The sequence below is a fragment of the Vulpes vulpes genome, chromosome 4, assembly GCF_048418805.1.
Source record: "Vulpes vulpes isolate BD-2025 chromosome 4, VulVul3, whole genome shotgun sequence".
Lineage (NCBI taxonomy): Eukaryota > Metazoa > Chordata > Mammalia > Carnivora > Canidae > Vulpes > Vulpes vulpes.
The window spans coordinates 34,414,463-34,486,551 of NC_132783.1; the positions used below are offsets into that span (position 1 = coordinate 34,414,463).

The 72,089-nt window shown below is 34.6% G+C and overlaps 1 pseudogene; it reads left to right on the top strand.

The window, feature by feature from the left end:
* Positions 1-27,643: 27,643 nt before the first annotated feature.
* On the top strand, positions 27,644-43,619 carry LOC112931008 (glyceraldehyde-3-phosphate dehydrogenase-like; annotated as a pseudogene).
* The last annotated feature ends 28,470 nt before the right edge of the window (positions 43,620-72,089 follow it).

A 72,089-nucleotide genomic window follows, 5' to 3' on the forward strand; every position in this document is an offset into this window, starting at 1 on the left:
AAGGATTTGAGTTTTGTTATGCAAGAGGATGGTGAGAAAATATGTCTCTGATACATGGGCCAGTGAGTTAGATCCTTGCTTTTTGTTCTGTTGGTAAGAGTCAAAGACAACACTACATTTAGTTTCATTGATGCCAATGTTACCATTACTGTTGTTTTCACCGGACGGCTTGTATGCAATATGAGTAAAATTTTTGAATAAACAACAGTATTCTGTGGAATATAAGGAGATTATTAAATGAAGGACTTCAAGATTATTAATAATTGCAAATATTAATATCATAGAAAGCAAAGTATGCTTTTCAAAATTTCTTCTGAAAGGTAATGAAAACTTCTTATAACTTATTCAGTTCATCTTTCCTCAAGGCATGTGGGGCCATGGTTCTTTCTTCCTCCAGTGACCACATCACCCACACCAGAACTGCTGAGAGTGAGAGAACTATGAGGTCCCAAACAAGTTTAACTAGCACTACCCTAGGCAAACATAAAATCCATGTATCTACAAATAACTTCTAGACTCCCCCAAATAAACCCTTTTTCTACTGTAAGTAATTTATTTCATTTTCACATTAAACTTAGAAACAATGACCCAAAATGCCATTCTCATTTAACTAACAATCTTCATATTTAATTCCCAAATCTGTGTTTTCTCATGCTTTTTATGGGTAATTGGCAATATTTTGATTCTGGAAGCCAGAAAATATTTGTGAAGTTAAATCTACTTTTTATGATTTATCATATATATTATTAGATTTAAAAACCTATTTCAGAAATATTTTCATCAGTTTAAATAACCCCAGAAACTACATTAAAATTATGAAATAAAAGCAATACCCATTCTTGAATTTTAACCAATAATGCAAGCAAGTTTCAGTCACTTAGTAATTTATTTTACATAATAACTTGAGTGACTGACTGACTGTGTATCTGTCTGTGAGTCTGTGCTTGGTGGACACCATGGGGGGAGATTCAGTTTTTCTTTGAGCAATATTTTAAAGGCAAATACAACATATTTACTGTTTTACTGTTTATTGTGGATTCAAATATTAATTTATTTAATACGTGTTTTACGTAAATGCAAGTAATCTGATATAATAAAAGCAGCTTGAACTTTGAATGGAAATAGACCAGAATATGAATCCCAGTGCAATTACTTACTTTTATGACTTTGCATTGCTAAATTAAATTTTTGGTTTGTAAAATGGGCACTGTAATACCTGTTACTGAGGTTATTTAGAAGACTGGCAGCACTTCGTGCAGTGCTTGGCTCACAGGAAGCATAAGTAATTATTTCACATTACCCAGTTTAGAAAGATAATAGAGTAAAATATAGTATGCTAAACAAAACTTAACCTTGCTCATCTGCTCCAGAAGGCATTTCAGGGTCATAGTTTTTTGCAAAGCATTGCTATAACGACTCACTTTTTACACCAGAGTTTTGTGTCCCAACTTTAAAAAATATATCTTTTTTTTAAGATTTTATTTATTTATTCATGAGAGACACAGAGAGAGAGGCAGAGACATAGGCAGAGGGAGAGGCAGGTTCCCTGCGGGGAACCAATGGAGGACTTGATCCCAGGACCCCAGGATCACGACCTGAGCCAAAGGTAGTTGCTCAACCACTGAGCCACACAGGCATCCCTAAAAATATATATGATTTTAAAAGAGCATGCAAGAGAAGTCATACTTTATTGTTTGGTAGTTTGAGATAATTGTATTATAAACAAAGAGAAAGTTCAATTTCTTAAATAAATACAAGCCCTTCACTTCATCTTGCACTAGATAAAATGCTGAATTGGGAATCAGTGGAAATGTGCTATAATCATTTGCATAGTTTGAAGCAAATTAAAAATTCTTTTCTAAGCCTCAGTTTCCCCATATTAAAATGAAAGCTTAAAATAGGTCATCTTTTAGGTCTTTTCTAGCAATAAACTTGACCATTTTTATTACTTTTCCTTTTAAGAAATGTATCAGAAAAAAATTTAAAAGCTATTATTTTGTCATCTTCAAAAGGTAACTTTCTTGCCACTTGCTAGTGAGAATGTGGAAGCAACCGGAAGCTGAAACACAGCTGATAAAAGAGCATCCATTTTCCTTCTGTATTTTGTTATAAAATTGTGGTGGGGGGAAAGAAAATGAACAATAATGGGTTGGCCTGATTTAAAAACAAAACAACACACACACACACACACACAAACACAGAAGAAGAAGAAAGAAGAAGAAGGAGAAAGAAGAAGAAGAAGAAGAAGAAGAAGAAGAAGAAGAAGAAGAAGAGGAAGAAGAAGAAAGGAAAAAAAGAAAAAAGAAAAAAAAAACCATCATTAATCAAAATGGCCCTGACTGGAAACTTCTTGATAGAAGACTTATCTCGCACCTTCTTGGTCAAAAGAATCAAAGGTCGCCAGGACAACCTTTTCCACATGTGCTGCATTCCTCCCCTGCTAAAATCCTGCCTTTCGTGCTGAATTCAAAACTCCTCAGGAAATGACCTAGGTTGTAAAAGGAAGATAGCGTTCTATTTTGCCCTCATTTCCTGCAGAAACTATTCAGATGTTCATCTAGGAAAAAATACATATAATGTTCTGTCTTTAAAAGAAAAAAAAAAAGAAAAGAAAATACAGGTTAAAAAAAAAAAAAACCCTATTCAATCACAAACACATTGCAGTCAGTAGCCATGCTTCAGACTACAAATCATAGTGAAAGCCAGTTTCTATCTATCTATGTAACCCATAAAATGCCTTTTTAACTCAATATTGCTAGGAACATTCTATTCCAGATTTGAAAGGATTTCCCTATTATTTTCTATCCAAAAGATTAAGTATTAAATAATGACCAAAAAAAAGATACCGCCTTGTTTGTTAAGGAGACCTGTCTTACACTTTCCTAACATTATAGCCAGATTTCACGGTCACAGGAAAACAAAACACACATAATGGAGTGGTTATTAATTCAATAAATCCAGCAGCTCTCATGCTCTGGGCAAAAGGCAAAGTTAAAAGCAGCTGTTCATTGACGACATATGGGACATGGCCAGGGTGAGGTAGCTGCTTTAGCACATCATCCACCACTTTTAAGGCTGACTGCACTCAATTTCTTAGACAATCTACACACCATTTTCAGTTCTGTACCTCCATAATTTATCACAACAATACCCCAAGCACATGGATCGGAGGGGGAAAATGAAAGCAATTTACAGTATCAAGATGAAAGTAGCTGGGTGGATGGAGAAGACCTACTATGTAAATCATATCCACAACTTCAAGGAATGTTGACATAATATTCTGGAATTAATTTTTTCCAGCATTCCTATGTAGGTCACACAGAGGTAAATCTAGTTTCTCCTCCCTACCTCTTATATCTGGAGTTGTTTATCAATATGTTAAAGAGGAAATTGATTTTACCTCTCCCTTCTACAAGGACAATAAGAACCGTATGTATAAAACTTACCAATAACAATGAAAGGAATCAGTTGAAACATTAGCATGCAATCTTTATATATGTCTCCCAGTTAAAGGTCATGGGATGACAGCAATAAAAAAAAAGAAGAAGGGAAAAAAGGCAGGAGCACAGACAAATAAGGGATAGCAATCTATTTGAAATAGTAGTCTGGATTATTGCAGACTAATCTCATCATGTCTTCCTTTAAAATATGTCCCTAAACTCTGCCACAGATTCAGAAAGGTAAACCACATGGATGACAAATACTTTAATATAGAACATTTTAAGTAATGGATTTTTTATCATCATATATGTGTATTTCATGTAAAGAACTGTTTTTTGTACAATAATGAGAATAGCATGCTGATATCTTCATCGAAGACTTGACAATTAATTATTTCAATCTTCTTCCCCTTGCTCCTTTGTATCTCTTTGTCTTCTCAGGGTTGATTGAAGCAGGAGGACAAGGACAAGTACTTACAAGGTGGTGAGAGATATTTCAGGAAAGTATCTTAAGATGAAAGATAATAAACAAAAACCAGGACATGTATGAACATTCTAGGAATCTTCAGAAATACTGTGAAGTATTTGATTTCTTGAAGACATGCAAGACAGAGGATCAACCCTTTAGATAGTTAAGGAAGAGTAGATCCTGGAAAACTTGTCAATATTCTCATTTGGGACATTTCCCTTTCTGTAAATTAAATAAGTAAAATAATTTCCGGGTTGCTTTTTTTTTTTTAAGATTTTATTTATTTACTCTTGAGAGACATAGAGAGAGGGAGGCAAAGACACAGGCAGAGGGAGAAACAGGCTCCATGCAGGGAGCCTGATGCGGGACTCAATCGGGGACTCTAGGATCACGCCCTGGGCTGAAGGCGGCGCTAAATTGCTGAACCACCCGGGGTTCCCTGCTTTTTTTATTTTTAACCTCAAAAAAAATATATATATATATATATATTTTTTTTAATTGTAGATGACTTGGTAAAAACAAACAAACCCCACAAAACAAAACAAAACAAAAAAACAAGATCGCTCCTATTCCTAACAGTCAGAAGTAGCCTGGATCTCTAGCTCTGTTTCTGTTATCTATTGTTTATTCTGTGAATTACATGTTCATGGTCTTTCTTTTCTTGATTCATCTTTTTCATGTAAATGTGTAAGAAATCTTTTTATATTAGTGATGTTAAATCTTTGTATGCCATATATATCCTAAATCTCTCTCCTTTTATTCCATTTGCTTTCATTGTTTAAGCTAAGTGCTTCATGAATATAATTTTATTTATGCCTTACAAAAACCGTTATGTGGTAGTTACTGTGTAAGAAATGCTATTGTCATTGTTATTCATATTATTATTATTGTATTTAACAGATGAGAAAATTGAGGCACGTGGAAGTTAAATACCTTGCCCAACATCATAATAAATGGCAAAGGTGTTTTTTAAATCTGGATGTGCCTATCTCAAAGTCAGTGGCCTTGACCACTGGGCATTTTATCGTTAAAGGTGTATTTAATTTTCATGTTTCAAACTATTAATCTTAAGAATTGAGGTTCTTTTTTTGCTCTTACTTTAATGTCAAGAAATACTTTATTCATGCTATGCTCAAAGTCGTCTTATTTTTCTTCTAGTTCTTTTATTTCTTTATTTATGTTTTAGTCCTTTACTTGCAATTTATTTTAGGATATAGACTGAGGTATCTTTATTTTTCTAACTATGTAGTTAGCTAAATAATCTAGGATCACTTATTTAATAATCCAAGTTAACTTGGTGCTTGGAAATACCAACTTATCAATATTAGTGATTTTATATGTTTTGGGTACACTATTTTAATTGCATGATAATATCTAGCAGTGCAAGTCACCCACTTATGTGGTTTTAATTTTTTTTACCTGTTTATTTTCCCATATAAACTTCACAAATGTTTTGGAATATATTAGAAAAACACGGCGCAGCGGTTTGGCGCCTGCCTTTGGCCCAGGGCGCGATCCTGGAGACCCGGGATCGAATCCCACGTCGGGCTCCCGGTGCATGGAGCCTGCTTCTCCCTCTGCCTGTGTCTCTGCCTCTCTCTCTCTCTCTCTGTGACTGTCATAAATAAATAAAAATTAAAAAAAAATTTAGAAAAACACTCAAGTTTTTGTTGGGGAAGAAGTGTATTAGTTATAAATACTTTCGAGGTAAAATATGTTTCCATGCCCAAATATTGACCTTAATGACAAAGCAAGTCATAATTCAGTTGTTTTTGTTTGTTGTTTTTTTATGGTTTTGTTGTGAATTGTCAAATCCTTTGGAAGGCTAAATAAATGTTATTTTCTACTTCCTCTGTTGTCCTGTTTATTGTCCAAATAAAAAATGTATGAGTTAGGCAGAATTGATTTCTTCTCATTTACTACATTCTTCTGTTTTTCACAAAAATTCTGTTTCTCATGCTTTTAATAATTTTACCTCTTAATATATATCTTACCAATTTTTACAAGTATGTCAATGATATATTAAGGGTTACCTGCAGATTTTTTCATATAGACAGACTTTACATTACTTATTTATTTACTCAAATTGTTATTAGAAACCTACTTTGTCTTAGATACAATGTTTGTTCAGAGGTTTAAAAAATAATTATAATAGCCAACATTAACTGAGTTAATAAATGCCAGACACTGTGACATTAAATAGCCCAGTTAACAAAATACATATTATTATTAGCCCCAGTTTACAGATGAGTAATTACATGTTCATGTTCATTTGACCAGTAAGTAAGAGAGCGCTAGGGTTTTACCCATGCATTGTAAAATGGGAGCCCTAACTCTCTTAACCTCTATGCTGCCTCTGATATCTGAAGTTTCACAAAGCCACAATTCCACCATTACAATAAGTATCAGCTATGATAGTCTTATGATATAGAAAAAAATGCTTAACTATCTGGGAAAGTCAGAGATGACTTGATGGATGAAGTAATTATGGACGAGTTTTGCAGGATGAATAGAAGTTCTCTAGGAGCAGAGAGAAAATGGAATGTTTTAGGCAGAGCAAACAGTCTGTGTAAAGGTAAGAAAGTAAGAAGGAGCACAGCTCATTTGAGGATAACTAGAGGACAGAGTACCTGTGGTACAGCAGCAGGAGATGGAACCAGAAATTAGGACAGCATAGTTGCTCCCTGACCCTTGAACCCTTTTAGGAAACCTGGCTGGGTGTGAGGAAGGTCTGAAATTATATTCACTTCATCACCCTATAGTTACCATTACTTAACTACTAAATTTTATTTCTCTCAAAGTAATATTTTTTTATAATGAGGCAGTGGCATTATGGTCAAATGAAAAAATAATGAGTACTATCTCTATAAGTTCTTCATCTTAATAGTTCTAAAGTTGTCGAGACACAATTTACCAAGTACATTCACACATACCACATAATTTCATTCTTGCCATAATCCTAAGTGTAACGGGTCACAGTTACTTCCATTTTACCAATAAAGAAATTGTGACTTGAAAATGATGACAGGCTTACTCAAATTAGAAAATTATCTAAATTAGACTGGAACTTAGTTCATCCTGTAGATTATATTAGCTTGTATGCAAAATAACACTAATTCTTTAGGGTGATATAAAAAGCAAGGAACAAAGAAAATACAGCTAGTGAGGTAGTTATTGTCATTTTACGAAGCAGGTAGAGGCAGAGGGGTTGATTCCCTGAAAGTCTTTGTCAGCTAGTTCTTTTTTTTTATTTTTTATTTTATTTATTTTTTTTAATTTTTTTTAAAGATTTTATTTATTTATTCGGGGGGAGAGAGAGAGAGAGAGAGAGAGAGAGAGAGAGAGAGAGAGAGGCAGAGATACAGGGAGGCAGAGGGAGAAGCAGGCATCATACAGAGAGCCCGACGTGGGACTCATCCACGGTCTCCAGGATCACGGATCACGCCCCGGGCTGCAGGCGGCGCTAAACCGCTGCGCCACCAGGGCTGCCCTGTCAGCTAGTTCTGATGGAACTATGGTACAAAGTCTCAAATAATACTCTACCCTGCCTTCATATCAGTGAAACAAATAATGTGAATATTAAAGTGAAATTTAAAATACTATTTTGTGAGGCACCTGGTTGGCTTAGTCAGTTAAGGGGCCGACTTAGGTTCAGGTCATGATCCTGCAGCCCCAGATGGAGCCCTGCACCAGACTTCCTGCTCAGTGGAGAGCCTGCTTCTCCCTCTGCCCCTTACCACACCTCCCTTCTCAAATAAATTTTTAAAAATATTTTTAAAAATACTACTTTGTAAATTTTAGGACTTTTTTTTGAAGCTAGATCATTGACTAAAGTATTCTGCTTATGGAGGCTACCAAGACTAATTCCCAAACAATATTTGGGACACAAAGAAAAATCTCCTATTGGTTGGAAATAATGTTATAATGAGTCACTTAATTACCAACAAAGAAAATTGTCCACTGCAAAACTGGATAAGAAGCCAATGTTACTCTATTGCTGAAAGGATTTATGACACACAAAAGGATTTTATTTAAATTATTACTGGTGAAATCGTTCTTCTAGGCAGGACATAAGGCATTTAAAATTAATTTCATGTCATAGTTTGCTTACTAATGAATTTGCTCTTTTGAAAGTTTGATGACACAGATCACACCTATCTAATTTCATTGGGAGTATTAGTCATTGAATTAGTTAAGAATATTACAAAAACAATTCAAATTTTATTGTTAGTTTCAGTGTGCAAATACTTTTTTTTTTTAATTTTCATAAGCTCTTCACACTTCAAAAATGTTTTTGGGTAAGGACGAACCAAACTTAGGAACAATAATATGTGTAGGTTCTGATTCTAGACTCAACTTTATAATAAATCATTTAATGTTATTTATTGTTTCTCTAAGGATCAATGTCCTCATAATTATATTTGTGTCATCTACTTAATTGAATTGTTGTGGGGGTCAATTCAGATAACTTTAGAAAGTCTTTTTAAAACTAAGTACAGTGAGTACTAAATACTGTTATTATTTTAGAGATAAGGTGTGTGCGTGGTATTTCTCACATACATGAGAATATATAAAAATTCATTTTTTTTGTTTTGTAGATAAAAAGGTTTCTAGCACTAAGTTTTAAGAATATTAAGAAAATATACTTTTATATGTTCCTTCTAGAATTATCTTCATTTCTCTGACAAACTGAAATACAAAATATTTCACATTGTTACTTCATAGATAAGAAGAGATGGTAGCTGTTGGGCAATTTCAAATGTTTTCTGATTTTTCATCTTAAGAGTGAACTGAATTTTTGTCATAGAAATGATATTTTAGTGAAGATGTTTGAACATATGGTAAGATGTTTTTGTTATTAAATGGCATCTTTTTTTTCTCCTCTTGCATATATGACAAAACCAACTTTTGAATAGGCGAAGAGAAAAAGGCACATATAGCTCCCTAAATAAGAAATGAATCACTACCTAGGTAAATTGCTTTGAAGCTGACTATCATGGAAACTTAAAATGCTGAGATGACTTTAGAAACTTCATATTATAAATGTTAAGAATTCAAAGTATATTCATAATATAATGAGAGTGAACAATTTGAGGAAACAGGCTTTATCTTAGGTAAAACATTTTATCTTGTTTTTTTACCTTATTTTATCACAAGGATGTAAATATAAGGAATATTGCCACCTCTCTTTCAGACTAATAAAACATGTGCATGTTTGCCCCAGATTTATTTACCATATATCTCCTTTGCAAAGAAAATTAAGATGAAATTGGGAAATTAGGCTTCATGCAATTTTGATGGCATATAAACAACCTAAGTTTACAAGCGTGAGAGAATAATCATTTGTGATATTTAGTTGAATATTAAAATCTCCAATAAGATTAAAGTAATTACATGATGAGAACAAATTTCTGAAATGACACCTTATGAATTATATCAATTCAGGTTTCACTTTTCTTGACACAAGATCAAACTTGTATTAGTCTGGATTCACCAGAGAAGCAGATTCCATAGGAGATAGAGACAGACAAAAGAAATTAGGTAAAGATATAGTTATAGAGATACAGATGTAGATAGAGATAGATATATAAATACACACATACATAAATAGACATTTATTATAAAGAATGGACTCACAAAGTTGTGGAGGCTGATAAATCCCAAGATCTGTGGTTGACAAGCTAGAGACCCAGGAGAGCAAAACCTATCCAAATCTGAAAGCTTGAGAACCAGAAAAGCCAATGGTATAAGTTCCAACCCAAGTCCAAGTTTGAAGACAGAAGACTGAGGTCCTAGCTCAAAGATAGTATAAAAGGTGAATTATCTTTTACTCAGCCTTTATGTTCTATTCAGGCCTTCAACAGATTGGATTAAGCCCACCCACATTAGGAAGGACAATATGCTTGCCTCAATCTACTAACTCAAATGTTAATTTAAACCAGAAACACCTTCCCAGATACACCCAGAATAATGTTTGATCAAATACCTGGGCATTCACTCAGTGACACGGTGAGGTTGATACATAAAATCAACCATCAAAGAGTTTGTGCTTACAAGGATATGTACATTTAATGAAATACAATTAAATGTTTATCACATTTACTCTTAGTTTGTGTAACGATATGTAGATATGTAGAAAGAATAAAAGGAACTCAAGTATGTCAATTAGGTCTTTGCTTCTAAGTCCACTGAGGTGGTGTTTTAGCCAGAAATGAATGAGCCATCTACAAATAGGTTCTGGTCAAAACTGGGGTGTCTGGTGTCACTGGTCATGTTTGCAAATCACTCATGAAGGTTAAAAAAAAATCACTAAACAACATTTACCCGCAAGATACTAACGGAAATAACTATAGGAAAAGACAAAAGATCTTAAATTTATTACTCTTTTTTAACTGAAAGAATTTATCTGAAGGCCTACCATGTTCTAAGCACTATATGAAATGCTAAAGATTAAAAGTGTGACCACCAGTAAGAGATTTAAAGTAGAATCTGTTAAGAAACTGAAGGTTTGCATTGTGAAGAAGTTGAGATGAAAGAATGGTGGGAAAAGAAGGTCTAGTTATCATTGTCTTGTTTCTTCTGTATTTTTATCGGAAAACTTACAAATATATAGCAAAGGTGAGAGAAAGTAAGTATTTATCTGCTCACTACCTAGATTCTATTATTAATAACAGTAATCTCAGGTTTTGTTTTTTTGTTTTGATCCTGGATAACATGATATTTTTCTGCTTCTTTATAGATTGAGTAATTTGGGGTTGGATTCCAGACACTGAATGTCGTGTGAATCTACAGGTTTGATTATAGTCTCCCAAAAATACTGATGTTTTTATCTCAGCTAGCAATTAATTTGGTTGGACTCCCGTCCAAAGTCTATCTCAGGGCAGCAGCTCCAATCTCATTTCAGTTCAAATGTTAGTTCGGCTCCTTGAAATCTGTTCTGTGCAAGTGGAGTTCTAGTCAGCCAGAGACTTAGAGGCTCTAAGTCTATACACAGAATGTGAGTCATTCCACTCTCACTTTCCAATGACTTGTTTTCCCCCCAGACACTATCCTCTTATTCTTTACATCACAAGAGCTGTGAGGATTCTTTAGGAGTTTTACTCACCCTAACTGATGTCAATCTTACTGATGGCATATGACATAATGAATATTTGTCATATAATCATATCAGGGTCATCCAGTGGCCTAAATGGTTAAATTGCTCTACTTATAAATATATAAACTCTACAAAATATTTAGGTTAGTGGTTATAATATAGTATGGGATTCTGTCATTGTGTTTCAGAATCCAAGAATAGAATTTTGGTGTACCTTCTCCCTTCCAAATTTAATGAAAGATTTTTCACAAAGCCATAGGAATCAGCCAAGGCCTGAGCAGCAAATTTTTAAGTGGCCTGCTCAATTAATATCTTTAATCTTTGTCTTCTTCAAAAGTTGTGATTTATCAATTCCTAACTTTATACGCATGAAAATGTTATGTAATAAAATGTTACCTGGTATACTTGAAAATACTGTATTTTAACCTTGTAACTCTCAAAGATGTAAGATTAGAAATGATAAAATTTTGTTGCTCCAAAAGTTTCAGGAAATTAAGGGTAAAAAACGTCAAAATTATATTTTAATTTAAATTCAATTATGTTTCAAACACCTCCCAAATAATTTATACTATATGTTTGTCTTGTTGGGTTTCTTTGTTCTGCAGTTGATATCAAGAACCTTATTTTGCTAAAGGAAATGTTGGAAATTGAATAGGAAATTCTTCAAATCCCACTAAGCTTTTACTTGAATATTAACTACAATTCTTAAAATGAGGTTAGATTCAATTTAACAATCCATTGTAGCAGCACCCTTTTCAGGGAAATAGGCTTATAATAATATCATTTCACTTATTTTCTACATATAATTTCAGAGTCCTAATAATTGTGCAGTGTTTCTAACTTAAATCATTGTAGCATTATTATATATGCAAACTTTTACATGTTGTAAAAGTTACATCAATCCAGTCTTGAATAATAAAAATGTCAAAAATATTAACACAGGGTATACATGATTAATAAAATTGGCTTTTCTGAAATATTGTAAGTGTGCCTAAAAATACCAAATCTAATAGACAATGAGGTCAGTAAAAAAAAATCACAAATAAAGACGAAGTCAAAAGCCAAGTTATGTTACCACTAATAGATACTCACCTGTGGATCAGATTATTAAAGGCATCTTATTCCAAAGTTGAAACATAAAGTTCTTACTTTTAAATTTATATACAACTTAAAATTTCAAAGCAATTATATTAAGATTATTTTAATTGTTTAAATATTGTATTTATTTATTCATGAGAGACACAGAGAAAGAGAGAGAGAGAGAGAGGCAGAGGGAGAAGCAGACTCCATGCAGGGAGCCTGAGATGGGACTCGATCCCGGGTCTCCAGGATCAGCACTAAACCGCTGAGCCACACAGGCTGCCCTATAATAAGATTCTTTAAAGAAAAACAAGTTTATCTTCAAATTTCAAGAGAACCAGTCAATATTCTGCATTCACTTAAAATTTTATATTCCAATTCCTAAGACTAAAGTAAAATTAAAGATAGATGTAAATATTTGTTAGTTTTAATCTACATAAAAATTTTAAATTCTACTCTATGTACACTCTAAAACAGCTTATGCTTATACTCTTTAGACTCAACAGCAGAACTATTCTACATTAAGTAAAAAATCAGCCAAAGACTATCAAAGTGCTCAAAATATTCAGTAGAAAATGAAGATTTCGAAACAAGTGTAGAATATATACAGAATTAAATACATAGGTAGAAATAAAGTGTGTAGATATTTCTACCTATGGGTATTTATCTGTCTTTAGATCTGTTTGCAGATTAAAGAATTTCTGAAGGAAATATCATTGGAATTATCAGTGGTTATATTTGGATGGTGAGATTAGGTCTGTATTTTATTTTCTCTATATTCTAATTTTTTGGTAAGCAATGCATGCTCATTTTTTATAGGAAAACATAATTTAAAAAATTATATTGTTATGATATTGCAGTAGCGAATACTCTCTTAATATTTGCAATCATATCCCCTTGTGTCTGCAGCATGAGTAATGAAGTAAATCAAATGTCATCGCTGAAATCACAATGAAAAAGTCTTCTGTAAATAATTCCATCACCTTTTTTTAAATAATGAGAAAAGTAAAAAGAAAAGAAGGCATTTATTTAACAATGACCAAAAGTGAAAGAACATATTACAGAAGAAAGAAAAACTGAGAAGAGAACCATTGATTAGGTGTTATGTGTCACTCTGCAGTGATTGTAGTCAACATTCTGTCAACACTCAAACTAAGTCTAAGGATTGACAGGATAGTGGGAATTTCGTGTTAGTTAAACTGGAGGATTCTAACATGTCATTTATCTCACATAGGCTAATCTAACAAACTCTATTGCTCCATTGGGTAAATAGAATCATTTAATACAGATGGTGCAGATTGTAGCATTGGAAACTGAGAGTATAAGGGAATTCCTTCTGCTTTTCACTCTCCCTAAAAATGGCACCCCTTAAAAATGAGCAGTAGTAAGATAGAAAATTCTTGTAACCAGATACTGGCTTAACTGTTTTTCTACATTCCAGTTTTCCCACAGCAGAGGCCATTCCTCATCTTTCAGGATCTAAGATGTGGTTCAACTTCTAAGATGCTGGTTATAAAAACTGGTTTCTGTGTTCCTGTCATCTTTCAATGCCATAATTTGAAGATACTACATCAAGCATTAAAGCAGCAGGTGGCCAAAAAACTAAAACACATATAATTGAAACACTACAATGCATAGATGGTTTTCTGAGAGTCAAAATTGCTACACATATTATTACTGAGTGCCATAACATCTTTACTGAAAACAGATTAAAATCCAATCTGGATTTCACCAGAAATGTTAGCAAATGTTAGATATATGAAAGGCATGATGAATTAACTAATGTTTACCATATATTAACTACTCAGTGTACCGCTAATGTGATCACTGTCCTAAGCTAGATATTTATCACTGGAAATTTTTTTATTTTTTTTTTGCTAGAACTATATTATCCCTGAAGAGCAATACCTTGCTTGTCTATGACATTTATATAGTCTCATAAGTATTCTTCTACTGCCTGATTTTTAATTTAATCTCTGACAATTAATTCATTTAGTCTATTTGTATTTATGGAATTATTTCTACTATTTTAGTATGTGCTTTCTAAATATCCTGTTTCTGTATGCTTTTTAAAAAAATTCCTTTTAATTAATTTTCAAATTCCATTCTCTAATTCACTTAGAAATTATATATTGTTTTAATTCTCTAGTGGTTATCCTTAATTGTTATTATGCATTTTTAAAATACAAGGATCTTAAAACATTAGAAAACCAATTATACTCTATATTCTTACATATTATTTTACATATTTGAATGCCATCTTTTGTTATCCTCCCCCATGTTATTCATTATCATTGTGTTATGCAGTCAATGCTTTTCAAAGTGGCCCAATATTTACTACTTTCTTTGCCATTTCCTTTTGCATCTGAGTACTTCTTTCAGTAAACTTCTTTCCCTCTGAAGAATATACTTCAAACATTTTTTTAGAATGGTTGGATAAATCAGAAACTTTCCATTTTCAATATATCCACAATTACATTTTTTCTCTTTCTTAAGTGATGTTTTAGACATATTGACTTATTTTACCTTAAAATATCTAATATATTATCTTGTAATTTTTGGTTACTATTGTTGCTATAAAAATTCTTCCTTAATCCCCAAATATTATAACTTGTATGACATTTTATTATATTAAAAAGTAAGGTTAAAAAAAAACAGCTAAATCTTTTAATTTCGAGATCCATGTATAAGGAACTTAAAGTTACCACTCCATCCTAACAAGTAAAAATATTGAACAGACTAAAAGATGAATATCTTCTTAGATCTCTGAGAGGAGAACATAGAGAACAATGGTCTCCCAAATTGGAAAAACAGACCAGTGAATACAAGGAGTCTTGGCTTACTGAAGAAGAGCCTGGCAAGTGGAAACTGGCATAGGTACCAATGTCAGGATAGGAAAACCTGAACCGTAATTGAGAAATTGTTGAAAGCTTAGTGTAGACAACTAGAAGAGTTAAAAACTTAAGAGATACCCAGTTTTGAAGGGGCTCTCACAGTACCATGAGATATACCTAGAGGAGCTCAATCAGGTTTCCAGAGTAAACTGTAGGTGAAAAATCCCCTCATACTTTTGGCAAAGGAAAGGGATAAAGAACCATATTGATATATGCCAGAGCACTCTGTTCTTCTTAACAGACCTGCCCTTAGGTAAAAGTAGCTAACTAGAGTCTGACCTGCTGGAGTATTATCAGAGCCTAACTGACCTGAGGGAAGGAAAATACCCAAAAGAATAAGAACCAAATAACATTTCGAGACAGACAGCACAAGAGCTGAGTTCACTGGTGGATTCTCCCAAGCATTTAAGGAAGATTTATACCAATTCTCTCCAATCTCTTTCAGAGGATAGAAGCAGAGGGAATATTTCCTAAATCCTTCTCTGAGCCCAGTATTACCCAAATACCAAACCCAGAAAAAGATATCACAAGCAAAGAAAATACAGACCAATGTAACTCTTGAGCATATATCCAAAAATCCTCAACAAAATATTAGCAAATCTACTAATGATGTATACAAAGAGCTATACACTATGATCAAAGTGAGATTTCTGCCAGTATGCAAGGCTAGTTCAACACTCAAAAATTGAAAATTGATATAATCTATCACATCAACAAGCTAAAGAAAAATCATATAATCATATCACTACATCTGTGCTCTTTAAGAGAAGCCTACTCTAGGGCTAAAGACTTTACCAGAGTCTAATCCCATGTAAGGAAGGGCATTGCTCCTTGCTCCAGCTCCCTTTAGTCTTCTTGTCTGACCTAGAGGTGGGAAGTGGGAAATAAAGAAATACTTGTGGGGGCACCTGGGTTGCTCAGTCGGTTAAGCATCTACCTTCAGCTCGGGTCATGATCCCAGGGTCCTAGGATCGAGCCCCGCATAGAGCTCCCTACTTAGTGAGGAGTCTGCTTCTCCCTCTCTCTCTGAAGCTCCCCCTGTTTGTGCACTCTAGCTCTCTCTCAAATAAATAAATAAAATTTTAAGAAAGACAGACTTGTGAATGCCATAACTTAGAGATATTGGTCCACTAAAAGACTGAGATGAAATAATAAGACTAGAATGCTTCCCTTCCACCACACTTTACCACCACCAAGAGGAATCCAGTGTAGTATCAATGAATTATTACTGAAAAAGGTGAGAGGTTTGTAGTCCGCCTATGGAGGAGTTCTCAGGGAAACTCAAAGACAATAGGGAAGACACCAATAAGGACACTGGAGGGATTTGAAGCTTCTGGCACATAAATGTTAAACATAGTAAACATTAAATACAGCCCACCTTCTACTTAGGTCAACATAAACCCTCACACTAATACCTTATGACCTTAGTTCTTATTAATCAATAAGACAAATCTTTCAATTGAAAGCTACAAACCATGCCAAAAAGCAATTAAAAGAAGAGATCAAGCAAGTGTCAGAGCCAGACTCAGCTATAACATTAATATGGATTCAGCTGGTAATCTAAAATCACTGTAACTAGGGAGCCTAGGTGGCTCAGTCTGTTAAGCGTCTGCCTTCAGCTCAGGTCATGATCCCAGGGTCCAAGGATCCAGCCCCAGGTCATGCTCTCTGTTCAGCAGGGAGCCTGCTTCTCCCTGTGCCTCTGACTCTCCCCCTACTTGTACTCTGTCTCTGTCCCTCACTCTTTCTCTCAAATAAATAAATAAAATATTTAAAGTGAAATAACTGTAACTGGCATGTTAAAAACTAGACAACAGGCAAGGACAGATGGGTAATATAAGTAGGACATGGAAACTATAAAAAAGAATCTTCGTGACTCAGGATTTGTCATGGCTTCTTAGATTTGACACCAAAAGTTCAAACAATAAAAGAAAAAATAGACAAATTGAACTTCCTTAAAATTAAAAACTTTTGTTCATCAAGGGTCTTTATCAACAATGTCTAAAGGCATCCTACAGATGGGAAAAATATTTTCAAATCATATGCCTGTTAAGAGCTTAATATCAAGAATATATAAACTCAACAACAAAAAGGGCAACGACCTAATTTAAAAATGGGCAAAGGGCTCAAACAGACATTTTTCCAAAGAAGATATACAAATGGCTGTCAAGCACATGAAGAGATGCTCAACATCATTGGTCATTAAGGAAATGCAATTTAAAACCACAATGAGATACACAATGAAAAACACAGTGAGATTCACATCCATAAGGATGGCCTTAATCAAAAACAAACAAACAAATAAAAACACTACAAAAGAAAGGAAAATAATAAATGTTGGCAAGAATGTGGAGAAATAAGAACCCTCATGCACTGCTGGTAAGAATGGAAAATGATGCAGACACTGTAGAAACAGTTGAGCATTTCCTCAAAATGTTAAACATAGAATTACTATACAACCTAGCCATTTCACTACTAGATATAAACCCAAAAGAAATGAAAACAAGTATCCACACAGAAACTTGTACATGAATGTTTACAGCAGCACTATTTGTAATAGCCCAAAGATGGAAAATCCCTAAATATCCATCAACAGATGAATGGATAGACAAATTGTGATACATACATAAAAAATATCATTCAGTCATAAAAATGAGTAAGAACTGACAAATGAGACAACTTGGATGAACCACACAGATAAATATATGGCAAAGGTCATATATTCTATTGTACTTTTGATAGGATATATCCAGAATAGGCAAATCCATACAGAAAGAAGGCAGATTAATGGCTATCAGGGAATGAGGGCAATGGGAAATGGGGAGTGACTGCTTAATTGATATGGGGTGTTTTTCTGGGGTGATAGAAAAGTTTGAAACTAGAGAGAGTTGGTAGTTGTAAGTACTCTAAATGCCAGTGGGTTGTACACTTTAAAATAAATTGTATGTCATGAATTTCAGACTTTCTATTTCATTCTGGTTCAGTCTTAGAAGATTGTATTTCTAGGCATTTATTCATTTCTTCTAGGTTTTCCTATTTGTTGGCATAGAATTGTTTTTAGCAATCTCTTAGTCTCACATGTGTGCAAAAGGAAATGATAGAAATCAAAAGTACTAAAGAGAAATGAAGAGTGCCTGTGATAGACTTATCAGGAGACTGGGCAAAATTGAGGTGAATGTCAATATAGGCCAATAATTACTCCCCAAACTGAAAATGAGGAGAAAAAAAGAAAAAGAAAAAATGGCGGGAGTGGGGGACCCAGAATATCCAGTTGTGACAATTGTAAAGACAGGATATATGTACTTAAAATATTAGAAAGAGAATTAAGAGAGACCAAAGCAGAAAAAAATTTTATTTTATTTATTTATTTATTTATTTTTTAGAAAAAAATTTTAAATGGCTAAAAATTTTCCAAAATGAATAGCAGACACCAAAGCATAGACCTGGGGATCCCAAGAATACCAAACAAAAAAATAAAAAAAAATCTACACGTTGGCATATTATATCAAAAGTGCAGAAAACTAAAGCCAAAGAAAAATGCATCTGGAACAAAGCTATGTGCAGCGTAATCATCATACATAGGAAGAAACAAGGATAAAGTTTACAGAAGAGTTCTTAGAAACTACACAATCAAGAGGCGAATGAATTGAAATATTAAAAAAAAATTGACAGATAAAACCCACCAACCCATAATTCTATATCCAAGGAAATTACTCTTCAAAAGTGAGGAAGAAATAATTTCTCACACAAACAAAAAATGGGGGAATTCATTGCCACTAGACCAGCCCTGAATGAAATGTTAAAGAGTTCCTCAAGTATAAAAACAGTATGATAGATCATAGATGGTCTACATAAAACAAGGAAAAGCATTAGGGAAGGAATAAATGAAGGTAAAATAAAATATTTTTGTTACTAAATGATTTAAAAGATAACAATTTGAAGTAAAATAAAAGCAATGTATTTGGTGATTATAGCATTTACTTAAGTTAAATGAATTACAGTAACATCATAAAAGAGCACAAGAGAAGAACTAGAAACATTCTGTTATCAAGTCCTGCTGCTCTACATAGTTGTAAAGAGCAGGACATCATGACTTAAGGAGAAACCAACTATTCTCTGCACCTAGATGTATAGCAACAGTCTTGAGCTTTTTTTTTTTTTTTGTTCTTTATTCAAATGTAATTTCAGTTCCTAAACTATCTCTGAATCACACTTTAAAAAAAACTATAAAACTTTAATTTTAGGACAGAAGATTTCAGCAAGTCTAACAAGAGCAAAACTTTGCAAAGAGAGGGATAATTCTGAGTATCTGGAAAAACAAGATCATGTTTTCAATTTCAAGGTAAAGTTATTAGCAACCTCTTCTTTTGCCCAAATTTATTAAGCAGCTAGTAAGTTTGTAGCACTGTTTTTGCTAAGACAGTAGTAAAAAAAAAAAAAAAAGGAAAAAAATGGAAGAAAGAAAGAAGAAGAAAGAAGAGAAAGAAAAAAAGAAAGAAAGAAAGAAAGAAGAAAGAAAGAAAGAAAGAAAGAAAGAGAAAGAAAGAAAGAGAAAGAAAGAAAGAAAGAAAGAAAGAAAGAAAGAAAGAAAGAAAGAAAGAAGAAAGAAAGAAGAAAGAAAGAAAGAAAGAAAGAAAGAAAGAAAGAAAGAAAGAAAGAAAGAAAGAAAGAAAAATGGTATACCACATTGTACTTGTTTTTGAAGAATTTTGGATTTAGACAGGGAAACAAATGTGCCCTGTAAGAAATCCATGTCAAGAAGAGGGACAGGCTGGGACGCCTGGGTGGCTCAGTGGTTGAGCATCTGCTTTGGCTCAGGTCATGATCCCAGGGTCCTGGGATGGAGTTCTACATTAGGCTTCCTGCAGGGAGACTGCTGCTCCTTCTGCCTGTGTCTCTACCTCTCATTCTGCATCTCTCATGAACAGATAAATAAAATTAAAAAAAAAAAAAACAATGAAGAAGAGGGAGAGGCTGCTGTAGGGAACAAAGTGGCTAAGTGTTTAGCTGTTCTCAGCCTTTGTACATGCAGTGGAGCAGCATTTGGAAGGATTCAGCATCTTTGTTGTCACATGAAGCCAAGCTCGAGAACTACTAAATGCACTGCCAGACTGATCTGTTTGGAGGAAGACCATCCCTTCCTCCAGGAGAAGGAAAGGCAAGTTTCTCCTACCCCTCAGGCTAAAATATGAAGGAGCTTACAGTTGGCAATAGTTTTCTAATCTACAGTGAAATGTGGATGGAAAGCAGGAAAATTGCCTTCCAAAACTTATAAGGGAAAGGCTATTATTTTGTTTCTCCCTAAGGAGACTCCTAGCTCTTTATGATTACTTCAGACACCCTCTTATCCAGCTCTGAGGAGACTGAGTATGGGTCTGTTAATCACAAAAAAATGCTGCAACAGGAGAAAATAATTATAAAATAAAAAAGAAATAGACAAATATTAAACACATTCTTTTAACATAAGGCTTTATGTCACATGTTCTTTTTGCTTTTGTCAGCCCGACTTCATTTTTTAAGTCCCTTGATTCAAGTTTTATAGTTTTTCCAACATCAATCACATCCATGATGCATATATTAAAATTTCTAGATTTGATTCTTTGAAGTGTCATAAACATAAATGCACTTACAAAGCAACCCGAATATAAAACTTAATTAGGTCTTTTAATCCTCCCCCCAATACTTTTTAGTAGGCTTCTTAATATCTAATTCCATGGTAATTTTTAAATGTGATTCATATTAATATTGTCTGTCCAGAGCTTTTAACTTGCTTGGAGTGCATGTGAATGTCTGTGTGTGCTTCTATGGACATGATTTCTGTGTTTTTGTTTTTGTTTTGTTGGTTGAGAGACAATAAAATTCATCGCCTCCTTGTAATCAGTAAATTCCGAGGGATGTGAAAAGATATAAAGTCTGTAAAACTAGAATAGAACACTGTACAAAAAATAACTTTCAGGGAACCATACAAATTATTTAATTGCAAAAGTAAAAGTAACTATTGGTATAGAAATAGATTTGAGGAAATCTTAAAGAAAAAACTTCAGAAAGACCAGGAGTGAGTTAGAAAATTATAAGAATGGTGTAGAAAATTAGGGATGCTTGGGCGGCTCAGCAGTTGAGCGTCTACCTTCTGGCTCAGGGTGTGATCCTGGAGACCCAGGATCGAGTCCCACATCGGGCTCCCTGCATGGAGCCTGCTTCTCCCTCCACCTGTGTCTCTGCCTCTCTCTCTCCGTGTGTCTCTCATAATAAATAAATAAAATCTTTCAAAAAAAGATAAAATTAGGATTAACCCAAAAGATCTCATATTGGACTAATTCTTGCCTAACAGTTCCTTAAGAAACACACACACACACACACACACACACACACACACGTGACAGGTTTGTGAATATGAACAGGGCTTGTGAGATAGCGCATATCATTGTAGGAGGACCAAGTGAACATCAGGACATTTTCCAGTAGCATCCTGAATGTCTTAACATGTATGTCATTTCTTTTAAGGCTCAGTTTCTACAGAAAGTTATATTCAGCCTCCTTTCTGGATGGCATAAACAGTCTGTAAGCCCAGGAGTGGGAAGGGGGCTGGGGTATCACCATACCGTGGGTACAGTTAAATACTCCCTTCAGCTTGCCCATAGCAGTGTGTCTGTCATTCCTAAGTAAGAACAGATCTGGTTCAATATCTCTGTTTTGCACACCTCCAATCTTCCGCTTGCCAAGGGAGAAGGTAGCTGCCTGGCTGCATCATGGATAAAGAAAAGGATCCACAGTTGTAACCCTCCTTGCACAGACTTTCAACCAATCCTGTTCTCAACTCCATCTCCTCACCCTTGCTCCCAGAATTATCTGGTATCTAAAATTTTGAACTTCTGCATGATGTTGTGCTAAAAATTGCCTTCTTATTAGCTTCCTTGTGTAATGGCTTGAATTTTACCTCTCTCTGACATTGTAAGTTAGTCACCACGTGTCCGTCTATCTTCTTTCTTATTCGTTATTGTCTCCTTTCACATTTACTTTATCATTTTGGACTTATAGCTTTCAGTCCTTTGGCATCATGGGATTGTAGGAAAGAGTATAGATAAGCATATATGTTCAATTATTCCTATTTATCAGGTATAATTCAACTTAACTCTTATAGAAGCAAATGTATTTATTCAAATTTTATTGGTTTATTTCATGCTAATTAAATAATGGTATTAGAATAACCATCAGCATAAAGACGTTTGGTGAACAAAAACACATTTGAGGATGTAAACTCACTCCATGGGAGTAGAATGTGTGCAGCCACTGTTCTTGACAAGGGTGGGGAAAGCCCTGGTTAATCCAGAAAAGAGATTAAGAGGCTAGTTAACAAAATAGGTAGTTTAAATAGACCTTTACCTGTACCTAAAAAGCTCCACTGAGGGGTGTCTGGGGGGCTCAGTTGGTTAAGAGTCTGCCTTAGGCTCAGGTCATCATTTCAAGGGGGCCTTGCTCAGCAGGAAATCTGCTTCTCCCTCTCCCTTTGCCCCTCCTCACTCCCACTCATGCGCGCTCTAATAAATAAAAATAAAACCGCTAAAAAAAAAAAAAAAAAAAAAAAAAAAGCTCCAATGACACTATATTTGAGGAGGTGTTTCTAAGTCCCTAAGGAAGTTTTAACTTCATTTTGTAAGATAATAGTAAAAGAAATTGGATATTTATTTATAATCCCACCTACTGTACTGAGTTAATGTTCCTAGGTAGGAAGGCTGAGGACTCTCAACCAGTATACCAATTTACTAGGTTATCAATGTATTTCAGGGACTACTGAAATTTAATGGTGATTAACAGCCAAACCATTAGTTTTTTTCTTCCATGACTGTTTAAAAAATAGTTTAAGCATATGTTATCTAGCTCATAGGATGTCAAGTCATGGTCACAAGTGCTTATTGAAACAATTCTGCTTACAGAACTTTCTCTTTGACAATTTCAAATCCTGAATCCAATTTAGGACCAGATCAAACTCATCAATTTCCTGCCTCTGCATTGTACAGAAAGGCAATCCATCTTTTCCTTTGTATTCTCTACTTGCTCCACTTATTATTTTCACCTCAATCTTTCCCTTTTCTCAGTCATATAACATGACATATATTGCTCTCCTTTTCTTAATGGTACAATGGATTCTCAAAAATATGGTAGTAGACTCCACTAAAAAATAAGATGTCTATACTGAATACAAATCCAGATTCAGATCATTCATATCTCATCATGTCCCATAAAGGAATTCTAAAATTCTATAAAGGTTGCTCCAGACTATGTGTATTTCTATTTCATAGATAGAAATATAAATTATACATAATTTATAAAGAATAGGCTTATGCTATCATAGAGGCTGAGAAGTCCCATGACATGTTACCTGCAAGCAGGAAAGATAGAGGTGTAGTCTTGAGAACACAAGGGCCAATGGTATGAGTCTCAACCTGAAAGTTCAGGAAAAAACAGATGTTTCAGCTCAACTGTCAGGCACAGAAAGCAAATTTCCCCTTCCTCTGCCTATTTATTCTATTCAGACCCTCAATGGATTGGATGATGCTCACCCACATTAGGGAAAGCAATTTGCTTTACTCACTCTACCACTTCAAATACTAATCTCATCTAGAAATACCCTTAAAGACACACTCAGATATCAAGTTTATTCTGGACACTCCATGTCTCAGTCAAGGTGACACATAAAATTTAACATCACAGATATGTATCTGAATGGCTGTATGTATATATACATAGGGATTTGTGTGTGCACACAAATACACACACAAACATAAATAATTCTATTTTCCAAACATATAATGGATGAATGGAATATGAAGAACATTAAAAGATCTTGGTTAGGCTTTTTTTAATTTTGAAAATTATTTTTAATACAATCTGTTTTAAAAGAACTCATGAATTATATAACAATGCAAATCTTTCAAAAATGCAAAAGTAAATCTTCCAATTTTTCTAAATACTATTAAGAGATATTGCATTATATTTTTTTCACACAGGATATAAAACATCTTGTAGTATTTGTGGGTGGTTTTTATTGGGAAGATCAGAACATTTTATTTGTAAGCTGAAATGAATATCAGATAACATATCTTAAAGTCTTTTAAAAGATTACAACTAAAAGAATATAATTTCTTCTTAAAGAACTATATTGGAATATACATTATTTATAAATCTATCAGTAAAGATGTAATTACATATTAAGTTTATTAAGTTGTTGAAACTCATTCTGAGTTCCAATAAACAAATATAAGTTTCATAAAATTATACATTTTAAAAGTTGATGGTAGAAATTTCTAGTGCCAGCAATATATTGAAAAAATATTATGCCCTGTCTAGAAATATTACAAAATATGGTAGTATCACTTGCTATTACTGAGCAGAGAAGTTTCAGATGTATTAATAAATGAACATTTTCTACGGCCATGATTTGAGTAACATATAACATGGTAGACTTGGTAAGTTTTCTTAACACTATGAAAATACATTATTGGCAATGAAATAACAAAACATTACATAGTTATTATGTTAAGAAGTAAAACACAAAGCTAAATGTGAAGCTGCAAGATAAAATAGAAGCATAAAGTTAAATATATATATTTACACATATATCCATATATATCCATATGTGTTTCTATACATTGAGGAGAAGTGTCTGTCTATATGTTTTGTGTACCATTGCATAATAGTACCCAACTCTTAGCTCACAGTCCTATATAATGCCTAAATATTTCTAATACTTTCTTTTGTTGTTCTGTCAATTGAATTAAATTATATTTACCAATGAGGAAGCAAGTTTTAAATGTTTTAACTTAAAAATTATTTGGAATAATTTTTCAAATAAGTATAAGTTAAATAATAGGTTTGAGTTAGAACTCTTTTTTTGAAGCCATAGTCTATATTTTGATTTGTAAAAAATGGTTTCTATTACATATATCAACAAACGACAATGAATTATATACACAAATTATGATAGATTTTTACTATCTATCCAATAAATCAAAACATTCTCTTGCTTCATTTAACACCATGCTTTTGGTCTTTCTAAATATATAAAGACTCTATAAATTTTAATTCTATATAAACTGATGGCATTGTCTCAGTACACAGGGTAAAGCATAAGAAATGCAATATAGAGCACCTTCAACCAGTGGAGTTGGGCAGTGGATAATATTGAATGGGGATTAGATTAACCCAAATATTTGTGTGATCCTAGACTAGTTATTTTCTTAGTCTCACTTTCTGTAGCTGTAAACGTAAAAGTAATAAGACTGACCCAGAGATTTACAAAACAGAAGTGTCCAGCATTTGATAGCCACTCAATGAATGTTGATTTCCTTTGTCCTTTTCCTTTGCCCTTGTTCTATCTGTAAATCTTGCAGGAAACTTTGGATTAATAATGTACAAAGTTTATTCTGTTTCTTCATTGATTCAAAAAGTTATGAACTACATAATTTCCTGATTATAATTCTTTCTGATAATTCTTCAATGCTATTTTTCTATGAATTCCATATAATATCCTGCTTAAAATGACCACCAGGGACTTTTATAGAGAATCTCTTTTGTAAAGGGAGAATCTGGTCTTCCAAGATAAGGACAATATTGAAAGGTTTCAAAGCATTTGTGATTTCCAGTTTATATTGTGGCAGGCTGAGTAATCCACCTACACATCACACACACACACACACACACACACACACACGTCATATCCTAATCCTTGGACGTTCTGAATATCAATTTACAATGCAGAAAAGGGGCTTGTAGATATGATTAAGTTAAAGATTTTGACACAGGAGATTACACTAGGCATTTGGATGAGTTCACTGCAATCACAAAAGTCCTTATAAAGGGGATGCAGGAAGAGTCCAAATTAAAGGACATGTGATTGACAAGCAAGAGATTGGAGTCATGTGCCTGCTATGCCTGGGAGAAGGAGTTTGAGTGATGTCTACAAGCTGGAAGAGACAATGCAACAGATCCTCATCCAGAGACTTCCAGCCCTGCCAGTACCACAACTTTATTTAGCGCCTAAGACTCATTTTGGACTTCTGACTTCCAGAACGAAAAGAAAATAAATCTGTGTTGCATTAAGCCACTGAGTTTGTGCTAGTCTATTGTAGAAGTAATAAGAAACTATTACGTTTGCCAAATGGAAGGAGAAATAAAGATATTTGAATTGCTTCAAACATTTGAAATCTTATAAAATTCCTTAAATAGAAATACTTCATAAAAATAATTTCTATTAAAAATTAGTTACTATTTAATTTTTGTTACCTCATAGTTAAATACTAGAATTTAAAAATGAAAGTACCTGTTTAACCTCTAACTCAATTTTAACTATGGTCTTGTATAATTTGTTTAGCTGAATTTCTTGTTTTCATCTCTTTATTCCCATGTCAATATTAACAAGTCAAATATTGGAAAACTCCAGATAAAGAGTACTGTTGTCACATTGCCAAGAGATTATGACTGAAAGAGTCATATATGAAATCAACAAGCCCACAAAATATTTCACCAACCTAACCACAAATACCAAGTCACCTTCCAACCCCCACATCCCTTCTGCCATTCTCCATCTCCATAGGGAGGGAATACATGTCCACAGCCACACACACTCTTAACTACACATAATGACTCCTATAAAATCTCCCCAAAAATAGCAGGAAAAAGCACTACTTATAAAATTCCAACTGCCCCACCTGATTGTTTTCTTTTAAGCAATGGGGCAATTTGTAAAATCCATATGTATTTAAATTTACTCTGCCAAACAGTAAGCTGATATAAAGGTAATTTTTGCATAAGTGTCTTTATTAAAGTAACTATTTTAGAACTAGGAAAATAGATTCATATGAATTCAATCAAAATACCACTTCATTTGTTGTCTATTTTAACAAATTACTACAAATTTAGTGACTTAAAACAACAGAATTTATTATCTTATGGTTCAGTAGGTCAGAAGTTCAACACAGATCTCACAGGGCTGGCATCAAGGTGTTGGCAGGGCTGTGTTCCTTTTAGAAGCTTTAGGGAAAAACTGGTTTCTTTGACCCTTTCATACTCCCAAAGGCCTCCTGCATTCATTGGCTCAAGGCTTCCTTCTTACATCTCCAAAGATAGCAGTGACACATCTCTCTACCCCCTTCTACCATTGTCACATCTCTTTATAACCACAGCCAGGAAAGTTTATCCACTTTTAAAAGATTTATATGATTAGATTGGCCCACCAGACATCCAAGAAAATCTCTCCATTTCAAAGTCTGTATCTTTAATCATGTCTGCAAAGTCCTTTTTGTCATAGGACGTAACATATTCACAAGTTGCAGGAATTAGAGTAAGGACACCTTTGGATCGTACTCCAATTCTTTGAGTCACTATTCTACTTGCCACACTCAAATGCACACACACATACACACATATTCAAATTGAACTCCATGGGAGTTTGATGTACATAGAAGCATAATGACCAAAAAACCAATCCGTTTAACAAAATTACTGGAAAAGGAAGATATATCAGTTATTTTGTGTCAAATCTCCCCCCAGAATTTGTTATTGTTTAGTCTGTTATTTAGACAATTATCTCCCTTTCTTGGTACTTTCTGTGTGGGGGGGAAGAGGTTGGTGAGGTGGGGACATTGGGAAAAGGAATGTTATCAAAATGAAAAAAACATCGTTATGGATTCCGAAATTTCCTGTCTTGGAAAGGATGGAAACAAGGTAATATGTCCTAGACATGTTACTACAAACAAACTCAAGTACCCAGAGCTTTGTTATTCATTCACTCATTCAATTAATAAAAAATATTGTGTCCCTGCTAAGCTCCAGGCTTCCAATAGGAAGTATTGGAAATAGATGAGTGAGACAAATAATGTCCTGCCCTCATGTTTCTCACAGTCGAGCAGGAAAGGCTGAGGTTAAAGAAATTATTTCCATAGGATGATGTAATGGACTGGATTTAATTATAGGTGAAATCTCTAAGTGGACATCTAAAATCATGAAAGTAAAAAATAAGCATGTTCCTGATTAATCTCTTTGTTTCAAATGCTTACCTACTCTAATTTCAAACACATTATGGTGGTTTGAAAAATACTAACTGAGGAGAGTTGTGAGATTTAACTTTTTGAAAGCAGATTTATACTAGATTCTACATTAGAAGCATAACTAAAACAGTAACTTTAGCTAAAAAGAATCAAATGATGTTAAATGTATGCCAACATGAAATTACTTTTAAAGTATAGCATTTGTTATCATCACATAGTATTTTAGCCAAGACTAATACTGGGCCTTGAGGTATGGAAACTGCTCCCAGTTCTGTGGTATACCATAGTTTTGGTTCTGTCCATCATGTGGCATACCACCAATTAGAATGACTGGACATACTGTTGCCAACACAGCTAATCATGTCTTTACATTAAATCAGAACCCTCTACTTTGCATTGGCAGGAGAAAATGAAGGAGCAAAAGAAAATGTTGGGAAAATTCCTTTTTTGTACATAGACATTTTTATAAACCAAAAGTGTCTTTAAAAGTTTCACTTCTAAATCTCTAATCTTCTTACCAAAGATATATAATGGTAATAATTTTATGTATATCTCTGTATCTCTTTCTATGTCTCTGTCTCCCTGTCTCTCTCTCTATATATGTATATTTATATTTTTATTTATTTAAAATCAATATTTCAATATAATAAAATATCATACTACACAGTAGTTTGCATTTTTGTTTAAAAATATTGTAAGGCTTTCTAATGCTAATTCCTTTTCTAATGTGAAATATACTTTGGAAACATAATTAAGTGACTAAAATATTCCAGTCTATTTCACTATAAATTATTTCATCTTTCCTTTATTCATAAGAGTTGGTTAACTACATTTTGTTATTATAAATCAGGTTCTGATGTACATTCCTTTATACAAATCTTTGTGGTGTCTCTTCTTTTTGTCTTTATGATAAATTTCTACAAACGTAATTATGGACCAGGACTATAAATTTTATTGATTTTTTAGATAAATATTCTCCCAAAAGTTTAGATCAATATATCATTCTTACTGGGATATATTTCTCCTCACCTTTTCCAACACCAGATTTTCACCAGTTGATTTTTTTAAGTGTTTATTTTTCAGCTTTGCTGGTTAATGGGAGTTGCGAATGCTCAGACTCTAAAGTAGCCCTCCCCAGTGATCCCTGCCCTCAGGTATTCACATCCTTGTGTGATTCCCTCCCCTTGAGTTGGGCTGAATTCCTGATTTAGTTCTGTTCAAAAGAATATTGAAGAAGCAATGGGACATCACTTCCAAAATTAGGTTGTTTAAAGACGATAGCTTCATCTTGGGCATCCACATACTCCCTCCTACTCCTCCTCATGCTGGGCCCTCTTCTTCTCCCTCTCTCAGATGCTTCAGTCTGCTGAAAGTTGCCAGTTGTGAGTAGTCCTATGAAAAGATGTGTAAGGCAAAGGAAGTAATATCTCTGGCCAATAGCCAGCGAGAACCAGAGGTCTGCCAACAGCCACATGAGTGATGTTAAGATCAGATATTCTCCTGGTTGAATCATGAGATGATTCCTGTTCCTCCAACTGACATCTCCACTGCAACCTTGTAAGAGATTCTGAGCTAAAGGAACCGCCACACCTGGATTCTTCACCCACAGAAAACAATAAGGTAATAAATGTTTGTTGTTCAGCCACTAAATTTGGTGATAATTTATTGCACAGGAATAGATGACAAACACAGAAAAGAAGTAATACTTTAGAGTTATTTTAATTTTAATAACAATGAGAGAGAGAGCTTTCTCTTTTTCATAAATTAGTGTTGGTTGTATTTTGTGATTTATCCCTTTACATTTTTGCCATTTTCCAGTGGAAGCCATTACCTTCAATTTCTGAGTTCTTTGCATTTAATAATTCTATTTCTCAGTCTGTCATGCATATTGCTAATGTTTTTCCAAGTTATTTTTGTCTTTTTATTATGCTTTGGGTGTTTTAACATAAATAATTTTCACAACTATTCAAAAATACCTTTTTATATCTCAATGGAAGCATCATTTCTTCGCTTAGAAAGCAAGCAATAAAGCTGTAATTGGTTATCAATATTACACATTTATTTTATATCCTTCCACTTAATAAATGTCCTTACTAGTTCTAATAGTTTATCAGCTGACCATTTTGGGTTTTCTAGAAATACAATCTTATACTCTGTTAATTATGATGGATTTTTTTCTTCCTGATAGTCACATCTTTTATATCTGCTTTTTGTTATTTTCTTGTCAAGAAACTTTAGAAGAAGTTAAATAATTAATAGTAATAGTGACTACTTTTGTCCTTTGTTTCTTAGTTTAGAGGATTGGGCATAGTCGATCACCTTCAAGCAAAATGATTTATTTAATCATACCTAAGATACAAACAAATGTAAAATGCACCTTAGAATTGACAAAATACAATTGATGATATTTTTGTGTTCATTAAGTTGCTTTGCTTTCTATTTCTAATATATTAATAATTTTTATTTGTTTCCATATTTAATCAGTTGAGGTGATCATGTGGTGTCTTTCCTCTGTCTTTGTTCTGCTAAGTAACATGACTTTTACTAAGCCAAACATTCTGTGTTTAGGTTCAACCCTGGTGGTTGTTTTATTTAACGTCTATTGCCTGTAATTATGAGGTTCAATGACAATCTTCTCTCCTTCTGCAAGTGAGGGAGGATTTAACTTTCATGAAGACAAATAGTTATTGCTAAATGAGTTATCAAAAATTATGGCATTTTAATTTACTCTCATGGACAGATAATGCCTTCATCCTGTCCCAAGACACAAAAGGGACTATGGTGCCAATATAAGGGCCAGGGCCATTTCTTCCCTAATCACATTTGATTTGTTGCTATCCAAAACATAATAATATTGTTGTCATTCCACCTCTGTGATCCCATTCTCACTAGCAACATCTTTAAGAGCTACTGCTGGTGATCTTAGAGCCCAGGTTCCCACCCACCACCCTATTCCCACCACCAGAGAATCAGAGGCTGTTCCCTGGTCTCCCCAGCTGGCCCTGCTTTGGGATCTTTCCAGCAACCATCATCTCTGTGTAGTCCCCTTTCTCAAAAAACCTCAAGACTTTGGGTTATAAAGTCAAGGCTTAAAGGCAGGGAAAACCATGCAGGGTTCAACAGGATTCTGAGCTTATGACAACACAGGCTCAAGAATGATTATGGTCCAGAGGCTTCAGAATTTGGGGCTCAGGACTGTTATGGTTCAGAGCTATTATGAACCTAACTATTCAGTACAACTTTTTTTTCTTATAAGAAAATGGAAGCTTACTGACTATTTAAACTTTGCCTGTTCATAATTTCGGGACTGTCTGCACCCATCAGAAGCCATTCATTGCTATGATGCACTATGCTGGAGGTACTTCTGGCTCTGCTGATACTGTGTATGAACCTGAGCAAAGGTTGCCTTCTTCCTTCTGGACCTCTGCACTCTCATCCGACTTTAACTTTATACTATGCCTTATTCTCTCTTTTCTATGAAGAAGTCCATTGGCTAGATTTTGTCCTAGAAGCCCTTGTTCTAAAGCTGTGAAGATATAAATGTTGTCTTTAGTGACATCAGTCTCCCCTTTCTGTAAGTATTCTTTTCAGTTTATCCCTTACCCTCCTCTTTTTGTCCAGGAACTTAGTAATTTCGTGTTCACTCTCTTTCCTTCCTTAGCAGATTCTTTTCTGCAGTGATTATCTGGAAAATAGGTTTACATTTAAATATAAATGAATAACAAAAAAGTTAAAGTGCAACTCCTTTTAGATATATATGCAATGAAATAGTGTTTTGAAAATTAGGAAAAAATACGAGTTCTAGTGACAACAATTCAGGTGAGCAAAATGTCTGCATCCCCTGGCCCATACACCTATTAAGTCATCTCACTCACAAGGCAAAGCCTAGTACAAGACTTATATCTATAGAAGGTAGAGCACACAGTGACAACAGAATTCCTCTGGCCTGTAGCACTCACACACAATTGAATCAGCACCGAGACACATTCTTCTTTCTTGCTGTTATTCTTTCATACAAGAATATGACTGCATTTTCTTGATGACTGATAGCTCTATGTTTTCCATCATCATCTGGAAGATAGACACTTGTGTGTTTCCAAAATCAATCACAAAATGTGTTTACAAATATTTTAGAACCACAAGCTAGTGAGGATTGTTCAATCTGAGTAATTTTTTTAAAGATTTTATTTATTTATTCCTGAGAGACACACAGAGAGAGGCAGAGACACAGGCAGAGGGAGAGGCAGGCTCCATGCAGGGAGCCCGATATGAGACTCGATCCCAGGACCCAGGGATCACGACCTGAGCTGAAGGCAGATACTCAACCACTGAGCCACTCAGGTGCCCCTAAGTCTGAATAATTTTTTTAAAAATACAGAGAAGAACCTGGTACTCTGGCAAAACTTATCAGTAAATTCTGAAATGATAACTATGTTTGAATGCCTGACAAAAATCTACCCGGTAAATTATTCTATTTACCAAAAAAGAGTAATAATCTGGAAGCTAATGCACTCTTAGTGAAGAGTAAGTATTACATGACTTAGTCTCTCATACTTTCCAGGCCTTTTCGCCATCCCCAATATTTCCATCTAAATAGTGATCTACTGTGCCCCATTCTCAAACCCCTAAGCATCCATTTTTTTCTTCATTGTATTTACTACTCTTTTCCATATTATGTACTTACTTTTTATCTTGTTTTCTCTCTTTGCTCACAAGGCTGTGAGCCTCATGGGGAGCAGAGGCTTTGTTTTGATCAAGGCTACAGTCACAGTCCCTGACCACTGTTTGGTACATAAGAGGCCCTTAGTAAAATATCAGTTGCATAAATTTAATAATTTGTGAAATAATTTCAGAAATTATTAAATAATTTTTTTAAATATGGAAGAAGTGCCTTAATGTGGGTGGTAAATGCCCAACAAATATTTATGGTCTTTGAAAAACAAACTTTGCACAAATATGCATGAAAGCCATCAATATAATTAGAAAACATTTTGGTACATTTATAGCACATTATGTTATATACTTATCAGAGGACAACATGTATTGGATGAATAAAATTTGGATTTTTGAAGGTTAAAATACATTGATATGTCACAGTGATATTTATTAAAATATTCAAACTAATCATTTAAAACTCTTCCAAGTCAAGCTAAATATATTTTAAAAATCCATATTTTTAAAAAGATTTTATTTATCTATTTGAGAAAGAGAGAGCAGAAAGCACAATTAGGGAGTAGGGGGAGAGAGAGGCAGAGAGAGAAGCAGGTTCCCCGCTGAGCAGGGAGCCCAACGTAGGATTTGATCCCAAGACCCTGAGATCATGACCTGAGCCAAAGGCAGATGCTTAACTGATTAAGCCACCTAGGCACCCCCCAAAATTCACATTATTATCTTTTACATTTCATTAGTTATTTTCTTGACTATTTAGCAACAATAAATGTGACACAACACAATTTTACTGAGGACAGGAATAAACTATTACAAATCATTAAATATTCAAACATGATTTAAAATTCATTTGTCATAAAATAGAATGCATTTCAGTTTAGACAATAAGATTTCACATAACAATATTTTTATTCCATTTTCTGTAATGAAAGCAAACCAACTTAGCCACTTAGAAATTTTATTAAATTTCTGAGATTTATTGAGAAAAATAGATGAAACTCCAAATATTTTTTTTACTTTCAATTAAAAAATGGGTGGATTTTTCATCATGCCTTTTAAAGGCTTATGGATCTCATTGCCAGTACTTCAACAACAACAACAAAAAAATGAACTCCACAGAATTATTTAGAAAAGCCTAACTTTATTTTCGAAATACTTAATAGATAACTAGTTCTACAAACAGGGTGAAATACCTTAAAAGAATCATACTTACAATAGAGTTTTTGTGTTGAAACAGCAAAAATAAGGTCAGTTACAAATATGTGCTCTAATTGCGTAAGTTAACAAATGGCTGCAGTTTTAGCAGATTTCAAATCCATGCTTATTACAACCAAGAAGAGATGCCACAAAGGTCACAGGAAATATTTTCTCCATGCAGACCATTGGAAGGCACGTTAATGTGAAGCCCAGCTATTGTGAAAGTATGATGCGCCAACATGCAGCTTGAGCCCAGGAGCGCCTGTTAGTTGTGGCAGTCTGTAGTCGTGCACAAGTGCTTACAGCTGCAGTGACATGGTGCTAAGCATGTTTTAAGACTAGTCCCAGTCGAGCGGCATCTTATCCAACCAGAAACAATCCCACAATCCAGCTCTTTTTAAGTGATCATCCTTGTATCATAACAGATTAAGGTTGCAGCTACTTTGGATTATGTTTAATCTAACCTTTATCCATTCACATCTTCACCTGAAACTTACAAGGACCAAGAGTCAATTGCCAGGGCATAATTCACAATGACACTGATCTTGCCTTCCTCACTCTAATTATCTGGATTAAGAATAACACTTTTGAGTAATTATTTTCACATTGGATAAACATTAAGCTTTCCTGGATTTATCTGAGCTTTTTCCTAACATGAAATAGATCCAACCAGGCTTATAAGAACATAACTGACAGCAGTGACAGCTTAATCAAGGCAGCCCTAAACAACTAAAACAATAAGGAAATGTTTATTTCCCATGTTTAGAATATTCAGGAATCAGAAACTTGACAAATTTAGTGGCAAAAAAAAATCCCAGATATTCAATTGCAATACTCTAACTTTTTTCTTTCCTCGTAGTGATTCAGTAATCCTCGGTAAAGTTCAGACTCTGGAACACAGAACTATGATGATGATATAAAATTGGCTATACTGCTACCCATCATACAAACTAAATATCTTTATTTTCACAGTCAATGCAATGTCCTAAAAAGAAAGAAAACATTACATTAAAATCAATGTGCCAATTATCATTAAAATGAATCAAGTACTTGCTGTATCACTTCTGATGGCTCTTTTTGATCATTCTGAATTGTCCATCCAAGATTGCACACAAACCCTAAAATTGCTATCACAAACAGGTTAGAAAAATCTTCCAAGCTTGTCTTTGAAACTATCTAAGATCATATACAATTACACACTAAAATCACATCACAAAACCCAATTATACTTTGGCTTTGCAGATCCACAGATAACCTCTTAAAGAGCAAACTCCCTCACTGTGTCGACCTCTGACCTCAAGCTCTTTTTCCAATCTTCAGCAGCCTCGCTCTATGTTTCTTAGCCAGTCTGAGAAGCTCAAACTCCCCGTGGTCAAAAAGACCTACAGGACTTCTGAAGGGTGCCAAGTGTTCCATATATCAGAGGTTTAAGATAAAAGGTAATATTGATAAATATTTTATCCTTGCTCTTTAATATATGTTATATACTGTTCTGTCACTTACTTATAACCAAACATTTTCCCTTTTTTGTTTTTTGCTTTTGGGGTTGGTAGATTTATTTTTGCAAGAGAGCGAAAGAGAACATGAGGAGGGGGAAGGACAGAGGGAGAGCTGGGAGCCGGATGACTACTCTTCTCTATCCAGGACCTCGGGATCATGACCTGAGCTGAAGGCAGACACTTAACCGACTGAGTCACCCAGGTGCCCCTATAACCAAACATTTTAAATGGAGAAACTTAAGTATACTTGCCTTCATTTTAAGGGTTTAATGATAACAACATTAATTAGCTTCAGAAAAAAAAAGAAGAAAGAGAAAGAAAGAAGAAAGAGAAAGAAAAGAAAGAAAGAAAGAAAGAAAGAAAGAAAGAAAGAAAGAGAAAGAGAGTCACTATTTTAATGGAACTGGAAAGGCACTACAGAAAAACAAAAAGAGGTTCCAAACAAACAAATTCCAAACAAGCTTTTGCAGTGAGAAGAAAAGAGGTAAGCTGACTTTTACAGCAGTATCTCTCCGAAGTTCACGATTACATGTCTGTGGATCCAAGTTTGAAGCATCATAATCATCGAGTACATGATTTTCCAGAGAACAAGGAAGGATTTTAATTTCATACCAGTTCTTTTCCACAGTTACTGAAGGAAATTACCCAAAAGGAAAATATGAACCAGCTGTTCATGGCATTTTTCTGAGTGAATAAATAACATTTAAAATAATATATAAAGAGAGGTGAATAAATCATCTAATTCTAAATGTGAAGGAACTCAAAGTTATTGCTGGCCCCTTTTCAAATGTGGGCTTGTGATGGCTTTAGTTATCTGTTCTTGTGCCTATAAGCTTGCTCACCTACGTAGTAACAATCATATGTCATCACATAGAAGAACTGCAATGGCATTTGGAAGTCATCTGCTCTTAACTTCCCAAGACTTATCCTCTGTAAAGTGTGTTGATGATTGGTAAATGCACATTAAAATGATCATCTATACTAACCCGAGGAATAATACCAAGAATGTGTGAGTAACTAAGTCAAAGATTTACCTTTGCAATTGTCTTCCTCTCCAATGAAGTATTTTGGTTTTGTAAGGTTGCATTAAGATGAGAACAAAATAAAATTGTCCTAACATGTAACTCAGGGCATCTTCAGAACAAGCCATTTAATAATTAATTCCTTAAAGATATTGCCTTAACACATAGGATATCCCTCTGCTCATTGCCTCAAAGGATCTAGAATGAGTCAAGAAAATAATTAGGCCTCAAAATGCCGTGTTGGCAAGAGAGATTGAGAATTTTGAAAAATATGTGAATAGAGGTACAATATGCTAGAGACCAAAGATGATATAGAATTAACATCATAAAGATTAATGAACATCCTTAGATGATTATAGATCTTATGAATGAGTTCAAACATTTGCGTCCATATTTGAATCATAGAGAGAAAAAAAAATCCCTAGTCCTATTTTTCTCCTAAAATCATTTCCATTTTTGAGAACTATCCTTAAAATTAGGATTCATAGATGCTTATTCATCTATCAAATCAGATTAGCTGGTAAATTCTATGACACCTGAAACTATATTCTTCATGCTTAGTTAGCCCATTTATAGTGATTAGTCAAATGAATGAAACTCTAAGAGCACTCAAAATACATGGATTAAATTGAGCAACAAGACTCTAATTACTAATAACCAAAATACAATTTCTGTAATCTAAAATCATTGTGGATTCCCTCCACGCCCCTCCATCTCCCTTACATAATAAAAAAAGAAAAAGATCTCTAATGATTTTGCACTTCTAAAAATCTGTGATGGGTGAAAGAGAGGCAACCAAAAACATAGGTAAGACTGTTGAAATCTGAAAAAAAGAGCAAAATGTATTTAGTTTAGTCCCTAAAATGTTCTGACATTGAAAATATAATATAAAAAAAATTTAAGAAAAAAAATAAATTAGGTGTTTGGTGGAAGAAGGTGTGAAATCTCTAACTGCTGACTGTGCTTTATAAACATTTACATTATCCTAGAGCTATTCATACTTACGGACTTCCTGAACACTATATAATTTTACCCATTGTTGTATAAGTTGCCTTCTTTATACAAGTGTTGTATAAGTGGTATAAGGCATGTGTTTTTGACAATCTGGACAATTCCTGCTTGACAGTGCTTAGAGGCTGAGTCTATATGACAGCCCCAGATGGTTTTTAGGTGAAGGATAAAAAAAAAGTGATATAATTGATTTGGTGCTAGCTGAGATGCCCTAAATGTTCAGTTTCAACTTTTACCTAATCCATCCATTCCACCTTTTTTATTTCTCTTTTTAAAAATTAAAAAAAAAAAAAAACCACCAGGGACTGAGGGTATTTGTCTAGTATTCTAAAAATGTCTTAGAAGACTTTTTTAAGGAAATAACTAGTTCAGAATTTTCTCTATCATTAAATTTTTAAGACTGTTTAACATAGAAACTTAGAATTAGTCTCTAGTAATCTCGACTGATATATTCACCAGGTTCCTAGGTAACAACCTTGAGTAGCCTCCATTTAGTTGCTCTGGGTAAACACCCAGGGTTGTTTCTAGAAATACAGAAAATCATTTCCAAAGAAAATTTTCAAATTGATACTCAAAAGCTCATTCAGAGATATGGGAATAGGAATAATATCTATAAACAGTTCACAAATATAAGCAGAGGAATTCAGGACTATCCGGCTTGTTATGTTTGAGTTTAGTTCAATTTCATTTGCGTTTAATATGACTTGATGTGGTTGGATTTGGCCTAGCTTGGTTTGGTTTTGTTGGTATAATTGGTTTTGGAGAAGCAAGCTAATGGTGCTAGGAAGGGGGCCTTAAACTGAATAGAACAGTCAATATCTTGAGGATCTGCCAGACCCAATGGGTAATCCAAAAAAATGTGGGGATGCTTGGGTAGCTCAGTGGTTGAGCATCTGCCTTCCACTCAGGGTGTGATTCCGGAGTCCTGGGATCAAGTCCTACACTGGGTTCCCCACAGGGAGCCTGCTTCTCCCTCTGCCTATGTCTTTGCCTCTCTCTCTGTATCTCTCGTGAATAAATATATAAAATCTTTAAAAAATAATAAAATAAATGTAATATTCACACACTTCTATATATCTGATATATAGATATATAGACACTTTTTGTCTTATTGTACTTTGCTTTATTGTATGTTACAGATATTTATTTATTTATTTATTTATTTATTTATTTATTTATTTTTTTACAAACCAAGGGCTTGGGTGACCCTGTGTTGAGCAAGTCTATTGACACCATTTTTCTTTCTTTCTTTCTTTCTTTCTTTCTTTCTTTCTTTCTTTCTTTCTTTTTTTTACTTATTTATTCATGAGAGACACACACAGAGAGAGAGAGAGAGAGAGGCAGAGACACAGGCAGAGGGAGAAGCAGGCTCCATGCAGGGAGCCCAACATGGGACTCAATCCCGGGTCTCCAGGATCAGGCCCTGGGCTGAAGGCAGAGCTAAACCGCTGAGCCACCTGGGCTGCCCTGGCACCATTTTTCTAACAGCACTTTTTCACTTCATGTCTTGGTGTCACATTTTGATAATTCCTGTAATATTTCAAACTTTTTCATCATTATTATATTTGTTATGGTGATCTGTGATCATTAATCTTTAATATTACTATTGTGATTGTTTTGGAGGACCACAAACCACATCCATATAATATGGGAAACAACAGATCAGTGTGATATGTGTTGTGACTGCTCCACCAGCCTACTGTCCCCCTAACTCTCTCCCTCTCCTCAAGCTTCTCTGTTCCCTGAGACACAATAATATTGAAATTAGACCAACTATTAACCCTGCAATCACCTCTAAGTGTTCAAGTGATAGGAAAAGTCACACACCTCTCACTTTATTTTTTTTAAGATTTTATTTATTTATTCAAGTCTATTGGCACCATTTTTCTTTCTTTTTTTAATGTTTTACTTATTTATTCATGAGACACACACAGAGAGAGAGAGAGAGAGAGAGAGAGGCAGAGACTCAGGCAGAAGGAGAAGCAGGCTTCATGCAGGGAGCCCAATGTGGGACTTGCTCCCAGGTCTCTAGGATCATGCCCTGAGTTGAAGGAAGACACGCCACTGCTGAGCCACCCAGGCGTCCCCACCTCCCACTTTAAATCAAAAGCTAGAAATGATTAAGTTTATTGAGGAAGGCATGTCAAAAGCTGAGCTAGGCAGAAAGTTAGGTCTTCTGCACCAAATGTTTAGCCAAGATGTGAATGCAAAGGAAAAGTTCTTGAAGGAAATTAAAAGTGCTTCTCCAGGAAACACACAAATGTATGATGAGAGCAGACAACCTTATTGCTGATATGGACAGTGGTCTGAATAGAAGATCATACCAGCTACAACATTCTCTTAAACCAAAGCCTATGCCAGAGCAAGGTCCTTGCTCTCTTCAATTCTATGAAGTCTGAGAGAGCTGAGAAAGCTACAGATGAAAAGTTTGAAGCTCATAGAGGTTGGCTCATGAATTTGAAGACAAGAAATCATCTCCACAACACGCATTTGATGATATAGAAGCAAATATCAAATATCAGCAAATGTTGATATAGAAGCTACTACAAATTATCCAGAAGATTTGGCTAAGATCATTAATGAAATTGGTTACACTGAACAACAGATTTTCAATAGAGTTGAAGCAGCCATCTTTCTTTTTGGAAAAAGATGCCATCTAGGACTTTCATAGCTACAGAGGAGAAGTCAATGCTTGGCTTCCAAAGCTACATAGGACAGGCTGACTCTTATTAGGGGCTGATGCATCTGAGTGACTTTTAGTTGAAGCCATTGCTCATTTACAATTCTGAAAATCCTAAGACCCTTAAGAATTATGTTAAATCTACTCTGCCTGTGCACTATAAATGGAAAAAAGAAGCTTCGATGACAGCACATCTGTTTACAACATGGTTTTCTGAATGTTTTCAGCTCACTCTTGAAAACCACTGCTCAGAAAGAAATATTCCTTTCAAAATATTACTGCTCGAGGATGCTCCTGGTCACCCTAGGGTTGTGATGTAGATGGACAATGAGATTAATGTTGTATTCATGCCTGTTAACACAACATCTATTCCACAACCATGGATTCAAGTCTTATGATTTAAGAAATACATTTTGTAAGGCTATAGCTTCATAGAGAGTGATTCCTCTGATGGATCTGGGCAAATAAATTTAAAACTGTCTGGAAAGAATTCACTATTCTAGAAGCCAATAAGAACATTTGTGATTCAGGGAAAGAGATGAAAATATCAACATAAATAGGAGTTTGGAAGAAGTCAATTCCGACCCTTATGAATGACTGTGAGGGGCTTAAGACCAGTGGAGGCAGTAACTGCACACATAGTGGAAATAGCAAAAGAACTAGAATTAGATGTGAAGCTGAAGATGTGACCAAATTGATGCAATCTCAGGTTCAAACCTGAATGGATGAGGACTTGATTCTTATGGACGAACAAGGAAAGTGGTTTCTTGAGATGGAAACTACCCCTGGTGGAAATGCTGTGAAAATTGTTGAAATGACAACAAAGGACTTAGAATATTATATAAACCTAGTTGATAAAGCAGTGGCAGGGTTTGAGAGGACTGACTCCAATTATGAAAAAAGTTCTATTGTGGGTAAAATGCTATCAAATAGCTTCACATGCTATAGAGAAATCACACAAGAAGAGTCCATCAATGTGACAAACTTCATTGTCAGCTTATTTTAGGAAATGGCCACAGCCACACTAACCTTCAGCAAGCACCACCCTAATCAGTCAGGAGCCTTAAACATCTAGGCAAGAACTTCCACCAGAAGAAAATTAGAATTCACTGAAAACTCAGATGATGGTTAGCACTTTTTATCAATAAAGTATTTTAATTAAGGGATGTACATTGTTTTTTTAGATGTAACACTATTGCACACTTAATACACTACAGTATAGTGTAAACATCTCTGAGGAGTGCCTGTAGATAATAAATACCATAGTTCAGTAGAGCAAGAAAAGATTAGAGTGGTCAGTGTAAATATCTTACATAACTATGAAATGGTTGGAATCTTACAGAATGATACACTATCTAAATGTTAATCATTGAGCATATTATATAAGAACTCTTTTTATGTTATGAAGTACATAAAAATAGGTACCAACCACTATAAGGAGATAAAATGTGTCAACAAATATCCACAAGCCATATGATATCATTAAAAGTATCAATAAATGATACAAACTAAGGATTAAGGGAGTCCAGTGAGAGAGAATAATCATTCTAAGTTTATGATAGAATACAAACAAAATTTTTTGAGCTAGATCTTTACTTCCATGCATTCTCCCATTTGGTTCCCATTCTGCTTCATTCTGGCCCATGCCTCCATCAAACTAACATTCCGGCAAACATCTCATAACCGTACGGACTGCCAAATCAAACTGATAATTCTTTGTTCAGTCTGCAATTGCATTCCATAGCATTTGAATCTATTGACTAGCCCCTCCTCATTGGCTTCCTTCTTTCAATGTAGATGATAACAAATAACTTAGTTTGCTTCACCTTCTCTGATAATACTCTTTCTTTGTTCCCTTTCCTGCCTTGTCTTCCTCTGCTTATGCTTAAAACGTAAAAATTTTCAGGTAGCTCATGCTCATAACCTCTTCCCCCGCTGTTGTTGAATAATCAGCTGGACTCAACACTCTCAGGTCCTGTTTCTTATCTCCATTACTTTCAGACCTCTTTGTTTCTTCTTATGGAGTCCCCTCAGCTTATAATTGTTGCTTCTCTTCTTCCCCCTTGAATTCTGTTCATGTTTGAAGGCTCAAGTCGAATGCTATCTTCTCTATGAAGTTGAGTCTGTTTCTTCTAGTCATAATTGTTTTTATCTCTGCATTTCCTTACAAATTCATTTGTGCTTTCTTCTATAGCACCATTCTTCCAGATTAGGTATAATGACTGTCTCACTAAAAATAGCTCTTACATAAAATAAATTGCATACTGTCAAAGCCTAGGATATTTTTAAGGGATTTTGACATTGTATGTAAAATATGCATTCATTATGCTTAATTCTAACCACATTCTCAAATGAGATAAACATTCCTAAGCCTAACAGGAACACAGGAGACACTGAGCTTTGTATGGTAATTTGACTGCCTGTCTTTGCCGCAAGTGGTTTCCATAGATTTTAAAAAGCATATATTGGCTCCCTGCTCCTTTCTGTTTGACAGACAGCCACATCTGTTGGGATGCAGCAATTCCAGCTGCATCACAAGACATGATGTGAAGGTCAGAATAAATGGATTTGGCTGTATTGGGCTCCTGGATGCCAGGGCTGCTTTTAACTTTGGAAAAGTGGGTATTGTCACCATCAATGACCCTTTCATTGATCTTAACTATGTGATCTACATGTTCTAGTATGATTCCACCCATGGCAATTTCAACAGCACAGTCAAGGTTGAGAATAGGAAACTTGTCATCAGTGGAAAGCCCATCTTTATACTCCAAGAGTAAGATCCTGACAACTCAGCACCTGATGCTGGTGCTGAGTATGTTATTGAGTCTACTGAGATCTTCACCACTATGAAGAAGGCTAGGATTAATTTGAAGGATGAGGCTAAGAGGGTCATCATCTCTGCCTTCTGCTAATGCCCCCATGTTTGTAACAGGCATGAACCATGAGAAGTATGACAACTCCCTGAAGATTATCAACAATACCTCCCGCACAACCAACTGCTTGGCTCCTCTGGCCAAGGTCATCCATGACAGCTTTGAATCCTCAAGGGACTCAGGATCACAGCCTATACCATCACTGCCACCCAAAAGACTGTGGATGGCCCCTTTCGGAAGCTGTGGTGTGATGGCCAAGGGGCTGCCCAGAACATCATCCCTGCTTCTTCTGGCCCTGCTAAGGTCCTCCCTGAGCTGAATGTGAAAGAAGATCACTGGCATGGCCTTCTATGTCCCCACACCCAAAGTGTCAGTTGTGGACCTAACCTGCCACCTGGAGAAAGCTGTCAAATACAACTTGCCTCATGTAGAACTTCAAAAACTAAGGATGAATCAGGAAGGTGGTGAAGCAGGCATCAAAAGTCTCCCTCAAGGGCTTTCTGGGCTACACTGAGGATCAGATTGTCTCTTTTAACAGTAATGCCCATGCTTCCACCTTTGATGCTGGGGCTTGCATTGCTCTCAATGACCACTTTGTCAAGCTCGTTTCCTGGTATGACAATGAATTTGACTATATCAACTGAGCTGTGGACTTTGGAGGTCCAGATGGCCTCTTGGACCATGAACCCGCAGAGAGAGCATGAAGAAGAGAGCAGCCTTCAACTGCTGAGGAGTCTTTGCCCCAACTCATCCCCCCAAACACTGAGAATCTCTCAACCTCTACACAGTTTCTATCCCACACCCCCTAAAGAAGAGGAGGAGATTGGGTAGCCTCTACCTTATCGTATATCATCAATAAAGTATACTGTAGCCCTCAAAATGAAAAATGAATAAGCACATATTTTTCAGCCATAATTTAGAGAAAGAGATACTGTGTGACAATTCTAAACTCATGTTGTCCTCTATTTGAATTGAAAGAAAACAATTAACATATAAATTGTAAAACCCTTGTAATATTTCTCCTGTTCAAAAACTATTAATTACTAAAGTTACTAAAATAAAATTATATTAGGGTTTGGTAAAGAATAACTATGAAGAGGAGCCAATAAGACAGGGGCACACAGCAAAAGCTCACAACCAGTGACACTGAAGAATACAATTTGGCTTGTGTAGAGCTTCAAAAACTAAGGATTTGCCAAATTCACATTTATCTCTGGGCTTCCCATATCAAATGTTAGCTTCTTGAAGGGACATTTTTAAAAAAGATTTTATTTATGTATTCATGAAAGACACAGAGAGAGGGAGGCAGAGACATTGGCAGAGGGAGAAGCAGGCTCCATGCAAGAAGCCCAATGTAGGACTTGATCCCAGGACTCCAAGATCACCCTCTAAGCCAAAGACAGAAGCTCAACCATTGAGTCACCCAGGCGTCCCTTTAAGGAACATTTTTAATTTTCTTCATCTTTTTGTTTTGTCCAAACATAGTAAGTTCTCAAAATATTTATGTAAGTGACATTTAGTCACCAATGAAGTTGGAAGTTCAGAACATCTCATGCAGAGGGGGGAATGATATTTGTAATGCCACAGAAAGAAGGCACAATTTATTATAAGAAAACAGACAGTAATCTAGAATACTTGCATTGTGTGTTCACTTAAAAACTGGAAATATATGATGCTGTGGTATCACAAAAAGCCTTGAATACAAGACTAAAAAGTTTGAACTTAAATCAGAGTGCAATTGAAAAATACAATTTTTTCTTTGGGGGAGATTATTAGGAAATCATGAGAGTAATTTAGGAAAATCAATCTGTATACTATGTCCAATTAGAATAGATTGAAAAAGAGGGAGATCATAAAAGCCTATTTAGTTTTAGAGAAATAAGGACCTGAATAACGATGATAGACTTGAGAATTAAAACAAGAACAATTCATTTTGTAGATTTGAGTCAGGTGTCAAAGAGCTAAAAGTATTTTGGTAAAGGGTAGAAAATTCAAAATGAATAACAGTGATGAAACCAAAACAGCAATTACAAGGTATGTGTTTAGGGGACAGCTTACAAACATGTAAATAAGGATACATTTAATAGACTGGGGCCAAATACTAGCAAGAATTTCCACCTTGCCTAATATTCAATTAATTCCTTTGAATACATTGGCTAAAAATTTTTTTGAAGTGTAGCTTACAGGCAAACAATGCACAAATTTTAAGTGACACATTCATGAATATTCACAAAGAAGACATTCACTAATAGCCAACAAGGCCAAAAAGTAGAATATTAGTGGCATCACAAGAGTGTCTCCACCTCCCTACCAAGCGTATACTCCCTAAAATGTAACCACAAATTTAACATCTAACCAATATGTTACGTTTACATGTTGTTGAACTCTTAAAAATGGAATTTCATGATATGTATTTCTTTGTGTCTGCTTCATTCAACATTATTTTTGTGTGATTCATCCATGTGGCTGCATGTAGCATATATAGTTCCTTCTTATTGAGGTATGATATTCCATTGTATGAATGTGCAACTCTATTAATATACATTTGAGTTGTTTTCTTTCAGTGGTTAATGCAGCACATTCTTGTATGTGTCTCAGCCAACATGAGTGGAAATGCTGGATCATAGGGTAAGCAGAGGTCAACTTTATAGATGGTATCAAACGGTTTTCTAATATAGTTGATCATATTTATGCTCTTACCAGATGTATACAGGTGTTCCTTTTATTACATATCCCCACCAAAATTTTATACTGTCTGTAGTTTTTATTTTAGCAATTTGAGTGTATATGTGTAGTGGAATCACATAGTGGTTTTACTGTCTATTATTCACTTTGATGATGTGCGCTTCAAGTCATTTGCCTACTTTTCTCTTGTATACTATGATTTTATTTTTTCATACTGATTTGTAGGATTTCTTTAGGAACTCTGTTTATGAGTCTTTTATTGGATATGAATTGCATAAATATCTTTTCACATTTATAGGCTCACCTTTTCATTTTCTTAATAGTACTACTTAATAAACTGAAATTCATAACTTTAATCTAGTACTGTCTATTAATCTTATCTTTATGGCTAATTTTGTGTTAGCATCCTGCCTGGAAACACTTTGCTTCAATTTCATGAAATACTCTTTTTTGTTTAGTTCTTTAAAGCTTTATTGGTTTACTTTGTACCTTGTGTTGATGATCCATCTGGATATAATTTCTGTGTATAATGAGACATAGGCATTCAAGATTTATTTATTTATTTATTTATTTATTTATTTATTTATTTATTTATTTACATATGACTTTCCAATTGACTCAGCACCATTTATTGAAGAGGTCATTTTTTTTCCACTATACTATGTTGTCAAATTGATCATAAGTGAAGTTTAAGTATATATGTGGGATCTATTTATAGACTCTGCATTCAGTTCCACTGTTATATTTGTGCTCTACTTCTTAATTATTGTACCTTTACATTAAATCTTAGTATGTGGGATCCCTGGGTGGCGCAGCGGTTTGGTGCCTGCCTTTGGCCCAGGGCGCGATCCCGGAGAACCGGGATCGAATCCCACATCGGGCTCCCGGTGAATGGAGCCTGCTTCTCCCTCTGCCTATGTCTCTGCCTCTCTCTCTCTCTCTGTGACTATCATAAATAAATAAAAATTAAAAAAAATTTAAAAAAAAAAATAAATAAATCTTAGTATGTGGTAGTGTTAATCCCCCAACTCTGGTTTTCATCAAGATTGTCTTGGCTGGGGATCCCTGGGTGGCGCAGCGGCTTGGCGCCTGCCTTTGGCCCAGGGCGCGATCCTGGAGACCCGGGATCGAATCCCACGTCAAGCTCCCGGTGCATGGAGCCTGTTTCTCCCTCTGCCTGTGTCTCTGCCTCTCTCTCTCTCTCTCTGTGTGTGACTATCATAAATTAAAAAAAAAAAAAAAAAAAGATTGTCTTGGCTGTTTGTGTCCTTGATAAACATATTTTGGAATCATCTCGTCAATTTCTACAATAAAAAATCTTAAAATTTTAACTGGGATTGCACTAAATCTGTAGATCTATTTGGGTAGAATTAAATTCTTTTCTTAGAACTATTGAAGTGATTGCATATTTTTTCCCAGTTTTCTATTAATGTGAATTACATCAATTGATTTTCTAATGTTAAAGCATCTTTATGTCCTTGAACTAAAGTCTAAGTGGTTGTGATGTATTAGTATTTTTATATATCAGTTACTTGACTTTACTAATTTTTTAGCATACTTTAAAATTATTGTAAGTCACAGTTCAGTCAGAGCCTTATTTGCATGGAACATTTTTTTGAAGACTAGAAAGAGGGGTGCCTGGATGGCTCAGTTAGTTAAGCATCAGATTCCTGATTTCAGCTCAGGTCATGATCTCAGTCCTATGATCAAGCTCCACATAGGGCTCTACCTTGAGTGTGGAGTCCACTTAAGATTCTCTCTCTGCTCCTCCCCCCACTCGTATGCTCTCTCTCTCTCTCTCAGATTTTTTTTAATTTTAAGAAGGCTAGAAAGAAGACGAATAGATCAAATATGCATTATATTTCTGTCTCTTGAGACCTACGTACCATTCTTTGTGCCTTATTTCTGTTCATTGCATTACAAACATCACAAACTACATCAGAATGCTTTTTTATATAAATTACTTCTTCTAGTATAGTTTTAGATTTAAGAAACATTGTGAAGATGGTACAGAGAATTCCCATATATACCACATCCAGTTTTCCCATTGTTGACATCTTATACTAGTATGGTATATTTGTTGCAACTAATGAACCATTTTGATAGATTTTTACTAACTAAAGTTTACATTTATTTTTAAAGATTTATTTATTTATTTGAGAGAGGGAGGGAAGAGGAGCAGAGAGAGGGAGAGAAAGAATCCTTAAACCTACTCCCTGCTGAGCCTGGAGCCTAATGGGGGCTTGCTTCTAGGACCCTGAAATCATGAACTGAGCCAAAATCAAGAGTTGGCTGCTTAACTGACTGAGCCACCCAGGCATCCCTAACATTTACACAATATTTAGTTTTTATTTAATATCTTATTTATTTTTTATGTACAGTTATTTTCATTTTTAGTCTAGTCTCCACTCATTCTCAAAATTATTCAAGCCAGCACATTTTCTCCCTGTAATCTCCATTGAGGTTATTTCATTCACTGGTAATATACTTAGATACTCTTGCCATAGTCTGCATTCAACCCTAGGATCTGAGTGTCTAAATTTACTTATTTAATTTGCATACATTGGAGATCACTGTGCAGTAAAGGTCTATGAGTTTTAACAAACTCATGGCACCATGTATTCATTACAGTGTCATTCAAAATAAATTCACCACCCTGAAAACCCCTTTTTCTTTACCCATTCAAGTACCCAAACCCAGGAATGCCTGGGTGGCTCAGCAGTTGAACATCTGCCTTCGGCTCAGGGCGTGATCGCAGATCCAGGGATCAGGTCCTGCAACAGGCTACCTGCAAGGATCCAGTTTCTCTCTCTGTCTATGTCTCTGCCTCTCTCTGTGTGTCTCATGAATAAATAAATAAAATATTTAAAAAAGGAACCCAAATCCTCACAATCACTGACCTGAAACCATTCTATAGTTTCATATTTTCCAAACTAGCATATAAATGTAATCACATAGTATGTAACTGGTTTCTTTCATCTGTGCAATTTCATACAGCAATATATATTTAAGAATCATTCATGTGCCTATGTGACTGAGAGTTCATTCCTTTTTATTACTGAATACATTCAGTATATAAAAACATTGTATGAATGTACTACAGTTTCTATATCCATTTACCTACTGAAGGACATCTTGGTTGCTTCCAGTGTTTGGCAATTATGAATAAAACTGCTATAAATATTACCATGAAATTTTTGCATGGTCATAAATTTTCAGATCAGTTGAAAAATAGCTAAGAGCATGATTGCTAGATCATGTGATAAGATTATTTTTAGCTTTGTAAGAAATTACAAAAGTATCTTACAAAGTAGTTATACCATTTTGCATTCTTATAAACAATGAATGAGGGTTGCTGTTGTTCTAAATCCTCACCAGCAATTGGTATTATTTAAAACCCCACTCACAGTGATGGACAGATCATCTAAGCAGAAAGTCAACAAAGAGACAAGGGCTTTAAATGACACACTTGACCACATGACTTAATGGACACAAAGCATTTCATCTTAAAGCAACAGAATACACATTCTTCTCAAGTGCACATGGAACATTCTCCAGATTAGATCCCACACTGGGTCATAAATTGGGTCTCAACTGATACCAAAAGATTGGGATCATTTATTACATATTCTCAGACTACAATGCTTTAAAACTTGAACTCAATTCCAAGATACAATTTGGAAAAAACACAAATGCACAGAGGTTAAAGAACATCCTACTCAACAATGACTGGGTCAACAAGGAAATTAAAGAAGAATTTTAAAAAATTCATGGAAACAAATGAAAATGAAAACACAATAGTTTAAAACCTTTGGGATGAAGCAAAGGCAGTCCTAAGATGGAAGTATATAGTAATGCAGGCCTTTCTTAAGAAACAAGAAATTTCTCAAATACACAACCTTCACCTTACACATAAAGGAGCTTGGAAAGAACAGCAAATAAAGCCTAAACCCAGGAGGACAAGAGAAATAATAAATATTAGAGCAGAAAACAATGACATAGAAAACAACAACAACAACAACAACAAACAGTAGAACAGTTTGACATAACTAGGAGCTGGTTCTCTGGAAGAATTAATAAGATCAATAAATCCCTAGACAAATTATCATAAAGAAAAGATAAAGGACCCAAATAAATAAAATCACCAATGAAAGAGGAGAGATCACCACCAACACCAAAGGAATACAAACAATTACAAGAACATATTATGAGCAACTATATGCCAACAAATTAGACAATCTGGAAGGAATGGATGCATTTCTAGAAACATATAAACTACCAAAACTAAAACAGGAATAAATAGAAAACCTGATCAGACCCATAACCAGCAAGGAAATTGAAGCAGTAATCAAAAAACTCCCAACAAACAAGAGTCCAGGGACAGATGTCCTCCCAGGGAAATTCTACCAACATTTAAAGAAGAATTAATACCAATTCTTCTGAAGTTGTTTCAAAAATATAAAAATGGAAGGAAAACTTCCAAACTCCTTATATGAGGCCAGCATGACCTTGATCTCAAAACCAAAGACCCCATCAAAAAGGAGAATTCCAGACCAATATCCCTGATGAACATGGATACCAAAATTCTCACCAAGATACTAGCCAATAGGATCCAACAGTACCTTAAAAGGACTATTCACCGCAACCATATGGATTTATTCCTGTGTATTATACAACATCTTCAAATCAGTCAATGTGATACACGATGTTAATTTTAAAAAGAACTATATGATCCTCTCAATTGATGCAGAGAGATCATTTGAAAAAATACAGCATCCTTTCTTGATAAAAACTCTCTGCAGTGTAGGAATACAGGGAACATACCTCAATATTATAAAAGTCATATACGAAAAGCCCATAGCAAATATCACTCTCAATGGGGAAAAACTGAGAGCTTTTCCCATAAGGTCAAGAACATGACAATTATGTCCACTCTCACCACTGTTGTTCAGGATAGTACTTGAAGTCCTAGCGTCAACAATCAGACAACAAAACGAAATGAAAGGCATCTGAACTGGCAAGGAATAAGTCAAATCTCACTCTTGTAGATGACATGATACTCTATGTGGAAGACCCAAAGACTCCACCCAAAAATTGCTAGATCTCATATGGGAATTTAGCAGTGTGGCAGGATATAAAATCAGTGCACAGAAATCAGTTACATTTCCATACACTAACAATGGGACAGCAGAAAGAAAAATTAAAGAATAGATCCCATTTACAATTGCACCAACTCCCATAAGATACCTAGGAATAAACCTAACCAAATAGGTAAAGGATCTGTAGTCAGAAAACTATAGAACACTTATGAAAGGAATTGAAGAAGACACAGAGAAATGGAAAAACATCCCATGTTCATGGATTGGAAGAACAAATACTGTTAAAATGTCTATGCTACCCAGAGCAATCTACATATTCAATGTAATCTCTATCGAAATACCATCAACATTTTTCACAGAGCTGAAACAAATAATCTTAAAATTTGTACAGAACTAGAAAAGACTCCAAGTAGCCAGAAAAAATGTTGAAAAAGAAAACCAAAGCTGGTGGCATCACAATTCTAGACTTCAAGCTATATTACAGTGCTGTAATCATCAAGACAGTATGGTACTGGCACAAAAACAGACACAGATCGGAACAAAATAGAAAACCCAGAAATGGACCTTCAACTCTATAGTTAAGTAATCTTCGACAAAGTAGGAAAGAGTATCCAATGGTAAAAATAAACAGTCTCTTCAACAAATGGAATTGGGAAAATGGACAGCCACATGCAGAAGAATGAAACTGGACCATTTTCTTACACCATACATAAAAATAGACTCAAAATGGATGAAGACCTAAATGTGAGACAGGAATTCATCAAAATCCTAGAGAAGAACACAGACAGCAACTTCTGTGACCCCAGCCCCAACAACTTCTTGCTAGACATATATTCAAAAGCAAGGGAAGCAAATGCAGAAATGAACTATTGGAACTTCATCAAGATAAATAGCTTTTGCACAGCAAAAGAAACAGTCAAAAAAACCTACAGCCTACAAGTCAAGACAACCTACAGAATGGGAGAAGATTTTTGCAAATGTCTCATCAGATAAAGGGCTAGTTATCCAAGATTTATGAGGAATTTCTCAAACTCAACACCCACAAAACAAATAACCCAGTCAAGAAATGGGCAGAAGACATGAAAAGACATACAAATGGCCATCAGACACATGAAAAACTCTCAACATCACTTGGCATCAGGGAAATACAAATCAAAACCACAATGAGATATCACCTTACACCAGTCAGAATGGCTAAAATTAACAAATCAGGGAACAATAAATGTTGGCAAAGACATAGAACTCTCTTATGAAAAGGGGAACTCTCTTATGCTGTTGGTGCAAGCTAGTACAGCCATTCTGGAGGTTACTCAAAAAGTTAAAAGTAGAGCTACACTATGACCCAGCAATTGCACTATTAGATATTTACCCAAGATACACAAACATTGTGATCTCAAGGAGTAGCTGTACCCTAATGTTTACAGTGATATCCACGATGGCCAAACTATGAAAAGAGCCCAAATGTCCATCAACAAATGAATGGATTAAGAAGAGGTAGCATATATACACAATGGAATATTACTCAACCATAAAAAGGATGAAATCTTACCATATGCAATGATGTGAATGAAGGGTATTATACAAGCAAAATAAGTCAATAAGAAAAAGACAATTATCATATGGTTTTGCTCATATTTGGAATTTAAGAAACAAAACTGGATCATAGGGGAAGGGAAGGAAGAATAAAATAAGATGAAATCAGAGAAGAACACAAATCATAAGAGACTTTTATTTTTTTTCACTTTTATTTTTTATCTTCATAAATTAATTTTTTATTGGTGTTCAATTTGCCAACATATAGAACAAGACCCAGTGCTCATCCCATCAAGTGCCCACCTCAGTGCCCATCACCCAGTCACCCCCAACTCCCCTTCCACCACCCCTAGTTCGTTTCCCAGAGTTAGGAATAAGAGACTTTTAACTATAGGAAACAAACTGAGGGTTGCTGGAGGGGAGATGGGTGAGAGGATAGGGTAACCAGTTGATGAACATTAAGGAGGGAATGTGATGTAATGAGCATGGAGTATTATATACAATTGATGAAAAACTGAACTTTACATCAGAAACTTATGATACACTATATGTTAATTAATTGAATTTAAATAAAATAAAAGTTAAAAACAAAAAAATCATTCTAATAGGAATGCAGTATCTCACTGTTTTGTCTAATTTATCTAATATTCTCAATACTCATATCCTTATTTGCCATCTTTATATCTTATTCAGTGAAGTGTCTGTTCAGATCTTTTGCACATTTTTAAAGAGTTGTTTATTTTTTATTGTTATGTTTTAAGGGTTCTTTTTACATTGTGGACACAAGTTCTTTATCTGATATGTGATTTGCAAATATTTTCTCCAAGTCCATTACTTATATTTTATTCTCTTAACATTTTATTTTGCAAAGAAAAAGTTTTTAATTAAAGCAGTCCAATTTCCAATTTTTTTCTTTCATGGATCATGTTTTTAGTGTTATATATAAAATCTTCACCAAACTTAAGTACATGTAGATTTTTTTCCTTTATCTCTTCTAAGAGTTTTATGGTTTTGCATTTTACATATAATTCTATGTTCTATTTTGACTAGGTCATTTTTTGGCATATGGACATCTAACTTCTCTAGCACCATTTATTGGAAAGACAGTTCATTCTCCATTCAAATTCCTTTGTCAAAAATCAGTCGACAATATTTCCATTCCTGAGATCACTACTTTGTTCCATTTACCTATGTTCCTATTTTGTCTCTACTACTGACTGATTTTGAGTACTGTAACTTTAGAGTAACTCTTGAGTTTGCATATTATAAATATTCTAACTTTGTTTTACTTTAGTTGGCAATTTTATGTCCTTTGTCTTTCCATATAAATTTTAGAATTTCTTTCTCAATATTGCTAAAATAGCTGGCTGAAATTTTTATTAGGATTCCATTGAATCTATAGCTCCAATTGGGAAGAATTGACATCTTTGACCTATGTACTATTTAGAATAGTGTTGTTTAATCTTCAAATATTTGGTGATTTTCCACATATCTTTCTATTATTGATTTCTAGTTATTCCCTTTGGTCTGAAAACATACTTTTGTATATATATATTTTAATATTTGTTAGTGTTTCGTGGTACAGAATCCAGTCTGCCTTTAAGTATGTTCTGTGTGAGCTTAAGAAGAATGCATATGCTACCATTCTTTGGTAGATTACTCTCTATGATCAATTAGTTCAAGTTAGCTGATAGTGTTGTTAAAGTCACGTATATTCTTACTGATTTTTGCCTGCTTCATTGTATCAATTACAGAAAGAGGGCATTAAAGTCTCCAACAATTGTAATGGCTTTGCCTGTTTTTTTCTTTTTTCTTTTTTTTTCTGGAAGTTTTATCAGACTTTCCCCATATATATTAGGTTCTGTTATTTTGTCGTAGAAGTTTGGGAAGGTTATGTCTTTTTGCAAAACTGATCCTTTAATCATTATGTAATGCCCCCTTATCACTAATAATCTTCCTGTTCTGAACTCTGCTTTGTGAGAAATTGATGTAGTTATTTCAGTTTTCTTATTTGGTATTAACATGGTATATTTTTCCCCATCACTTACTTTTAACCAGTTTGAGTGTTTATATTTAAAGTTTTCTTTAAATATATGAAATTTCTAGAGTTGGATCTTTATAGTTGGGTCTTTTTTATTATTCACTGCAACAATTTGGTGATTTATTTTGTATATTTAGACTATCATAATTTAAAATAACTATTGATTTAGTTGGATTAATCCCTATAATCTTTATAATTATATTCTGTCTGTTGTGGCTGTTTTTTGTTTCTTTTCTCCTCCCTTTCTTCCTCCTCTGGTGTTAATTGAAAATTTTATGATTATGTATGATTATTTATACTTCCTTTAAAAATTTTTATCGGTTGCCACAGTTTTTATGGTATTCATTTTAAAATAGTCTAAGATCAGGTTAAGCATCTATCTTCAGCATGGGTCATGACTCAGGGTCCTGGGATGGAGCCTGTTGTCAGGCTCCCTGCTCTGCAGGGTCTGCTTCTACCTCTCCCTCTGCCCCTCACCCCAGCTCATGCTCTCCTCATAAATAAATAAATAAATAAATAAATAAATAAATAAATAATCTAAGTCCTCCATCAAATCCAACTATATCACTTCCTATGTAATGCAGATACTTTATAACTAATTCTTCTCTCCAATCCCTGTGATGCATTTCACTTACTCATACACCATAGTCATTCATTACTGGCACTTTAAAGTTTCAAACTTAAACAAAGAGTTAAACTTTAGGTCCTTAATAATAAAATTTTTTACATTATCCCTTTTCTAATGCTCTTTTTCCTTTGTGTAGATTGGATATCTGATATGTCATTTTCCTTCCACCTGAAAAACTTCTTTTAACATTTTTTGCAGTGCCAGACTTCTGGCAATGAATTTCCTCAGGGTTTTTTTTTGTTTGTTTGTTTTTGTTTTTGTTTTTTTTTTTGGTGTGAAAAAGTATTTTTCTTTAACTTTTGATAGACAATTTCACTCTTGGTAGAATTCTAAGTTTCTGAGTGGTTTTTTAATTAATTTTGGAAAGTTCTCAGTTATTACTTCAATATTCTGCTCCATTCTCTCCTTTACTGGTATTCAAATTGCTCATAACTTACATCTTTTGAAATTGTTCCAGAGTTCTTGGATGTTCTCTTCTCTCTATGTTATTTTTTTTTCCTTTGCAATTCAATTTGAGGAGTTTCTATTGGCCTATATTTAAGTTGACTGGTTCCTTTCTCAGCTGTGTGAGCCCTTTATCAAAAGCATTTTTGCATGCTACTTTCTTAGTTATTATTCTTTTTTTTAAGATTTTATTTATTTATTCATGGGAGACACAAAGAGAGAGAGGCAGAGACACAGGCAGAAGGAGAAGCAGGCTCCATGCAGGGAGCCCGATGTGGGACTCGATCCGAGGACTCCAGGATCATGCCCTGGGCCAAAGGCAGGCGCCAAACTGCTGAGCCACCCAGGGACCCCCTCTTAGTTACTATTCTTAATGTTAATCACAGTTACTTTAAATCCCTGTCTCATAATTCTAACATCTGTATCATCCCTGAGTCTGGTTCTGATGTTCATCTCTTCAGAGTGTCTTTTGTTTTGAGTTTTCCACTTTGTTTCCTTGTGTGTTTGTTTGTTTTTGAAAAACAAACATATTTTATTGGGCAATGGGCATTAAGCAAATAGATCCTTAGTGAGAGACTATGGTAATCTGGTTAGGAGCTGAGTTGTATTCCATGTTTACTACTAAGCTAAAAGATGCTTCAGATTCCTGGTGAATCTTTTTTTTTATTTTAAGATTTATTTATTTATTCATGAGAGACACAGACAGAGAGAGAGGCAGAGACATAGAGAGAGGAAGAAGCAGGCTCCTTGCAGGGAGCCTGATGCGGGACTCAATACCAGACCTCGGAATCATGACCTGAGCCAAAGGTAGGCTCCCAACCACTGAGCTACCCAGACATCCCATCCTCGTGAGTCTTTATTGTGTCTCTCTTGTTCACTTCAAGTTTACTATGGACTCCCTTCTGAGATTGTCTGTATTTGGCAGATCTTTTAGCTATAATTACTATTATTATATTTACACCCTTGTTGACTTAGTGGTATGTAGGCTTGGGGAATGGGAAGCAGTCTTAATCTTCCAAATAATTTTCAGCTTTTAATAGGCCTGTGCTTCCAGTCTGTAGCCTTCCCAACTATTTCTGACTGTCCTACACAGAGCACTACCCACACCTTTTTGGTTTCAATGTCCCTAGTCTGTTCCCTTGAAGGCCATTCCCCTCTGACTCTACCTCCAATCACTGCCCTTCGGTGAGACATGAAAGCTAGAGGGGACTGAATGGGAAGGAAATCCCTTTCCCCAGCTAGAATAAGGTCTCAGTGTGGACCTCTGGTGACCTCTCTCCTGAACTATAGGCCTTTCTAACAGAGAAGCCCTGGGTATGTTTCACGATGGTTACTATTCCCTTCCCCCACCAGACTTAAGGAGAAATCTTTCTGAGATCTTCACTGTGACAACCTGGAATCTCTTTTACTGCTTTTAAAGAGAGGGTGCACTACAGCAGGGGCCACTCCCAAGGACTGTGGCTTCTAGGAGTTTCTCAGTCTAGGGCCTAAGAATGGAGCTAATTAATATTCTTTTTTAGATTCTTACTATGTTGAAAATATCTACTGAGAAGATACTTCCCCCTCCCCCCCCAAAAAAGTGACTTATCTTTTATTTACAGAAGATACCTATTATCCTCTGCCACTCATCATCAATATTCATCCAACATTCCAAAAAGTGTTTTAAAACCTTTTTCTAAACTCACTATACTAGAGAATCAGCTACACTAGAGAATCAAACTAAAAACTACCAAAGATCTATGAAGTCTATGATTGTGCCCATCACAAAGATTGAATTAATAAAGATGCCAGTCCCTCCTCTTCTTCCAGAAGGGCCTACAAGCCTGCTCTGTCAGTTTGCCCTCATCCAAAACTTCTCTGTGTTAAAGGGGCCCCTTCCCAACAGCTCCCTTATCTCCCCAAAACTGATTACTGAAAAAGAAACAAGAAAAAGAAAAGCAGTGTTTAGAAAGGAAAGCCCTTGCTCCAAATAAATAAAATTTCATAAAAATGCCCTGATTTAAAAAAATAAAGCCCTGATTGATTATTCAAGTTAATAAACTACTTCCATACTAGATTGTAAAAAGATGTTTGTAATTTTAATGCACTTAGGAACTGAAGGAATTAAGAGGTTCTCCTGGGGACAGTGCAGTCTTGCAGTCACACAAGAAGTGCAGTCACTTCTTGTATGAGGAATATTGATAGGGAAGATAGTGCCCTACTTTAATATTTTGAATCAGTGGTTTTATTTCCAAAATGATAGCTATAAAGGATGTGTATATTATATTTCCTTTTTACATAAATGCTAATACACTCTTCATACTACTCTGGGCTTCACTTTCTATATTATCACTATATCATGGAGATTATTCCATGCCATTGTATATAGATCTCATTGTATATAGATATGTGTTATTATGTGGAAGAGAATATAGTATTACAGTGTTCATTTGTAGAATGATCTAATTTGTCCCCTACAAATGGACATTTAGGTGATTTCTTATATTTTTGCTATGGTAATTATTGTTGAAGAATATGCAAATAGTACATGTGAAAATGTCTGTAAGACAATTGCTAAAAGTCAAATTTTCATTTATGTTTGTCCAGTCTTCACCCCTTCTTTGATTGGAGGCTTCATAAGTACAGAAGAAAAAAAAACTTGCTTTTAGAAAAACCCAACTATTATCATTAATAAAGAGGCCTTAGCATTCTAAGACACAAGAAACCCCCAATATGCTAAACAGCATTCAAAATTAAATTAGATACATAATAAATTGGTCTTTTAAAATAAAAACTGACTTTTGAAGCCATGCTTGATTTTATTTGAGTCATATTTTTTTTAAAGTAAGTTTTATTTAGTTATTTATTTTTTGATTCCCTAATGCTATAAATCCTCTACTTAAAACTTCTCAAATTGATTGTATTCTACATGTGTTGGCTTTCTAAAGCTTCTCTTGTCAACATTTGTCAGTATTTTATCATTCTGGTACCTATATTAAATTGTTCCTTTGGTTTATATGAAGATGACTTGGTCATCCAGAAAATTTACCTCAGGAAGTTGTAAAACCCTGATCATGTTTCAGTTATTAGGAATTCCAAATTGGAAATTAATCTTCCTCAGACTTTTAAGAAGTTCCTCCTATTATGGAAATAAATTTGAAATCAACCTTTTCTTCATGTCCACCTGCCATCTTTATAAAAGTCAAAACCATATGTGCTTGGTCTTTGAAGTACAATTTTGTTCTCTAATGATATCCTTCATATAACAGCATTATTCCACTAGCCCTAACTTCCTGTTGCCCAACAGAGCCAAATTCTACAGAAGAATGAAAAATGTATGTGCAGATGGGTGATGCCTGGGTAACAAATGACCACAGCCTATGAAGTTACGAACACGAAAAATGTCAACAGAAATTGCCCAGATAAAATGGTATACAAAATGAGCCAATATAAGCTTAATATGTAGAGAAATTTCTGGTTTGAATTACAAAATCAATTTTTCTTAGAAGAAATGTTTCTTGGAACAGAGAATCTATTGTTTACTTGCTTAAAATATATGCCATAGCCTTTTACAAAGTAATTGTGATTAATGTGTGCAGATTCACTTATTTTGTATAGTAAAGGAAACTTCTTTTTTTTTGTTAGTAAAATATAGACTTCTTTAGTTTATCCATCTTTTAACTGAACAAATACAAATTCTAATTCTCCAACCGTGAAGTCTTCACCATCATATTATTGCTAAAAACTTGTGCCACGTGAATTTTTATCTAATCTTAGCTCATAGATATCAAAATTAGGAAGCTTTTACTCTACTAATATCAGATAATGGAATATTTGGCTTATGGGATAGAGTACTACAGGGCACAAGGTGGGCTTCAGTCTTCAGAAAAAGGGGGGAAATATTTGGTCAAATAAAAAGGAGGCCATTTTGAGGGATAAATGATATAACTCTTGGATAGTTAAATGAAAAAAACAGATGGAAAAGAAAATCAAAAGGAAAATTGTTCCATTTTTCAATCACACATCACCAAAGTAAGCCCAGAATGCTTTAAAGCCTACCAGTTATGGTGCCTCATTTTTTGCATACCAACCATTATAATCTTGTCATTCCTGAACCACAGAAACATTTTTGAAAGACTGAAATGTGCAATTTTCTTATGTGTTCATTACCCACAATGTGCTCAAAGTATTGCATTTATCCTTATAACAAAGCTTTGTATATAAAATATTCTTTTAACCAATCCTACAAAATATTAGTTGGGTCCAAAAGTTCTTAAGCAGACAAATTCTGTGAGACAATTCCTCCTTGAAAACTGAAAAATCTATGTAATAAGCCTCAGGTGGAGAGAGTCTGGTCTAAATCATCTCAACTGGAATGCCAAAGTGCATTGATGTTGCAGAGATAAGTAGAAGTTCTGCCCTAGAAGTTGCAGAGGGGTAGTATCTGGCCTAGGTGGGCCCTAGGCCAGCAGCCTCCACCCAGTAACAAGATCCATCAGTTAGGTATCCTTTACAGGAACTTTGGTAGAACCAAGCCTAATGGTACAACATTATCTTGCCCCAGATGGCAGAATGAAGAGTCACATTCACACTTGATGCTCCACTCTAGTATATAGAGCATACCCACTAACATGTTGCTCCATAATGACATCTACTTTCAGCAGCCAGGGCAAGATGTGCCCCTCTGGAGTTGCTGGAGATGTTTGTATCCCTGGCTTTTAATGGGAGCAGCCTGAAGCCCAAAGAACAGCTAGTTAGAATGGGAAGTGATGAGTGATGGAGAGGCTGAGCAAGAATCATGAGAAGTTCTATGCAAAATTTATCAAATATTTTTATGATTGTCAAACAAGAAGACTTTCCTAAAAAGATGCAGGCATTCTGCAAATTAGAATTTCAGAGGCAAGGCATGAGTATGTGGACTAGATTCAAAATTAATTCAAATTTTAAAATATTCAACATTATAATTCATTAAGAAGATGCAAATTAAAACCATAGTGAACTATTCCTACACTTTCACCAAAATGGATAAAATTTTTAAAAACCAATAATATCAAGTGTTGGTAAGGATATGGAGCAACCTGATCTCTCATACAAATGGTGGGAATGTGAAATGGTACAGCAACTATGGAGACTGGTTGATAGCTTCCTAAAAAGTTAAATCTACACTTACCATATAGCCAGCTATTCCAGTATTAGATATCTATCTATTTAAGAGAAATGGAAATGTATATCCACACAAAGACTTATACACAAGGATGGCTGGGTGGCTCAGTCAGTAAAGCATCTGACTTTTCTACACAAGTTGTGATCTCAGGGCTGTGAGATTGAGCCTGCATGGGGCTCTGTGCTGGGCATGGAGTCTGCTTAAGATTTTCTCCCTTTCCTTCTCCTACTGCGCTCCCATCCCTGTGCATATGCTTGCTCTCTCTCTCTCTCTTTCTCTCTCTGTCTCTCAAAAAAGACTTGTATACAGATATTCATAACAGCTTCATTCACAACAGCTCCAAAGTAGAAACACAGTAAATGCCACCAACAGGGGAATTCATAAACAAAATGTACAAGAAAATAAAATACTACTCAGTGATAAAAAGGAATAAACTATGCAACATCGTTAATGAATTTCAAAACAATATGTTGAATGAAAGATCCAGATCAGAATAATACAGTCAATAGGATTCCATTGATGTAAAATGCAAATTAGTCTATGGTGACAAAATGCAGATCAGTAGTTGCCTCTGACCTAGAGCAAAGAAAGAGATGAATTGAAAAATTGCACAAGAAATCCTTGAGGTTGATGGAAACGTGCCATATCCTGACCATGGAAAGGTCCATCAGTATGTATAACTGTCAAAACTCATAAAATGTTTTACTTGAAACTAATTCAATTAATGTACATTATTCCTCAATAATGATTAGAAAAAATAATATTACACCAAATTTTTAACTTTATATTTGTGAATAAGATAAAAATGTTTTCTTAATATGATATAAATGTTACACATTTTAATATGTATAACTACTTAAACTTTTTATTGGCAAAAAATGTACTCTCTTGGTTACTACTAAGAATTTGAAGAGATCCCATAAAATATCTCTATTCAAAATTATAATCATCTCAAACATAAATCCAGATGTTAAAAAAACTATATAGATGAGCATTCTTGTCATTTTATTTGAAAGTAGAGTACAAGTTCAACATTTGTTATATCTGCTAGTGCTTGATATTTCTCTTTATATAATAAAAAGAAAACATAGGGTTTTTTTTCAATAAACTTTAAAAATATATCCTAACTTATCTTTTCTATAATTCTCATTTCCCATGTGTGCCATGAGGGGATAACATTGTGATGGTCCCCTACCCAAGTCTGGTAAATCAATCAGATACCACAGACCTGCCATAACATTCCAGAAGCTTGGAAAAAGAGTATGAATGGAATAGAGGCCCAGGTCCTCTATGTCTGAACATTTAAAAGTTATAAGTCATGCAAACAACCTATGATGGATCTTCCTCCTTTGACAGATATGCCTTTAAACAAAATGAAAAATAGGTGTAAAGCTATGTTTTTTTTATGACTGAAAGTCACAAATACATCAGTGATGACTAAATTGTTATTACATATGTTTGGGATTTCTATTGATGAGCAAGCGATGTCAACATATTAGAAAAATAAAATCATATTCAGCTTATGAATTATAAAATTTTATTTAATAAAATTTATTTTTGCTTCATTTCATCAAGTTCTTTATTTTGTTATAATTAAGATTTTTACTCTGTTTTTGTTCTATAGGTTATAATGATACACAGGATTTAAGTTCATAATGTAATAGGACTTAAAGCATGATAGCTTAATATATTTGTATTAAAAATATAAATGAAAATTAATTCAAAAACTAGAAAAATAATGTTTTTAAAAACAAAGTGTGAGATATGCAAATATTTTATTTTTATAAAATATTTAACAAAATAAACATGAAATCATTTAGCTTTCATTTATCGATTAAAAATTTTGGGTATTTAATACTTAAATATTTTGCCTGTTTATTTACAGAATCTTTTGAATATTTTGCCAGTAATACCCAGTTGATTGATCATGTTGTTATGCTCAATTACGTCCTTATGGATTTTGTGTCTGCTGGATCTGTTCATTTCTGATAGAGGGATGTTGAAGTCTCCAACTACTACGGTGGATTCATCTATTTCTCTTTACATGGCTATCAGCTTTTGCCACATGTATTTTGAGGCTCTGTTATTAGGTGCATACATATTAAGGCTTATTATATCTTCTCAGAGAATTGATCCCATTATTATTGTTTAATGCCCCTCTTATCCTTGATAACTTTCCTTTTGAGGTCTTCTCTGTCTGGTATTAACATAAACTTCAACTTTCTTTTTATTAGTCTTAGCATGGTATATCTTTCTCCATATCTTTATTTTTAATCTATATGTACTTTTATATTTAAGGGGGTTTCTTATAGAAAACATATAGATGGGTATATATTTTGATCCGTTCTGACAATCCGTGTATTTTAATTGGTGTAGTTAGACCTCTGTTGTTTAAAATTATTACTCATGTGATTAAGTTAACATGTACCATACTTGTGATTGTTTTCTATTTATTTTCCTGTTCTTTATTCCTATTTTGTTTTCTATTCTTTTTTCTAACTTTCATTGTTTTAACTAAGTATTTTATATAATTCAATTTTCTTTCCTTTCTTAGCTTGTTAATTATACTGCTTTTCTTATTTTTTTCAGTGGTTGCCCTAGACTTTGAAGCTTTGAAGTACACATTTTTAAATAATCCAAGTGCACTTTCAAATATATAGTTCAGTTTAAAGGGAATACCACTTATAATTAGAACAATAACATATCTGAAATAATATTTTTTACAAGTTAGAGAATAGAGTGATAAATATCAAATTTTAGGAAATGTATGTAAGTTCAAATTTTATCATTATTCCTTTAAGTAATTTACCTTCAGGGTATGAATTGGAAGAAGATATTCCAGAGATAATATAAAGTTAGGGATATAGGGTATAATGAAAGAGAATCAATCAGCTAAAGAAACTTTAATTTTTAATGTGTGCTTTATTTTTATTTTAAAAGGCTTATATTTACTATATAAGGAAAGATTAGAATACAAATAGTTTCCTAAATTTAAATATCTTTATTATTATTATGAAATATATTAGAATATTTTTGTGGCTTAACTTTAAACAGAAACTATTCCTTGTATTGATGGGAGGATTTTGACATCCAACTTAATATCCAACTGATTATCTGCAATGTGTGCTTATATTTAGCTACTTTTCTTAGTACTTCAACTTAATGAACATCCTTTTCTACCAATTTGTATTTAATGATTTCATCAGTAGCTGCCTGGCTACAGTTAATTTTTAGCTTTGGGGTATTTGAGCCAAGTGTAGGTCAGAGAAAATAGTACATGCTTAGTGAGGCGATACTCTACTCTGGATTTTATATTTGTGGGAAAATTTAGTTACTCTTGCTCACAGATGTGATACTTGGGTCTTAAAATATTACTAAGTTAAAAATCCATTAAAAAGACCAAAACAGTATAAAAGTTGTCAATAATTTTTCTTATGCAACAGAAACACCAGTATTTATAGTAATAAATTTTGCAAGAGAAAAGCATCTAAAAATGTTTTGACAACTATAAAATAGCTATATTCACTTGGATGTTTCACTATTAACTTAAAATAACTTTCACTTATATATGAAGCCATCATCTTCTCCACTTTATAGCCAGCTCTCTCTTCCGACAATTAATTGCCACACAGTTCTAGTCCCTGGGAATTAAAAGCTTGAAAGTAACACATTATTCTTTCCAGTTTCCCTCTATTTCCAGTTACTAAGATTTACAAGATTTCATAATAATCCTGTTCATTTCCATTCATACTACTTTGCATCTGGTCCCTTTCTACTATAGTTGTAGCCAAGCAGATGTGACTGTTACTACAACATGCTTTCCTCCAGCAGTTCTCAACCTTGGCTTCCCAATGAAAAGGGAAGCATTAGAATTGCTGATTCCTGATACCATCCAGAAAGAGTCTCATTTAATAGGTCTAGAGTGTGGCCTGGCACAAGACTTTTTAAAGCTCCTCAGAAGATTCTAATGGGTTGAGAACTATACCTTTATTCTATTTTATCTGCACACAGTTCTCAACTAGTTTTCTTTACTTAAGAGACCCCACTCCTAACTTCTGCCTCTCTAAATTTTGACCATTATTGAAGGCCTTGCTAAAATTCTATCCACCCCCTAATTGGCACTCCACTTAGCATCTGCACTGAAGTTGTCATCAGTATGAAGCTGCCTTACTCTTACAGCCAGATTAAGTATTTTAAGGAATGAAGACCAAAATGTGAGCTTGTTATCCTCCTCACAATGTCTAATATGGTAATAGAGATGATGAAATGCCTAACAATAGAGAGGAAGAAGTATCTATACATCACCTGGAAGGAAAAACTGTATAGTGTTCTTCAAGATTATGGTAGTATTACTAAACCTTATTGATTTCTAAATTATGTGTTCTTGCATAAAGTGACTGATTTATATTATAAAGCATGAGTACTAACTTGTGCTGACTAGTACTAACATATAAATATTAATGATCATTCTAATTATTTTTTAAGATATATAAGGTAAAATCCTTGACAAATGTCATTAATTTGTATTTTGGCTACATCCTTAGACCTCAACCAAACAGTTCATTTGGCAAATATGGGTTTTTTTCTATCAAAGTAAGTGAAAAGGATGATTTTAAGATCTAAGAGTACAAAATTTCAGAATTGCTAATGAAAAGAAATATGTAAATAAAGGCCTAGAAATAAAATTACGAGTTGGTGTTTAGGATGATGTAAATTACTGTTAGAATTAAATTAATGATTTTTTAATAGCTGCATATTCATATATATTTACATTTGCACAAGCACGGCTCATACAAAACATTTTCATTCCTTCCTAGTTGTTTATGTGACTTGTATACAGCACAAAAAGTACAAAAAAAAAGGAATCTTGATATATATTTTTTCAAAAAAGTGACAACTTAGAAGCTCATGAATTTTATAAGAATATGCTAAATTTCACATAAATTATAGAAAAAAATATGTGCCTAATACAAATGAGACTCATTTTATTTAACTCTTGGATAGGAAAATTGCCAAAATGTTTGCGGCATAGAAAAGTTTCCTATATCTAACCTGTGCTCACCCTAAGTCGTCAGTTAAATTGCACACAGGTAGGGAAGAATTTAAATAATTTATCTTCACATCTAGATAGTCTCTAACCTGGGCAGCCTGGGTGGTTCAGCGGCTTAGCGCCATCTTCAGTCCAGGGCGTGATCCTGGAGACCCAGTATCGAGTCCCACATTGGGCTCCCTGCATGGAGCCTGCTTCTCCCTCTGCCTGTGTCTCTGCCTCTCTCTCTCTCTGTCTTTCTCTCTGTCTCTCATGAATGAATAAATAAAATCTTTAAAAAGATAGTCTCTAACCTATTTAATATAAAATACTTGCTGCTACCTCAGACATTCATTTAATAAACAATTATGGAGATTTAAAAATGTTTAACAAAGCACAGGCAAGGTATTTTTGAGTTTACAATAGAAGTTATCATACATAATCCCAGCCTCCATGACTATAATATCTAGCAGGAGAAATTATATAAAATATGTATCCAAATATCTATAGTACAGTAAATGATGATAAGTCCCTTAAGAAAGATTTGCTTAAGTTATACAGTATTTCAAAGTTCAGAGAAATTGTTTTCAATCTCTTTAGTATCAAAGAGCTGAGTCAAAAAAGCTGGCTCTAATTCCTGACATAATAAAAACCTAATATGCTTCATTTGAAAAGTAGAAACTTCTCCCTTATTTGTAGTCTCAACTGGAAATGAAAGATTTTCCTCAATATACACTTATCTATGGTATAGAGCTGTTACAATAAATGCTTTGTCAATTGTATTAATTATGGTGATATTAGCTGCTGAAACAAATAAATACCAAATCACCATGACTTACTCATTCACATGAAGTCCAAATAGGATGTTGCTAAGCAATGGAAGCCATTTCAGGTATTTAATTGTCTTTTATTCCATTTCATTTCACATTACATCTCCAAAGGTCATGCTGAGAGCTACCTCCATTCCATACAGCTAGAGGAAAAGGAGCCAGGAGATTCACATATGGGAGATTCTTATACCAAGTTCTTATACCAGGCTTGCCAAGGTCCTTCTTTTGTGCATTAGCTAAAACTCAATCACGTGATAACACCAAATTGCGAGAGAGGCTGGGGAATGAACAGCAAGCCATCTATGTCACATTTATGAGTCCAATAAGAGCATGGCTTATAAAGATTCCAATTTTTTCTTGATGTTGCATACTTGTACATCTGAGCTTTTGATTAATTGCCTACCTATTGTTATCCCCAGTTACTGGTGGAGTACCCATGTACTGAATTAACTACTTTGAGACAGAAGTTTCAAAGAACTCTAATGATTGTTCATGAACTTCATTAGTTAGCTGTGATCTGGGCCTAGTTAAATTGCATTTGAATCTAATCCTGCTGGTCTTTAAAATTAAAACACATTTTTAGTTCCTTCCCTGAAGAGTGATAAACAGAGTGAATTGGCAATGACAACCACTTCCAGGAAATCAACCTCCAATTTTTTTAATGTAATGCTTCCAGAGTTCCACTTCAAGAGCTTGGGGGAAAATGCATTGAAAACTGCCTATTTTGGCCAATATACAAAACCTACTCTCATACAGGACTTTTACTGCATAAGAGTAGGTTTTCCAGTTGGCTTTCAGTTATTTGAACCATTAGCAGTTTGACATGAAAATGTCAACAAATGCCCTTTGCAACTGGATCATCCTTCACTGTGTGTATGAAATACTAGAATTTAAAAGTATTTTGTTAATTAGGCTTAAATTATTTCTACATATTCAGTAGTAGGATAACTCTGAAAGCAAATATCTCTTAATCCAATCAGCTGTGGCCCTGTAAATGGTGGAAAGATCAAAGTGACTCAAATGTCTGTGTCTTTGTAGAACATAAGTACCACAGCTGATCTCTTGGATCAAAAGAATATTTTCACCTCACTTCTGCATTTCTTCATGTAGAAATAGCCTCACTTATGATTAGAGACTTAGCATCATTTTGGTTATTAGCTTGAACTTTAAAGCAAAGTTAGCACCCCCAAATTCAATGCACTGAGATTAGAAAGAAAGAAATCATATTATTTAACAAGAACAGTATTTCCAAGTTTCACAATGGTGACCCACTTTGTTCCATTGCAAAAATACCAACATTCACAGGTTGATGTTCATCTTGGATTTTAAATTTATTATCATTCATTGAGTGTTATCTGCAGATTCACATATCTAATGCTGTTCTCAGAATCACCAAGCCAAAGTGGTGTATTTTTTTTAAGATTTACCTATTTAGGGGATCCCTGGGTGGCTCAGCGGTTTGGCGCCTGCCTTTGGCCCAGGGCGCTGTCCTGGAGTCCCGGGATCGAGTCCCGCGTCGGGCTCCCGGCATGGAGCCTGCTTCTCCCTCCTCCTGTGTCTCTGCCTCTCTCTCTCTCTCTCTCTCTCTCTCTCTCTCTGTCATAAATAAATAAATAAATAAATAAATAAATAAATAAATAAATCTTTTAAAAAGAGAAAGATTTTATCTATTTATTCATGACAGACACAGAGAGAGAGAGAAAGAGGCACACAGGCAGAGGGAGAAGCAGGCTCCATGCAGGGAGCCCAACGCAGGACTCCATCCCTGGTCTCCAGGATCATACCCCTGGCTGAAGGCGGCACCAAACCGCTGGGCCGTCTGGGCTGCCCAAAGTGGGTTTATATGAATTGTTCTCTAGTCATGTTCAAACTACACATGAAACATATCAATCTCTCTTAATGACAAAGCTCTATGGGTAGATACCGTTTATTAAACACATCAGTAGATTACAATAGTGTTTAACAGTTACCAAACAATCATTTAGGTAGGGATAATGTCTAGTTAGCCTGAGTTATGTATGACCATAGAAGCTGGAAGTATATTTATAACCTGAAAGTACAATAGCTTAGTGACTGGTCAACTTCCAGTTTGTTAACTTCTTATCCTCATTTCATACAGACATTAACTGCACCACAATTTTTTTTGTTCCGCTCAGCTTAGTAGTATCTGAAATTTTATATTACAATTTCTATGTTTGATTAAAAATATTTAATATTAGGGGATCTAGTTGTAGTTTAGCAGCTTAATGTAAGATTAACCACCATTCATAGGATACACTGAATTCTGTTTTTAAACATCTTCATTTAGGTATAATAACTATATTGAAATTATATAATTTGATAAGTTATAACCTATAGATGAAATTATCACTAAATGAAAAGGATGAACTTATCCACCAATCCCAAATGTATCCTCACGCCACTTGTAATCCCTCCACACCTCCCTGTCCTCCCTCCAGAAAAACTACTGCTCCGTTATCTGTCACTATGAATAATTTTTAATAATGAAAAATATACCCTTTCAAAAGCGTGGATCATTTATTATTTTATTTCAAAGTTCAGTAAAAACCTAAAATATGTTATAATGTTCCCAAGTAACATTCCAGATCTCATCAAAATCAAACAATTAAAAGATAGCCAAATAAATACAAAATGCTAAAAGCTGATATATAGACAGAGACCGTCTATTTGAAAAGCAGCTATGTCTCTCACAGAATTGTCTAAAGGAAAAGGTTTTGGTACATATCCAGGATGGGGATGGACCACTGAGCTCTCCTAGTCATCTCTAACATTCAACTGGATTTTATCCTCCAAATTAATGAGTGCAAATATCACTTTTAAACTTTTAGGGAAGGAAAACACTTTTTGCAGCTAAGTCACTAGTTAATAATCTGGTTTTATACTTAAAACTGAAAATTCATTAGTTTTCTTTTCTCTAAGACATTACTCTCTCCTAGTTTATTTTATATAACTTTCCATCATAAAAACAATATATATTCATTATGGAATATTTGAAACAGAAAGTAAAAAACAATACAAAACAAAAAAGAAAAATTACTCATGCACTCCTGATCTATAAAAGTACTCTTAATATTTGAGTATATTGCCTTTTCTATGCTTGAATTTTTTTAAAGATTTTATTTATCTATTCATGAGAGACACAGAGAGAGAGGCAGAGACATAGATGGAGAAGCAGGCTCCTCACAGGGAGCCCGATGTGGTACTCGAACCCCAAACCCCGGATCACACCCTGAGCTGAAGGCAGGACCTCAGCCACTGAGTCACCCAGGCATCCCTGTGCTTGAATTTTTGATTTTGGATTCTAGCATGAATTCCATACTATGTGACCTACCTTTTGAAGGAAATAAAATTAAATGTGATAACTTATTCTTTATAAATTATAAATACAGAACGTGGCTTTACATTCTCTAATGTTAATTTGTATAGGGAGTCTTATTTAGAAGTCTCTTCTCATCCACTACAATTTATTTTTAAAAATATTCCTTTTAATAGAAGCAACAATTCTAGACATTTCTATATAAAAAAAACACAATATGTTGAATAGACGTACTACCTTGAATACATCTGTGGCAGTCATTAGTGCTGTTCCCCAAATGTTTCTTCACCATTTGGGAAAATAACTGGATTGAAGTTCCTGGATTTCTTGTTATCAGTGAGACCCATGTGACTGATTCTGACCAAGGTATCTTGAACAGAAGTAATATGTGTTCTTTCTGGGCTTAGCCATTAAATTGCTTGTGTATACCCTTCCAGAGTTTCTTGCCCCCTGCTATTGGAACCAGTGGTGTTTCTGATATTGCTCTTCTAGCCTGAGTCCCAAGAAGAAGTTGTAGAAGAGCCCACAAACTATGCACAATGAACCTGTTATATGGGTGAGAAACAGGTTTCTTTTTGTGATTCACAAAAGACAGTGGAAAAATTACAGTAGTGTATTTTAGCCTATTCTAATTTATTTCACACCTATCTTTCTAATTTCTATTACATCAATTCCTAGTTTATTCAATTTTGACTCTTCTCATTCTTAACTAATTGTCTGAATATAGCTAAATTTCTTGTAGAGATCTTAAAATAATTACAACTGCATTGTGCAATGAGTGTGCCAGAAAAAAAGATATAACTATTTCTGATGGCTTTAAGCTTAGTGATAGAAGAGAGTAAAAGTTAGAGTCAGGAGCTTCCTTTGGGATTGCAAGTAATTTTTGTGAAGTCCTTATATTTAGAAAAATATCTAACGGGAGGTGAAGTAGGGTGATTTATGGATAAAGATTTAGAATAATGGATATATATATATATAATATGCTTGCATGTGCGTGTATACACACACACACACACACACACACACACACACACACACACACACAATTCCCCAATCAGTGCATATGAAAATTCTTTATTCATATGGAAATGAGTGAGTCTTCCAAAATCAGCATGTCGACACCATTCAGGCAGCCCAGTCTTAGATAATCCCATAAAAAAAAATCAATTTCAGTTGGTGGGAGCTATCCACTTATCATGCTGCCCTCATGGAAATGGGCTTGGCTGTGGGGCCCCCCGACAACTCCACACACATGAGTCTTGGAGTTCTTCTGGGCATCTGACGTGGGATGAAGGGGAGTGTTAGTGATTGAAGAGCAGTCCCAAGGGGAGAAACAAGGAATAGGAACAGGGTCAAGAAGTGACAGGCACTGAGGGGGGCACTTGATGGAATTAACACTGGGTGTTATTCTATATTTTGGCAAATTGAACGCCAATAAAAAATAAATTTATTAAAAAAAAGAAAGAAACAGTTCTTGGGCTGGGCTTGGAGTGAGACGTCTCCCCTTCTTACCAGATAGACTGCCAATTCTGGCCAGGACAGCTACAAGAGGGAAACATTTTGAAGAAAGCACTCCAGCTCACCCTTGTGGGTTTACAAAAATGATATGTCCATGCCTCAAGAAGATAATTATCAAGGAAGAAAGACCCACTCAAAAATTATGTAAAGTGGTAAATACTCTTTTAGAGATAAACTACTTTGTCACACAAAGTCAAAATCTACAATCTTGATGCAGTTCCTATATAGGCACATTGGCAACAGCTACATTATGTCCTCTAAAAGACACCCTGTATTTATTTTTTTTTTCAAAATTCTTCCTGAAGACACACCAGAGCCAGAAGGTAAAGAGGAAATAATTCTTCTCCTATGAATATCCATTTCAATAGCATGGACTGGAGCTATTGTCAGACTTGATTATGCATAAGAACCATCTCCAGAACATCTGGTAATGGGACCCAAAATTTGAGAAGTACTTCAGGTGGTTTCTGTGGACTGAAGCTTGAAAAACACAGAACTAGAGACCACTCATAAGCATACTCAACTCTTTGAATAGAAAGTGTTGTTAACAAGTCAGGAAAATGTTGTGAAATCCTTGGGGTTGGGGGCGTTGTTGGAAAAGGAAAACTTAATGCTTGTTTTTACTTTATATTTATTGGTGCCTTTATGACTGGAAGACAGAGGGTAAGATTCAGAGCCATGTTCTTTTTAGTAGTAAGGAAAGATCTTCAAAAATTGTTCTAAGGACTTTATATGTATTAATTATGTGTAAGTTTTCATCTAGTCTTTACAACTACTCTAAAAGATAAGTACTATTATGACCATTAACACACAGGGAACTAGGGAAA